Source organism: Pipistrellus kuhlii, unplaced genomic scaffold (genome assembly GCF_014108245.1).
Source record: "Pipistrellus kuhlii isolate mPipKuh1 unplaced genomic scaffold, mPipKuh1.p scaffold_m20_p_10, whole genome shotgun sequence".
Classification (NCBI taxonomy): domain Eukaryota; kingdom Metazoa; phylum Chordata; class Mammalia; order Chiroptera; family Vespertilionidae; genus Pipistrellus; species Pipistrellus kuhlii.
Window position 1 is genome coordinate 29,543,862 of NW_023425405.1, and position 72,089 is coordinate 29,615,950.

The window sequence follows — 72,089 nt, forward strand, 5'->3', positions numbered from 1 at the left end:
TGAAAGCAACAAGGTACTGTCTTCCTTGGAATAGCCACAGGACTTTCTCTGAAAACACCCCGATTACCCAAACTCTGATTTTTAAAACCAATTTTTTCCCCTTGGAGAAATAATGTCACAGAATCAATTAGCATTAAAGGCACATAGAAGAACACTCAAAGCATATTTGAAATCATACATCAGAATATCTTGATCTTCCAAGAAATATGTTTAATTATATGCACACAAAAGTTGGGGTCTTAGGCCAAAACCGGTTTGGCTCAGTGGATAGAGCATCAGCCTGAGGACTGAAAGGTCCCAGGTTCGATTCTGGTCAAGGGCATGTACCTTGGTTGCAGCACATCCCCAGGAGGGGGTTGTGCAAGAGGCAGCTGATTGATGTTTCTAACTCTCTATCCCTCTCTCTTCCTCTCTGTAAAAAAATCAATAAAATATATTTTTTTAAAAAGTTGGAGTCTTAGAAAGTTACTTATTTCTCTTTGTCAGGAGAAAATATTATAAGCATAATAGTGTATGCTTTGGGGCCCATTTGCTTAATTTGTTTTCTGCTGTGGATCCAAACTATTAAAAGGTATGTGGTTTTGCCTGTTACAAAAAAACTTTACAAACTTTGAAATACTCTATCAAAGGAAATAGTACACCATTTGTTATGTTTACCAAGATAATATTGATGTGTAAGGTATTTGTTATATATATATATATATTAATGGTTGTACTGCTTTAATACTGTCTCTTATAAAACACCTGCCATTTCAGTATACAGACAGCAATAAGCAATACACAATTGTCATGACCAGAAGACAATCAGCTTACATTGGATAATAAAATCATAATAGAATAGTTTTTCAAGGAGTAAATGTGTAAAGAATTATTAGGAAAAAAAATTATAGGACTTAAGTCAAAATAAAGCTATCTCCGAAGACGGGATTATGCTTTGTAAAAACTACATGCTTACTGAGGCTGACAGCTTTCAACAGCATCCTTGCTTGTTCAAGGCTCCACCCTAAGGAGTGTGTTTGTCAGGTAACAATATTGACTCTAGGGTCAGGCTCCAACTCCTAAGGACACGTCTCCTTAATGTATAAGAAACCCTTCTTTCACAGTCACTAGATCCAGATGTATTTTTTTCAATGGCACCTATTTCCAGCCTATTCAGACTCCTCAACAGCATGTCATTTCGATGGGAAGTTCTAAGTACTAGTAGTTATGAGATTATTCACTTCAAATTCCCAAAGAATGTTAATGTGTCCTTTATAAATACCTATCTTCAAAAAGATTAGAGTTCACGGAGGAATTACTTAACCCATCTGCATGCTGACACAGTTTAAATTACTTTTTATTTCTCCTTCCCTGGAAGGTCTCCCTCCACCATGATTTAAAATGATTTCTAGTCCTGGCCAGTTTGGTACAGTAGATAGAGCATCGGCCTGAGGACCAAAGGGTCCTGGATTCAATTCATGTCAAGGACACATACCTCAGTTTCAGGCTTGATTCCCCAGCCCTGGTTGGAGCACATGTGGAAAGCAAGCAATGGGATGTGTCTCTCTCACATTGATGTTTGTTCTCTCTCTCTCTCTCTCTTTTCCCCTCTCTCTTTTTTTCTCTCTTTCTGTCTCCCCCACCCCTTTACCTCTCCCTTCCACTCCCTCTAAAAATCAATGGAAAAATATCCTTGGGTGAGATTTTTAAAAATAAAATGATTTCTAAATGTGGGCCTTTATTCAGGAAAAAACAAGAGATTTGAATGGCTATGAGACTAGTATTTGTTCCAGATTAGTACATTTCTGATGGGCAGGAAGAAATATTAGAATTTGATAGAAAACATGTACGGAGAGCTAAATGCCAAATTCTAAAGCTGGGGCTCCTTGAGATGAAGACTTGAACACTCAAGCAAGAGGCTTTTAAGCTGGATCTATGGGTGCCTCAAAGGGCTCCTTGGATTTGGTTCAGTATATAAATGAACCCTGTAAAATAATTGTAAAATTGTGTGTGTGTGTTTTTTCCTCGAGAAAAGCATTGATACATAGGTCTCATCATCTAGACCATATAATTTATTGTTCAAATTATAATACTTTTAAGAGTGAAATGAAATGTTTTCAATTATTTCACTCAGCAACAGGCTTAAAATGAGACTTTAATGGGCAAAATGGGAAGTATAGTCACTTTATCAATAACCCTACTGGCCGAAACCAGATAGAGCATCAGCCTGCGGACTGAAAGGTCCCGGGTTCGATTCCAGTCAAGGGCATGTACCTTGGTTGCAGGTATATCCTGGGAGGGGATGTGCAAGAGGCAGCTGATCGATGTTTCTCTCTCATCGGTGTTTCCAGCTTTCTATCCCTCTCTCTTCCTCTCTGTAAAAACTCAATAAAATATATATTTAAAATAATAATAATAAAAAATAACCCTACTATACCAGAGAATTTAGCTCATTCATTATTTTAACTCAAGAGCCACTCATGTATTTTCACTTATGGCAGCTGACTTTTACCCAATCAGATCCAGGCGTCTTCAAACTACGGCCCGCGGGCCACATGCGGCCCGCAGAGGAGTCTGATCCGGCCCGCCAGGTTTTTTGGGCAGTGAGCGCAGCCGAGGTGTTACAGTAGGAATTAGTAGTTCATATAGTCCGGCTCTCCAGCTCTCTGAGGGACCGTGATCTGGCCCCCACTTTAAAAAGTTTGAGGACGCCTGATCTGCAAGTGTCTGGAAATATGTGGGACAGCTTTTGGAAACGATTCCAATGCTGTTAAGCCTACAGGTTCTCCTCTCCAGTCTGACTCTCTCCCCTGCACTTGACCCTGGTTGTTACGTCTACTTTACCCTTCCTACCACCAGTGAACTTGGTTGGATTCAGGTCATGGCACTGGCCTGGATGTTCTCATTCTTTGTCTCTGATTTTTTTTCTGCTTTACAAGTGCTTCTTTTCTTCATCCTCCTAAATGAATGTCCATTACCATGGTTGGGGCTGAGCCTTCTGCTCTACACTTTGCCTTGAGAAACAGATCTAATTATACAACTTCCAATAGCATATATACCAGTGACTGACTCACGGCCGATGGTGCACGTCAGCGCCCCAAACTAGACCCAGGATCCTTTGTCCCCCGGAGGAGTAAGCTGGTGAAGTTACTCAAACTCATAGTGTTGAAACTTCTATGTGACGTTGAGGGGGAAACATTTTTAAAATATTAGAATAGCGTTTTTGTGTTTGCAAGGTAGAAGCTTAAATTTCAGAGAATCTGAATATTAGTCTGTGGCTCTAATAAAATAATGTAACTGCCGAAACCGGTTTGGCTCAGTAGATAGAGTGTCGACCTGCGGACTGAAGGGTCCTGGATACGATTCTGGTCAAGGGCATGTACAGTGGTTGCGGGCACATCCCCAGTAGGGTGTGTGCAAGAGGCAGCTGATCGATGACTCTCTCTCATTGATGTTTCTAACTATCCCTCTCTCTTCTTCTCTGTGAAAAAATCAATTAAATATATTTTTTTAAATAATGTAACTGGAATTAGGGTTTTCACTTGCAAAGTATGTTATATTTCATGGTTTGTGAAATATATGTGCATGACTAATACTTTTGTACACAAAAGCCCCCTCAGACATTAAGATAAACTCTGAAGGCAATCAACTCTTCCTAACCGTCCAACACTAATACTATCTGTCTCCTTCTCCAAGCTGGAGTTTGAGGGGAGCTTATTTAGCCAGCAACTTGGTTTGAATCAGATAAACAGTGAGGCTCCCTTGGAATCTGCAGGGTATTGGTTCCAGGACCCCCACAGACCCCAAAATCTGAGGATGTTCAAGTCCCTTATATAAAATGGCACAGTATTTGCTATATAACCTATGTATACCCTCTCTTGTACTTTAATTATCTCTAGATTACGTATAATACTACTATGTAAATGCTATGCAAATAGTTGTACTGTACAAGGAAAAAAAGTCTGCATATGTTTAGTAGGATGTTTGGAACTATCATAGGTCTGACTACAAAGTACATATCAGCAACAATGTAATATTATTTTTTAAATATTTTCCATCTGTGATTGGTTGAATTCATGGCTGTAGAACCCGCAGATATCAACGGCTGACTACATGTTTTTAAAAAGGTTCTTTCAGGGGCAAAGTCCTTGGGTACTTAGAAGCTATTCTCATTTTCCTCTTCATATGGCTAATCCATTATTAAGTTTTGTGAGATTAACATTTGCTTACAGGTTTATGTCCTTACTTCTTTTTTTATTTTTATTTTTTTTATTGATTTCAGAGAGGAAAGAAGAGGAAAAGAGAAATAGAAACATCAATGATGAGAGGGCATCATTGACTGGTTGCCTCCTGCACACCTCCTTTTGGGGATTGAGCCTGCAACCCAGGCATGTGCCCTGGATGGGAATTGAACTGGCTGGAGCTCTATCCACTGAGCCAACCCATCTAGGGCTGTCCTTACTTCTTGACATCAGAGAGCAGCATGGTAGACTTGAATGAATATTGAATTATCAGCAGTCATGGGGGATTTCAGGTCCTTTCTCTGCTCTTAACAGTTTTGTGTCTCGGGGCCAATTATGTCCACCCATTTGAGTTTATTTTCTTATTTTTAAAAGAAAATAATGATGTTGTTGGAGGTTGTTATGACAAATCAATTTTTTTAAGAACATGTAATGATAGTTTAAGCCTTATAATACACTCTACAAAGAGAAATCAATAATTCTGGGGTCATGGAGTTTACAGACTTACTATTAGTTAATAAATATACTGAGATCTAAATTACTGTAATATAGAGAAGCAAATGACACATTCTGTAATAATACCTACTATTTTTAAGTGATTATTATGTGCTATATACCATTCTAAGCATTTCACCTCTAATATTTATGTAATCTTCCATAGGTCCTATAAAATAAGTCTTTCTATCCCTATTTCATAGAGGGTAGTTAGCATAGGTTAGGAGAGTATGCAATAGTCATAAAGCTACATGTAAACTCAAACCAATCCGATGTATACCTTGCCTTCTTAACCATCAGACAACACTTCTTGGAGAGTGAAGATTAAAATCCTTAGAATGGCATTAAAGACCCCAGGCATAAAGCCCCCAAAACGCCTTTCTGATCATATTTATAAATCACCCAGATGGCTTTCACTGCAGCTAAGCTAATCTCATTTTTTGCAAAATTCTGAATTGCGTTCTCCATCTGGGAATCTTGCCTTCTCTAACCAATTTGAACATTCTAATGGACAGCTATTTCTGTCTCCTCTAAAAAATAATAACAGCTGTTGTCTATACCACTTACCTGATTCTAATGGCATGTTCTCATTGGTTTGCAGTTAGATACATAGAAAGTCTCCCTCAGTATCTGCAGGGTATCAGTTTCAGGACCCCTGTGGACACCCAAATCTGAGATGTTCAAGTCCCTTATATAAAATGGCATAATATCTGCATATAGCCTATGTATACCCTCTCTTGTACTTTAAATCATCTCTAGATTACATATAATACCTAATACAATGTAAATGCTATGCAAATAGTTGTATTGTTTAGCGAATGGGTAACTGTTGGTGTGGTTCTATCTTAATTCTTCTGTCAGATTGCAAGTGCCCTCGGGCAGGCACAGTGTCTTCCATGCCACCCTGAATTTCAATTATCTCTGTGTGAATCTGGCTACCTCTGTAACTGACTGTCTTTTTCTTATATCTTTAGTGCCTGGTGTAATATTTGCTACATAAATAGGTTCAATGGATATTTGATGAGGGGGGTTGTGGCTGGGTGAAAAAGGTAAAGGGATTGGGGGGGGGGAACCACACTCAGACACAGACAACAGTATGGTGATTACCAGAGGGAAGGAGGGATTGGGGTGTTAGAGTGTGGGGGGATAAATGGTGATGGAAGGAGACTTGACTTGGGGTGGTGAACACACAATACAATATACAGATGATGTATTATAGAATTGTACATTTGAAGCCTATATAACTTTATTAACCAATGTCACCCCAATAAATGCAATTTTTAAAATGTAAAAGCTAAAATAAAATGATACTATTTAGTAATATTTGCTAGCTTTATTACTATGTCTCTAAATTTTATTCAAAAATAAAAAAAAATAACCTACTTTAAAATCTGCTTGAATAAAAGCCTCTAAAATTAGTGACACAAATATAGAAAACACAAAGATATAGCATCCATGTAATTAGGCTATTGTTAGGATCATTAGTACTAAGCTTAATTTCACTACCAAATGTTATTTGATATATCAGATTTTCAAATACTACTCAACTTGAAAAAAAATTAATAAAAAATAGCAACCAGCTGGGATGGCTCAGGGGCTGAGTATTCACCTATGATTCAGGAGGTTATGGTTTGATTCCAGGTCAGGGCATGTACAGGATTGCAGCCTCGGTCCACAATGTGGGGTGTAATGGAGGCAGCAGATCAATTATTGATGTTTCTATAATATTTCTCTTTCCCTCTCCCTTCCTCTCTGAAATCAATAAAAATATATTTTTTTTAAAAATAGTAACAACACATTTTTACAATAGCAGGCAAGTCTCAAAGACTGATTGTATGACCTCAGTTCAAAGTAATGATGTTTAATAAAATATAAGAAAAACTTGTAGCATCTACAAAAGCCTAGTTGTGGGTGCCGAGGATGCCAGTCACCATGGTACATGTCGACTATATTCTAATAATTACTTCCTCCTTGCTATACCTTAGCCACTAACACAAAATCCTGATCTTTTATTGACATGAGAGTTGGTACAGGCATAAAGTAGAAAATTATAACAGCATCATAATTAATTACAATAAGCCAGAGAGGTTTGTAATTACCAAGTGTTGTAAGATGAGCTGTGTCTCGCCAGAATTCACCTGTGGAAGTCCTAACATTCAGTGTCACAAAATATGACCATTCTTGGAGATAGTGTCTCTAAAGAGGTAAGTAAGTTAAAATAAATCATCAGGTCGGGCCCTAATCCAAGAGGACTGGTATCCTTATAAGAAGAGGACATTAGGACCCAGAAGGAAAACCACATGAAGACAGAGGGAGGAGACAGCATCTAGAAGCGAAGGAGAGAGGCCTCAGAAGAAGTCAAACTTGCATACCTTCATCTCAAACATCTAGCTTCCAGAATGGTGAGAAGATAATACTTGTTGTCTGAGCTACCCAGTCTATGGTACTTTGTCACAGCATCCCTAGCACAGTTAGAAACCAAGTACCTTTTTACTTCTTTACTCATTAAATCTAATTTATACTCAAAACATTCATGGATGGTAATATTTTCACATTTTTATAGACAGGAAAACCGACATTCCAGAGGTGTTAAATGATGTCTCTGAGATCATCCAGTGGTTGAACACCAGGAGGCAGGACTAAACTAGAGTCTCTGTCCCCAGTCCCACTGGCCTTCCACTCTCAGCAGGTGACGGATGACAGGACACCTGGATGTGGCCCCAGCAGTGCCCTAAGCTCGTTGTGAGACTTTGAGTGTCATCAATTTCTTAACTTCTTTGTTGTTTTCATCTGCAAAATGATGGAGTTGAATTAAATATGCTAAGATCTGTATAAATGCCTTTCCCATTTTAAGCATGTAGCTCAGGTCATTGTTTCCAAACTCCTAAAGAAATTGGCTCTGTAAGCTCTCTTAGAATCAAAGGAAGAGTCAATATTTTGGGAATCACTATTTTGCCCAGAGAAATGATCTCTCTCAAAAAGATATAGACACTTACAAATGTTCTGAAATATTATGAGCTTAACTCATCTTTAAAAAGTAAATTTCAAAAGGCTTGCATTCTATTAATTTCTGTTTTTAAAGATTTCTGCAATCTGAGCTTTTAAGAATTGCTTCATGAACAAAACAGTATACTGTTTTTGTTTGTTTTTATTTTTTTTTTACAGAAAATCTGAATTCAGGCTTAAGATCTTTAGTGAACAATTGCATAATCTTGATTGGGGGACGGGGAGTAGTTGCAGACCTCAGTTTCTAAATCTGAGAAATGGTGTAAAGAGCTTCTGCATGCCTGGAGGGAAAGTTTGCCATTAAGTGAGTGAGAATATCTGAGAAATACCTTTGTACTCTTTGGAGGGAAGTTGCTGCAAGGTAATTCAAAAAAACTCACAGTGTTAGGGCCTTTTTTTTTTTTCCCCCCAATAATCTCCTCAGTTTTGAAATATTGTGTGAGTGCCTGATCTGCATGCTGCTCAAACCTATGGTGAATGCATATTTTGTTTGCCAGGAAGAGGGGAGGATTCCATGGGAAGTAATGTGTCCCATCATGGAGCATAGCAGGCTATATGACTGGAGGGGTTAGAATTGTGAATCATCTCTTATGTGCTTTTTTTTTTTAACTAAGTAAAGGCAGTTTGCCCAAAGGGGAGGGAAAACAGCTACAAACCACACACTCCACATCCAATCACCAAGAGACAAATCAGCCTTCAAGCGAATCAAATGTCTTCATGTAAAGCTTACCTGGACTTGGCACTCTGCCCATCTTTTCCAAAATCTCTGAACAACATGCTTTTTCACAATTAAAAAACATGCACACTGAAACAGTATGCCATTTGCAACATGGTTTTTTTAAGAAAAGGAACTGTTTGGCCTAGGAAAACCATTTGCTTGGGAAAAGGAAAGTTCCTTTCTGGGTTTGCAGCATGTAAATCAGAGGTCAGTGGGTGGGGCCGAGGTGCTCTCCGGAGCATAAATAAAGGCTGAGCTGAGCTGGCACAGGAGGAAGCTTGGACGCATCAAGGCCCCCTGGTTTGCACAGACAGGTGGGTGGGGAAAGCCAGGTAAGGCTCCTGACCATGGAGCATGTTGGAAGGGCACTGGGTTCTGGCCTCTGGTGACTGTGTGGAAGAGAGTTTCAAGGGCAGTGAAATGGGGTTTGGAGAGGGGATATATGGACTTTTCACCAAAGGTTTCCTGGGGCCTTTCTTTGGCCTGAGTTGGCAGTGTGCTCCCTTCCTGAGCCGGTTCAAGGTAATGCTTTCTCCCTTGGGAGGCAGGAGGCAGGAGGTTGGAGTGGGTGAACTCTAGGTGTTTCCAAGTGTGGGACAGGGCCCTGGGTCCTCTGTCACTGTGCCCTGGTCACTGTCTATGCTCTGCTTGCCTCCCACTGCCTAAAGCTAAGGCCTGCAGCCCCAGGAAACCTCCGCTCAGATTGCCCGCTGGCAATTGCGACTTAGAATATGACTAAAAAACAGGAAAAAGTGCTTTTTCTGTCTGGTATAGAGATTCTTGTTGCATCTTCAATCTTTAAATTCATGGGATAAAATATAAGAGAAATTGGAGTGCTTTCTTAAAGCATTTATGAATAGGGACACCAAAACCTCCTGCAGGTGAGAGAGAGAGAGAGAGAGAGAGAGAGAGAGAGAGAGAGAGAGAGAGAGAGAGAGAGGCAGGCCAAATGGTCAATGTGTCTCAGCATTCTGTTTTGAGGTGGTTTATGCAGGAAGTTTACAGAGTCTATTCATATTAGGAAAAGTCGATAGAGTGAATCTCAGCAGGATGTTTGAACAGCAGGAGTTACATTCGACAAAATTCTGTCATCTTGCCATAAAACACTGGTAAGATAGCAACAGTTCCAACCTGTAAGCGGTGGAGCTATTCCAAGGGCTCCTAATAGCTACTTGTACGATAAGAACTGCAAGTGGACTAAATAGGTAAAATGCTTCACTACCAGTTTATGATTTTTCAAATATACAAAGATGCTGTCGCTCTAAATAAAACAGGAAATCCAATGAATGTTGATAAACTCAAAGTAGTTATTTGTCATGGTGTTTCTAAATTAATTAATACTCAAAAAGTACAAGTATTCTCACAGAAAAGTTCCTGGATTTTGTTTTAAACACAAGTCTTTGTACTAAGAGGGCTGGAGATATTGACTTATAGTACACTTGAGTTGCTTCTGCAGACGAGTAGGATACAAAATTTGTTATTGGCTTTTCCAGTGTAGAAAGAAAATGCACCCTTGCTTTTTATGTCTTTTTGAGTAAGACATTTTGTGGACACATACTACTATTTGTATAAAAATGGGCCAGTTTAATATAAGATATCCTCTGATGTGATGATTTAGCAACACTTTTTTTTTTCAATCAGCAAAGATTCTGACTCAAGCTATCAGAACATGAAAAACATTCCTTTTAAAAATACTAAGCATTGAAGGTCTATCCTGCTTCCTTTGCAGTTTATTTAATTTCAAACCTCCACCAATATTAGAGTTTCAGGGTGGGAAAATGGGAGCCAGTGTTGCAAAAGGGCAAGATTCAGGAGCCTTGGTTCACACCCATCTCATAAATCTTCATCTCTCTGAATGTCAGATTCTTCTGTAAATGAGGCATTGGGGAGGTGGGAAAAGAGGAGGTAATCAATAAGGTATCTTCTTGTACTAAATGTTTTAAATATAAAATTTAAGTGTCAGTTCCTTTAGCTATAAGAGTATATACATCTACTTATTTCTTAAAGTATATCTATACCTATATTGTAGATACCTATGGAGATCTATATCAGTATACTCTATATCATTTATACTAGAGGCAGTATATTTATACAGTACACGAATTTGTGCACTGGTGGGGTCCCTCGGCCTGGTTAGTGATCAGTGCCTATTGGAGCCATCTCACCAGTCCTAGTCAGGGCCCTGGGGGCTGGCGGGCCAGGAAAGGACCATGGGATGGGGACTGGGGGTGAGCTCCAGGGCATATCCAGCCCTCTTGCCCAGTCCCCATTGGCAGGACCCCAGTAGCAAGCTAACCTACCGGTCAAAGCATCTGTCCCCTGGTGGTCAATGTGCATCATAGCAACTAGACAAGCAGTTGACTGAGCATTTAGCATATTATACTTTTATTATATAGAATCTGTATGGAGATGATAGATAGATAGATAGATAGATAGATAGATAGATAGATAGATAGATAGATGGATGCAGTCTGAAGATTTTGAAGACTGCTAATTCCCTTTAGTCTTACTGACTTTTTGCTTGTTTTCATTATTAGGTTTGCCATGGAGAAGATTTCAGTGTCAACATTCTTGCTCCTTGTGGCCCTCTCCTACACCCTGGCCAAAGACACCACAGTCAAACCAGGAGCTAAGAAGGACACCAAGGACACAAAGGTTCCTCCACCCAAACTGCCCCAGACCCTCTCCAGAGGTAGGAGTCAGCTCCCAATGCTGCCTAACTGGGAAGCTGAGACTTTTGTTTTTGTTTGTGTTCCTTCTGGGAAGCTGAGATCATATTGTTTTTGTTTGTGTTCCTTCTAGATTTATCAAATTTTATAGTTATTTCTACTTTCTCTAGAGGTTTTTCTTCTTTGTTTCAAGTACCATTGCTTTTCAACAGTTTTGGGTGTCAAATTATAATCGCTTTAAATATGCTGGCTCATGCCGGAACTGGTTTGGCTCAGTGGTAGAGCGTCAGTCTGCGGACTGAAAGGTCCCGGGTTCGATTCTGGTCAGGGGCATGTATGTTGGTTGTGGGCACATCCCTGGTAGGGGGTGTGCAAGAGGCAGCTGTCGATGTTTCTCTCTCATCTACGTTTTTAGCTCCCTATCTCTCTCCCTTCCTCTCTGTAAAAAAATCAATAAAATATATTTTTTTAAAATAAAATAAAAAAATAGGTGTACTGGCTCACTTTGTCCTAGGCTGGGGTGATCAGCTCATCTGGACTCAGACATATGAGGAAGCTTTGTACAAATCCAAGACAAGGTAAGGATGAGGTGACACAGCTCTCTCAAAGCTCTCAAGAGCACCATCTAGTGAGATTTAACTGCACATGAAATCCTACTCGGTAAAAATGATCCAATCTGGCTTTTCTTTTCAAGCAACAAACCCTTGATGATTATTCATCACCTGGATGAATGCCCACACAGTCAAGGTAATTTATTCTTCTACATATTATTTCCTTTATAGGCTTTTAGCTGTAGGGCCAAGGTAGGATAGCTCATCTCGTTTTCCTTAGCATCTAGCACAGTTGAATTCTAAATGATATTTCATGTAGCAAAAACATATTTAAGGTAACTTCAAATATCCCCGCGTTTTATGTTAACCATTGCTGCATAGTTTGAAAAAACAAGATCTAGGATTCATTCTTGACATCTTTTTCTTTTATCCCATGTTCAACACCATTGGCTGTGCCTCCAAAATATACCTCAAACCCAGTGTGGACTCCATGGACATGCAACCTGTGTACCCACCTAGGGCCCAGTGCTTAAAAGTTCCCATGCTTGGTTTAACATTCTGTAGTCATTGTCTGAAAATTCTTAATAACTTTTGAACAAGGAGCTCATGCTTTTATTTTGCATTGGGCACCATATATTATGTGGGTCCTGCCCAACTCCAACCACTTCCTGTTGTCTCACTGCTACCGTCATGATCCAAACCAAGAGCTAGATACTATAACAGCCACCTACCTGGCTACCCGATAGTCAGTTCCCCATACAGAAACCCAAATAAATCTGTTAAACAAGTCAGATCCTATCACTCATGTGTTCAAGTGGCTTCTACTCACATGTAAAATTAAACTCAGATTTCTGACCCTGGGCTACAAGGCAATACACAATCCAGCCTCTGGCTCCTTCCTTTCTCACTGCTCTCCTCTTGTTTTCTCTCCTCTCCACCTAGCCTGGCCTTTGTGCTTTGCCTCAAACATCTGAGTTCATTTTCGCCACAGGACTATTATTGCTCTTATAGTTCCCTCCACTTAGTATGACATACCTCCAAAATCTCAGAGTGGGTCACTTCTCTCACCTCAATGTCAGTCCCTCAGGGAGATCTATCCTGGCCACTTTATAGCTCTTAAACCTCTTGCTTTGCTTCACCTGAAATTATTAGATATCTCCACCTGAAATTATTATATATTTATTTGTTTGTTAATTTATGATGTCTCCTACACAGGCATTTGAGCCCCATGAAGAAAGCACATTACTTTTTTTTTTCTTTCACTTTTCTATTTCCAGGGCATTAAACAGTGCCTACCATTTAGTAGCCACTCAATAAATATAGGCTGAAAAAAAAATGGATGGATGGATGGATGGATGGATGGATGGCAAGAAGTAAAGGCAGTCAATAGCCTAAATATTGCTACACTAATTATTTGCTGAAAGGGCAAAGTTGAACACTGCACTAAAAATTACAGTTCAACTTAAAATATAACAGAGAGCAATGGTGCTGAGATGAATGCTTAATGATTTTTCTTTATATCATAGCTTTAAAGAAAGTGTTTGCTGAAAATAAAGAAATTCAGAAATTGGCAGAGCAGTTCGTCCTCATCAATCTAGTCGTAAGTTTCCTTCTCATCATCACTGACATTTCTCATTATTCAAAATGGATGATTCATTTCTCCTGAACATCATAGTCATGTTTGGGATGAAGTAGGATATGTCCCAAATACTCATCTAAGATTGGAAAGCAAAATAATACTTTATTAATAATCCATCTTTCATGTTAATGTTTTCATTTGGTAATTAATAACTTTAGGTTGTCTGAAAAGTATACTCCTGTGATAAGGATTTTCTCTGTTGCTGTAATAATTGGAAGGTTTTTGTAATTTCAGATTACCTCCTGTGTCCCTTCCTGCAGTTCTGGCTGTTCCACACCATTCTCAATCATTGTCTCCTCTCTCCCTAAAGAGAGAGCTCTCTGGTTGTCCAAACTTAGCTTCCTGCATTCTCACTGACTTCATCTTCACCACCCTTCCTGGTGTCCAAACTTTCCTGCCTTACTCTATCATAATCCTCACCTGGAGTCAGAGTCAGTCTCTCTCTCTCTCTCTCTCTCTCTCTCTCTCTCTCTCTCTCTCTCTCTCTCTCTCTCTCTCTCTCTCTCTCTCTCATGTTCTTCATATATTAACAGGTTGGCTTCTTCAAAGAGTATCCACACCAGTATTCCTTCCTCAACTCCCTCCCCCTAAGTATTAAGTGATTGGTGAATCTCTAATTGATCTACTTTTATTTTCATATTTTATATCTCTATGGGTAACATCATCAATATGTGTCTTTAATCAATGTTCACACACTGATGATGCCCACAAATACGGCACAACTTCCAACTGGTATATACACTTCATTTCAGACATCCCATAATTAGCTTAAACTCAATGTGTTCCCCCCTGCATTTCTCAGTTTGGGCCAGGCTTCCAAATTGCTCCTCTTTCTCTAGTTCCTATTTCATCAGAAGTGTTATTCTATTAATAGACGGAACTCTCCTACTCACCTGTGGCAGTCAAGACTGTGGCTCATTCATATATATTCAATTGCCTACAGCAAATTTCTCCCTGGATGTTCAATGAGTATATAATATTAAATATTTCCCACAGTGAACTCTTTTTTTTTTTAAATAAAATATATGTCTATTGATTTCAGAGAGTAAGGGAGAGGGCAAGAAAGAGAGAGCAATATCAATGATGAGAGACAATCATTGATCAGCTGCCTCCTGCAAGTCCCACACTGGGATTGATCCCACAACCTGGGCATGTTCCCTGACCAGGATTCGAATCCGTGACCTTCTAGTTCACAGGTCGACGCTCAACCACTGAGCCATGTTGGCTGGACAAGACCTGTGGTTCTAACTTTTAAATATTTTTGTTATTGGTCACTTTCCTATAAACTGAGGACCACCATTCCAGTGTAAGAACTGTTCACTTTGCTTAGCTTACTGCGGTATTATTAAGTGGCTCCCTGTTTATAAGATAATTCCCACCTAATCCCACATACCATTAGGGTGATCCCTTTCAAGACCAAATTGTGATCACAGTACCTCTTCCCATATCCCTCCACCACTTCTTAGCTATTTAGGAACAAATGCAAACACAGTGGTATGGTGTGCAAGAAACTACACTAGCTGGCCCCTGAGGCAGCTCTCCATCTTCTCTCACCACCACCCGCTGCTTTCCCCGCTGGTGTAGTCCCTTCCCAACGTGGTCCTGTCAGAAAGTGCTTTGCACATCCTCCTCCCTGCACAATCTCTCCCTCTGCCTGAATGATCTCCTTTTCCATGGGACTGACTGGTTTTCATTTTGAAAGGTTCCTCCTTCCCCACTTCATAAGGTCCGAATAGAACTTGCATACTGAGCTAAATGTCCTGCTCAGGGTACCCCTGGCGTCTGTCTTCCTCCATCATTAACATGTCAGACACTGGGTCCCCAGCATCCATTTTCCAACCTGCATCACCCAAGAGTGTGATCTGTGAGAGATAAGTAATGTCTATTACTACAAAAAGACTTCTAAATGAAAATTTGATAAATGGGTAGCTGAATCCTCAAGATAATCCTGTGGGTGTTTTTTTTTTTCTTACAGTAATTTCTCAAAAAAAAATGACTTCTGGTTTTTGTTTTCACTAATCCACTTCCTCCTGCCTCATGAATGATGTCTTCACCAAACACTGTAACTTCTTCCTAATTCTCCCTTCGTTTTTGTTCTTTATCACATCCATTCAGCTCTTGACCGCCTCTTCTGTATCACACTCTCCGCTAACTTGTTTGCATGCGTGTACATTATCTCTGCATCTGTTTTATTACTCCTTGTGGGAGAGATGTGCCTTCAGTGTCTTAAGATGCCTAGCTCCGTAACAGACACATTTTTGTATTCAATAGTTTCAAAATAACTAAAGAGTAAACAAATTAAAAAGCTGCTTTTTTTTTTTTTAATCTTAGTATGAAACAACTGACAAGCACCTTTCTCCTGACGGCCAGTATGTCCCCAGGATCATGTTTATTGGTAAGAGACAATGACATGAAACCACACATGCTTCCATATCTCCCCTTTGCCCTCCCCCACCCTCAGGTGCCACTCCACCGTGGCCCCAGTGAGGTACAGGGGTGGGCAAAAGTAGGTTAGTAATAATAGTAATAAATAATACAAGAGTTAATAAGTAGTAATTCAAGAATAAACTGTTTCATGGCCTCTCAGCTGTAAGCCTACTTTTGCCTACCTCTGTACCTCAGGCCTGTAAATACTTATTACTAATCAGGCAAACTTCCAATTTGTGTCTTGGATAGTTCTTTCTGATACTGTTGATAATTATTTGAGGAAAGTTAAGAATGTGAAGTTGTGTGCTTTTTTTCCCCTAAAAATCAAAGTTACCATGCTCCTTCCTGCCTCTGGAACATCTTATTATATGCTGTTCCATCTGCTGGAAGTTTGCCTTGCCTCCCCTTCTGCAGCTACCTGTCACATGTCACCTCCCCAGCCTCGCTGTCTTTCACAGACCTGCCAAAGCCCATGAGCACATGTGCTTATGGCTCCATGTTTCTTTCAATGGTCGCACTGCCCTCAGTTATAATTTTAAAATTACTGTTATTTGTTAAATATTTTCCTCATGGGACTATACACTCCATGTAGCAGGGACTACAGCTGCTTCTGCTTACCGTTACTTTTTCTGCATGGCCCTGTGGTGGGCTCACAAAAAATATTCCTTCGATGACAACAAATTAATTGAACTTGGCTCTGACCAAAATCATACTGATTTAAAGAGAGCCCAAGACAATTGTATGGTGATTGCCAGAGGGAAAGGGGATGGGGGAGGGGAAAGAGGGTAAAGGGATACATGGTGACGGAAGGAGATGACTTGGGGTGGTGAACGCATGATGTGCTACAGAACTATACATGTGAAACCTAGAGAATTTTATTAACCATTGTCACCCCAATAAGTTCAATAAAAAAAAGAAAAATACAGTCCATGATTAAATCCAGCACATAAAAAAGAGCTCACGCTAATCAAGTGGCTCACCTATGTAATTCCCCAAGTTCACACTAAATATACGAAACGGGAGGGGGAAAGCGAAGAAAGGAAGGAGGGAGACCTAACTAGAGTTTTATAGATTTGATTTTGTTAGGATTTAGAACATTTGGAATCCTTGAAACTGAGACTTTATAGGTCATCTGCCTTACCTTGTGTGCAAATCCTGCTCACAGCGTTCCCAGCTCAGAGAGTTTTAACTCCTGTTTGGGTCCCTTGAGTCATGGGAGCCAACTCCAACTCCGAGGCAGCTCGCTCTCAGCTGCTTCCCCACGTGCCTGCACTGGAGCACCACCTGGGCAATCGGAAAGCAAGTGGCCCAGGCCACACCTCCAACCAATTAAACAGAACGCCTGGGCGCCCAGCAAAGGCATCGCGATGTTTTTAAACCTCTCCCAGTGATTCCACGGTGCAGCCAGAGCTGTGAGCCAATGGCTGAGTATTTAAAAGCCTTTGTGTTAATTTATCACCATGATCAGGTGTTTGTATCATCTGCACCAAGCAGCAGCAGGTCTTGAGTCTTTGTTGAACAAAAGAATGTCTGCTTTTTGTAAATTACGTCGGTCCTAGTCCAGTATTCTGAAATGACAGGGACTGTTCATCCAGTATCAGTGACAGACATTGCAAACCTGCAGGTGCTCTGGCGCATCCTCTTCACCCAGATTTCAGGACATACATCTTAGGCTCCTCAGTCACCTCTATGGGGGTAAGGTTTCTAGGCCTCTGTACCCCCATAACACCTCCCTTTTGGATGTGCCTTGTTTTATTTATTTTTTAAAATATATTTGTATTGATTTCAGAGAGGGAGAGATAAAAACACCAATGATGAGAGAGAATCATTATCTACCTCTTGCACACCCCATACTGGGGATCAAGCCCGCAACGTGGGCACGTGCCCTGACTGGGAATCAAACCAGCACCTCCTGGTTCATAGGTTGATGCTCAACCACTGAGCCATGCCAGCCGGGCTGGATATGTGCCTTATTCTAAAAATACCTTTCTGTTCTCATTGATTTCAAGTTAATATAAAACAGGAAAAAATAATTGAAACAACACATAAGAGATGACTCCTAACTCAGTATTTTTTAAATAAGTAAAAAAATAGAGAGGGGACTACATGCTTATGTGACCTTTGATGCTATTAAGACTCATCTTCTTTTATTCATTAAAAAAATATATGTTGGTTTTGAACACCAGCATTAGATGTGAGTTTCTAATGATCCAGGTTGCTCTTGGTAACGACACATTTAAATTACAACATAATCCTTTCAAAAGCTTTTAACACAATTCCTTGGTAGCGAATGCTATTGTTTTCACCCAAAATGGAAACACCAGCCCAACAATATGTATTATCCTGTTTTCAGGTTGCTATAGATAGCACAGCGGGGTTCATAACCTTTCCCACAAATAGCCACACGCAGCTGTTGGTGGCTCCCAGCCCAGCGTGGGGTCCCGCCTGGCCAAGGCTGCCGCAGAGCAGATGAGGTAGATCTGCCAGGATACACGCTGTACTCCTTTCAGGGGATGTGGACAAATCCATGTGCTTCATCCCGCATCGGTGCAAGCACAGCTCTCCAGGCCATCACCCCCCTTTGCTTTTCCTTTGTAGACCCATCCCTGACCGTGAGAGCCGACATCACTGGACGCTACTCAAATCGTCTCTACGCTTATGAACCTTCGGACACAGCTCTGCGTAAGTGTCACCTCCTTTGGCCATCTCAGTGTGGTCCTGTGGGAGCAGAGGCCACAGAACTATGACAAAGGCAGGGAAAGCTGCTCAGGGGCCACTGGAAATCAGTTTGACCAACTAGTCTTATCACTTTAATCTCTCTTTTTTTTCATTGTAATTGAAGATGAATAATTGAAATTAGGCAAACTTGCCTCCCCTTTGTAATTGAAGATTATTTTTAAAGAAGTATCTGTTTTTCTCCAGGAGGATTCTATGATATGTCACCTGCATTTCAGGTTTTTCTCTTAGACACACTGACGTATCACAGAATTGAGTGCAATAGTTGCAGTAACCTGCATGCTTTGTTAAATATAGCTTTTCCAAATAATGAAAGAATATTTATTATTATTAATATTATTATTATAAAATATTACATTAATAATTATAAATATATTATTTATCCAAAAAATAAAGAAATGATGTAGTCTTTGTTGACACTAAATTCAAGTTCAACTTTAAAGATCAGTAGTAGGAAAGAGGGCTCCAAATAGTTGCCAAGAGACTCACTTCTGAGAGAAACTCCCAAGGAAGATGAGGTACCTCAATAGGATACTGTACTTGCTTGTGACATCTAATTAATCCTGCTGGGGGGAGAGCTGGGTTTTGCCCTAGAAGCCAATGCTGCTCCATGACCAGTGGCTGCCTAGAACTGCACTGCCCAGCATGTTAGCCTTCAGCCACAGGCAGCTGTTTAATAACAAACTTAGATTACTTACCATTTAAGACTCAGTTCCTCTGACACACTGACCATACTTCCAGTACTCAATGCAAAGGCATTGAATGGTTTTCATTATCACAGAAAATCTTGTAGGGCGGCACATAAAGATTCTCATTATTTTGGAAAGGAGTTTGAGGCTGCGTCTGGGCAGCAGGAAAATGATCGTGGTCCATTAGCGATGCCTTCAGTGGGTACTAGGAGAACCAAGGGACATACATTCAAAGTATTCGCCATTCTCAAAGCGATAGCAAATAGCTTAATGAGACTTTGGATTCCTTCAAGGCAGGTATTCTTCTCAGGTAAATATCATAGCTCCTTATAGAAAAGGCATTTAATAAATATTGGAGGAGAAATGGATTGCAATAAAAGCCATTTTACATAATTGTAGGAAAAAAATTACAGTAAGATTTCCAACATTTTACCCTATGATACAATAGCACCCCATTAAACAATCAATAAAATACCCAAGTTTGGGGGTTTACTACATCTGTTCATATAACTTTTGGTCACGTCTTGACTCTCGTAACGTTTTCTGCCCAATAGTTGTTGACAACATGAAGAAAGCACTCAAGTTGCTGAAGACTGAATTGTAGAGCAAAAAACAAAATTTGCAAGCTCTTCCCGCTGCGTCTGGCCATGACCTGGAACCAGAGGGGGTTTCAGAAGACCCTGCAGAAGGCAGGAGCGAGATGGACGTGCTCCTCAGATTGTGGTTTAATGTTACAACAGCTATTTTTTTTAATTTGGTTTCATGTATACACATATAAAAACAATATTGTGTATTACCATAGCAAGCCATACTTTTTAAAAAAATAAATCCTTTGGGGGTGTGAATCTTTTTTCCACACAACTTGGTCTTTCACACAAAAGCTATTGGGTTCATTCACCAAATAGGACTTTTGGACACACATAATGTTTGGGAAAGGGGATGCAGAGACAAGAAAAAAAAAGTAGTTCAAGCAGTAAAGACCAAAGAGAGTCCAAGTTCTCACCTCAGCTCACTCGTTTTTCACTGGGTGACGAATGTACACATTAGCTTAATCAGCAGCAGTATCAAACAACATGCATTCCTGTGAAAGAACATGTAAAAAGGCATCCCCAAGAAAATCAGGTACCTAAATAGAAGACACCCCCAACTGTAGCCAGAAACTTCTATGCACGCACTTTAATTTAATAACTGGATTTTACTTAGATTTTGCCCAACTCAAGGCTCTCAGAGAGCCTCTGGCAGGTGGCTTTCACCTTCAGGAGATTGATTTTGTGAGAAGGCCATTCAAAGAACATCTGTACCCATGAACACCTGCTAACGAAATCCTGAGAACTGGCCTTATGATACAATGAATCTCTCAAGGCCTTCGGGTCCTGACCTTGAACAAGCTCAGTTGAATTGTTCCCATCTTGGTCACCAAAGTGCAACTGCCGAGGAGAAGAGCAAAGGGAAGCAACATCCTGTCTGTGGGGGAAAGATCAGAGGTCACTATTTCTCTCTGGAGAAATTGCTGCTTTTAACTCTGTCCTGCCAGGCAAAAATTAGAACCGTGCTAATGTCTTCACTACATATAGAATACTGCCACATTTATTATTATATGGAATTATCTTATTACTCAGCCCCTCCCCAGACTTCTTCAGCCCCTCAATGACTGTGGTGGTCTGTGCAATGCTTTGCATATTGATTACCTATTGCTTGTCTTGATAGGTCCTTTTCTGAATAGATTCTTTGGCATTATTATTAACTTTTCCAGGGTAGATAATATATTTTAAATACTTTTCTGAGTCACAGTACTCTGACAGAGCTATTCACTAATGAGTTCTGAGCATATATTGTTGATTTAATGGCATACAAATCCTCAGCAAATATGTCAACAGAGGGATTGGGCTCCCTTCACTTAAGCAGGTAACCTACATGTGCATAAAGAGGTAAAATATTCCATTGAGAAAGTTCTCTGAGGGTTAATGAGAAGAAAAAAAAAAGTTTTCACCATATAAACAAATATTTAAATGACAACTTCTGAGTTATTCAGGCTTCATCTGTAGTAAAGCAAAATAATGTTTACTTATTGAGCTGATGCTAAATAAGAGTAAATCCTTAAAATTTATTGAATGACAAAATGCTATTTTAACAACACACATAATTTAAAAAATATAAGTCTTTGGGAAGTCTAATGTCAAGGTTGCAAGAAAAAAAATTGAATCTCCCTTAGAAAAGTATTAAACACAGAGCAATAGTCATTGAAAAAAACAAAACTAGTTTAACCCCATCTCCTCAACTTCTGAGAATTAGTCCTAAGAGAATAAATCACGCAAGAGAAATAGAGTTGTGAAGATGCCAACTGCAACACTATTTAAACATATCCTCCCCAAAAGGCAGATATAATGATTACATCTTTATTAACACATAGAGCAGTGTGTTGTCATCTATAAAAGTAATAAACATTATGGAGAAACAAAAGGGTAAGTGAGAAAGAATTTTAAGAGTTTTTATGGTTTATGCAACTATAGGAAATGTGTGTATACACAAGTTAGGAATAGAAGTGAAGATGCAAACATCAAAACTATTGTTTTAAGCTCATGGAAATATTAGCAAGGTCTAGCAACCAAACCCTTTATAGGCATCTCACAATCTTTCCTTTGTATTTAAATACATTTAAATGAAAGAATGCCTTGACTACTTCTCTGACTACAAAGAACGCTATAAGAGGAGAGAGTATTATCTCAAACAGATGGCTAAAAATGTTGGCACCACAGTGAGAATGTAAAATGGTGTAGCCCAGTGGTCAGCAAACTCATTAGTCAACAGAGTCAAATATCAACAGTACAACGATTGAAATTTCTTTTGAGAGCCAAATTTTTTAAACAAACTTCTTCTAATGCCACTTCTTCAAAATAGACTCGCCGCTAAAACCTGTTTGTCTCAGTGGATAGAGCATTGGCCTGTGAACTGAAAGGTCCTAAGTTCAATTCCCGTCAAGGGCATGTATATTGGTTGCAGGCACATCCCCGGTAGGGGGTGTGCAGGAGGCAGCTGATCAATGTTTAAGAACATCTCTCATAGATGTTTCTAGCTCTCTATCCCTCTCCCTTCCTCTGTAAAAAATCAATTTTATATATATATAGATAGATAGATAGATAGATAGATAGATAGATAGATAGATAGATATAATTTTTTTTTTTTTAAAGGATAGATTTGCCCAGGCCGTGGTGTTTTGTGGAAGAGCCACACTCGAGGGGCCAAAGAGCTACATGCAGCTCATGAGCTGCAGTTTGCCGACCACGGGTGTAGCCAATATAGAAAAAACTATGACTGTTCTTCAAAGCTTACATATAGTATAACCATACATTTCAGTAATTCCAATTCTGAGAATGTACCCAAAGCAAACTGAAAACAAGGAAAAGGTATGTGTATCCTCACAGACACAGCAGCATTATCCACAATAGCCAGGAAGGGGAAGCACCCCTCATAGCCACCAACAGGCGAATGGCCAAATAAAATGTGCTGCATACCTACTGTGGAGTATTGCTTGGACTTTACAGGGGAGGAAATTCTGACATATGTTACCACATGGATAAACTTTGAGGACATCATGGTAAGTAAACCGGTCATAAAGGGACAAACACTATATGATTCCACTTATATGAGGGACGTACTGTAGCCAAATTCATAGACAACAGACGGATACTGCTGGGTCTGAAGGGAGTTGCTATTGAATAGGTGCAGATTTTGAAAATGAAAAAGGTCTGGAATTGGACGGTGGCGGTGGCTGTGGAACAGCGGGAATGTATTTAATGACACTGAATTATACACTTAAAAATGGTTACAATGACAGGTTGTGTTATATATGTTTTAACACATTAAAAAAAATTTTTTTTACCAGATTTATCTGAGGCCCCACAACTTATAGAAAAGTTGGTTTAACGTAAATCTTCTGTAAAAGTCATTTACATGGATGATCAACAAGTTTGGTTAAAGCATTTTTGCCTGTTTTAGAGCCATAGTCATCTTCAAATGATTGTTTATGATCATCTAGCTCTGCTGTGTGTGTGTGTGTGTGTGTGTGTGTGTGTGTTTTGCTTGTTTTATGCATTCAGTAATCCTAAATAAATTCTGGGGTCCTTATATTTAGCAACCACTGGTGAGAACGGGAGCTAGGGGAAGAACAGAAAAAGCTCAAAAGCAATAACACCTCTTTCTTCAGTGCCTTCCCAGTGAGGTGGACTTCAAACTCCAAGTCAAGGCAGCCTAACTTATTAAAAAGCCACTTGTCATGTTGTGGCCTCCACTATCTGTAAAAAGCAAGATCTGAAAGTTAGCAAAAGGGTTTTTGCCCTCCAAGTGACATCCAAGTCCATTATTTGACACACATTTTTTATTCAAAGGCAACTCCTTTAGGCCCTCATTTGAAAATAAATTTCAAAAGCTGGCTTTCCTGAGGTGAGTAGTTGAGAGGCAGCCAGGCATGGGGTCTGATTTTCCCTTTTCTTCTGTCTCAAGAGGTGCTTCTATGAGAACAATTGCCAGGGTACCAGAAACACTTCAATATTTAGAGCTCTGCCTCTCTCTCTCTCTCTCTCTCTCTCTCTCTCTCTCTCTCTCTCTTTCTCTTTGTCTCTCTGCCCCCCCCCCCCCCCACCTTCCCAGTGCAGTTATCTGTTTGGAAAATATTCACCAACAACACATCTTGTCAGTGCATTTGGCATAGAGACCCAGAAGTAAAAATTAACTGCCCCAAACATACCAAGTGCAGAACAACTTTACACAAATCCCCTACTTACCCAGAAACTGAGGAAGCTTGACCTCTAACCTTACTGTCATCTCTAATAAAACAATGGGCATGCGAGTGATCATATTTGTACAATCGCAATGCCTGAACGTGTTTCTCTCCTGTGAAATATTATGCAAAAATGTGATTCTAACTTTTCCATACCAGCTAAAATGCAAAGTAGTTTCATATATTTACTCAGTGCACTTTCAAAAGGGTGAATAAACTTTCACAGGGTTCAACAAATATTTTTAAAAATCGCAGAAGGCGGTTTTTGGCCTGAGGACGTGAAAAACTAAGCCACACTGGTTTCTTCTCTCTCTCTGAAGGGCTCCATTCAGCAGCATATTACTGAGGTTCACCACGCAGACCTGGCCTTCATGCCAAACTCACGGCTGCTTAGAAAACAGAGTATCTGGGATGAATTTATGTCACGTGAGCTCAGATTTTAGAAATTATAGCTTAATGTTTTTCCTTCCTACTAGCATTATATTATCTAATTAAAATCTCACCTGTAACTTCAAGGCTGACTGGGCACATGTTCTAAGAAATAGTCCTCTAAATGGAATATGTGAATAAGGCATAAAGAGAAATGTATAAAAATATTATAGTTTCTTTTTATAAATAATCCTATAGTTTACAGCCCTAAAGATGAATACTTCCCAGACTCTGACTTGTAGATAGGTTGACCCAAAATAAAGGCCATTGAAATTAGAGCACACAGCAAGGCTATGGGTTTTTGTTTTTCTCTCTGAAATAGCCTTTCCCACATATAGTCATTTATACCAAGAAAATTAATATGTGAGAAGATTCCAGAAACTCATGTGAGGTTCAAAATGTCACAAGGCAAACCGGGAAACACAGCAAAGATGTGGTTCACAAGTGTCACTTCCTTCATGTGTCACTTACAATCTCATCTGATGGTGTCCGAGGGAACTAGGTTAGGTGGCCCGTGCTTGATATGACATTGAAGGGTAACAGAACATGCTATCTCTTAGGCATAAAGATCATTTTGAGCGGATTAGGTCTGAGAAACAGCAGACACCGGAGAAGCTCTGAAAACTGAGGGGTTTATCCTTCTGTAGGGGACATTTAGGTTCACAGTGGAAATCTCTTTCTGTAGGGCGTCCCTTCTCTGTACCAGGAAGGATGACTCTAAATTACAAGAAACTCTTATCAATGCAGAAGTGGCTGACGCAGTTCTGCATAACAAACACCACCTGTCCTTTGTTTACTGTGCTGCTCCTCGTAGCCCCCATGACTGGCTTACACACAGACACACAAAGACACACACACACACACACGCACGCACACACGCACATGCACGTGTGCACACGCACGCGCACACACACATACACACACACACACCTTTCTTTTGCCTTCAACTAAAGATGATATTTAAGATGGTGGCCTGAGCCATCTTAGTGAGTTACAGTCTTTCTGGGTATCCCTTATGTATACATGAGGTATACAATGTGAATACACTTCTGCTTTCCTCTTATTAATCTGTCTTTTATTACATGGGTTCTCAGATAAGAGCTCAGAAAGGTACAGGGCAATTATTTTCCTCCCATGCATTATGGGAATTGCATGACTTGGTTTTCTTGAAAGGTGAGCCAGCCTTCCATCCTGGAAGTGATACAGACACACTCTACTCTAAAATTCTACAGATCAACCATTTACCCTCTTTCTTGGTCTAAAACTCATCAAGACAATTACCAATAAAATACCATATATAGAATGCAAGAAATTAGTAATTTTCAGTAACAGAAGAGAACTTACATATTTTCCCATATAAATATGAATGACTTCCCTTTAAAAAAAAAAAACACAATCCTCACCATGGAGAAGATATTAAACACTGAAACATTTAAAGAAAGACTTTGGAGATGACTACAGTAAATATCAGACTAGAAGTTAATTTCCATGGCTGGATAATGCACTAAAATGGCAATACTTCCAAATCAAAGAGAACCCAACGTAAAATGTCAAAAAAAACACAAAAAAAAACAAAAACATTTCACTTGATTCACGTGTTCAATTCTTCCATTACTCTCTTTTTCTTTTCTTTTTCTTTTTTTCTGTTTAGCCATTTCATATAGAAGGAGGACACACACAAATCCTTGCCCTTCAGATCATGGCAATGCTGATCTATCCCACAAGCATAGCCACATTACTTTCTTTTAATTCAAGCACTCATACACGAAGAAAGGTTACCTTCCTTTAATTTTTTAATGTAATATACAGAACCCACAGTACTATTTCAATTTCAAATTATGGGAGGTCACATTGAAATATGCTTGGGTTTGACAAGCTGCTGTTACAATACTGAAAAATTTCATGAAAAATTTATTTAACAATTTGTAGATAATCAAACATCTTTTTGCTACGGTGGGCCGAAGCAATAACAGTAACTTGTTTAAAAATGCAGTCTTTTGGACTTCAAATTACTATAAAAGAATATCAAGATTATACAGATATACCTTCTGAATTTCTCAAACGCATTCCATTTTGGAGGCTGAAGGCAAATGTTACACATTAGAGCATTCATGAGACCATTTCTCCTTCACACTTACCGGTAAAACTCAAAAACTAAACCAAGCTTTCCTAAAGACATAGCTACTTCTAGAATACATTAGTGTAATCATATCACTAGAACTACATTATCACTTTTATGTTAATTTTCACCACAAAACATACTTTCTAAAAACACAAAAAATTTGGGAATTTTATTTCCCATTCTGAACTTAACATATAGAATCTCATACTTACTGGCTTTAATAAACTTGAACTCTTTTTTTTCCCAATAGGAACTATCTACACAGCACAGTGCTACATACAATGAGCTACTCCAGTCAGACGTATACTGAGAATCACAATATGATTAACACAGTAGTGCCATACAAAGTGTTTCTGCAGATAAAAAAAGCTAAGAAAGGCCACAGTGGACAGTGCCAGAGACTGTGAATACAGTAGATTACAGGTACCACTGAGGTTCAGAGGAGACCACAAGTGTCTTTTTGTTTTTCAGCAATGGAAACGGAAAAAACATTCAGAGAGACAGAAGAGTAAAAATATACAAATCCACTGTCAATAATGAAATTTTTCAGATACTGTTTCCTTAAACAGGCAAATTAACGTAACTTAAAGTTAGCTGTGAACAAGATCAGAATGTGAAGAGTTTTCCTGGCTTTCTCATCAAAGGAATGCACTAGGGTTAGCACGAGGATCTTTCTGGTTCCTGTATCTGTAGGTCAGCCAAACACCCAGAATCTGGAATAGAAGGGGGGGAAAGGGAGAAAAAGAAAGTAACAGTTGTTGTGTATTTTTATTCAAAAACCTCTAAAGCACTTAGTATTATTTGTTCAAAACAGAAGATTCCTCCCCACCCCCCCATTCCCCTCCAAAAAAAGAAATGTAGTCAGTAATCCAAAAGAGAGGCCCTAAGGAAGAGTAATATAAACACTGTGGTAGTCGGGATATTGCCCTCCAAGGATGTCCAGATCATAATCCCCAGAACGTGCAAATGTCACCTTAGGTAGTAACTTGGACTCTACAGAAGTGACTGAGTTAATGATCTTGAGATTATGAGATTACCGGGTGGGCTCAGTGATGTAACCACAAGGCCCCTTATTAGAGAGAGACAGGAAGGATAAAATCAGAGCTATGGAGAAAAGGCGATGTGATGACATCTCAGAAGCAGCTGTACGCAGAGTCAGGGAGGGAAGATGCTACCTTGCTGGCTCTGAGGACCGAGCAAGGGGCCAGGAGCCAAGGAGTGTAAGGCCCCCCTCAGACGCTGGAAAAGGCAAAGGAGCAGGATCGCCCCTAGAGCCTCCAGAAATCTCCATTGTAAGCTTTTGACCTCCGGGAGTGTAAGATAATAAATGTGTGCTGCTTTAAGCTACGACCTCTGTGTTTATCAGTGAGAGCAGCAATAAAAAGCTAACACAAACATTAACTTCTCTGAATAGCTAAAATATCAAAGATTTGGATAATTCAGAAACAAACTGGGCTCAGCAACAATTAAACAATAACAAAAAAACTATATAATATATAAATTTTCCTACACAGATCATAACTGACAAATCTCAGAGAGAAGAGGGGGTGGATAGAAATAGATTAACCTGCGGGCATATCCCCGGTAGGGGGTGTGCAAGAGGCAGCTGGTCGATGTTTCTCTCTCATTGACGTTTCTAGCTCTCTATCCCTCTCTCCTCCTCTCTGAAAAAATCAATAAAATATATTAAAAAAAAAAAAAAAGAAATAGATTAACCAAAGAATTTACATGCATATATGAATAACCCAGGAACATAAACAATAGTGCTGTGAAGGTGGGGGGAGGGGTGCGAGGTAGAGGTAGTCAGTGGGGGGAGGGGATGGAGACATCTGTAAAACTTTCAACAATAAAGATAATTTTTTTAATATGTTATAATTTCTACCTCTCCAAGGGTGATGGGGCGGGGGGTGAGGGAAGGGAAGGCAATAATTTTAGAAAGTAAGTTGTTATTGTGCCATGTCCCACACCAGTCTCACTAAAGACTTAACCAATATAACTTTATCTTTTTTTTTTAATTAAGAAAGGTGTTAGTTCTGTTTGCTACCTTGAAGTTGATTTATTTAAAGTAATACAGCTGGGACCGGTTTGGCTCAATGGATAGAGCGTCGGCTTGGGGACTGACGGGTCCCGGGTTCGATTCCGGTCGGGGGCATGTGCCTTGGTTGCTGGCATATCCCCGGTGGGGGGTGTGCAAGAGGCAGCTGATCTATGACTCTGTCTCATCGATGTTTCTGACTCTCTATCTCTCTCCCTTTCTCTCTGTACAAAATCAATAAAATATATTTTTAAAAAAATTAAAAAAAAATAAAGTAATACAAATTTTTTTTGGGGGGGGTGCGGGGGACAAAAAACTTTTAAGGGAACAAAATGAATTTCAAATTATATTTCCCACTTTTGATCTGTGCCAACTTTTAATCTAAATTTTATTTGACTTCATAACTACTCATTAGTTCCTTAAACTACTTCTGGAGAATTAGGGTGAGTGCCACATTTTCTCCATTTTCCATAACGATAATTGCTGAGTTGCTGTATAATTCACGACAGTCAATGTGTATAGCTACAACACGTGAGGGCTTATGGAACCATGCTTTATGAACTGAATCAAGGAAAAAAAATAAGCCTAATTTAAGGAAGTGGAATGTCTGGTGTGACGTCTGTATGACCTGGGGGGGCGGGGGGAGGGAGGAATTTACTTAAACACAGAGAGTACTTTGTGACAGGCTCTGTTCCACACACTTTACAAATTCACACCATCCTCCCCACACCCCTACACGGCAGGCACTATCCTTCTCCTCATTTTACCAGTGGGGAACTGAGGCACAGAGAGGTTACACAGTGGGTAAGAGTCACACAGCTCCTAAGTGGTAGAACCGGGTTCCAATCTGGAGTCCATGCTCTTAATCGAGTGTGTGGTTTTATGTGAGAATCTGATGTGTTTCCTGGCTGTTCTCCTGGTGACGTTTCACCTGCGGTACATTTCAGCTATGCTGGTTGTTATAACCCTGACAATACTTACACCCCCTGTTGTCAAACAGCTACTTCTCTGACACTTCCCAACCTGCCCCGGCATCATTTCCCTGACCCTGCCTCAGAAACACTGGCCCCCAGGGACCTTCCGGTTAGAATTTTGAGATTGTTCAATATTCTTATTATCATCCTTGGACATATGCCGACTGTGTAAGCTCCGGTCCTTGGGAAAACAAAGCCATTGAGTAAAAATACTCACAATCTGGAGCCATATTATACCAGAACTGAATTACTCCAGTTCAGCTTTAAGTGAGGAAACAGGCCAATCCCTTCCTCTGCCCCAGGGCTGAACCAGTAGCTCCTCCCACAGTCCCCAGGGAGAGAGCCTGGAAGGTAGGCTACACCCAAAATGCAAAAAGATCTAATTTAGAATCGATAGGGTTTTGAGCTAACAAACACGCTCATGACTTGTCCTCCTGGTGAACTCAGTTGACTCTGGAACCTACACCCAGAGACCACGAGTTGCCAAAGTGCTGTTGATAACATAGAAATGTAGGGTATGCACGAATAAGCCTGTACTCATTCTGCTACATATAGATATAGGAAGGCAGAAAGGAAATATGTCAAAATAGAAATATTCACTATTTTCTGAGTAGGTCATTTTGGTTAGTAGATATATATTTAATCTTTCATCTTCATAATTTTCTGTATTTTCTAAAGTTTCTACAAAGAACATGTACTAGTGGTCATATCTTTTTTTTTTCAGATTCTAAATCAATACTACTTTGGTAGATTAAATTTATTTTCAGGTATTAATAGTTGGAGTCAAACCATTGTTTCACCTCTGATAGGAAATCATCTGTCAGTTAACCTCATCCCTTCAAACTGAGAATCCGTGATTCAGTGAATTACTGAATAAAATTTTTTTAAACAAGTTTAAACTGACAGAGCCCATAAAATATTCATTATCCAGAATATATCAGGTCACATAAATTATTAAAATCTCTAGCTGGGTTTCAAAAGGACATGGTATATAAAATATTGAACAGGCTTTCCTGAAACAACACTTCAGAAATCTGAGACTCTTGAGTTTATATTCGTAACAATGTTTAATTTTTTAAAAACAGCAGGAGGAGAGACGCACAGGCAGAGCACAGAGCAGTGGGTACACTCTGTGTGATACTATAATGATGGAAATGGGTCATACATTTGTTCAAACCCACAGAAGGTATATCCAGAGTGAACCCCAATATAAACTCTGGACTTTGGGTGATTATGACGTGTCACTGCAGGTTCATTCGCTGGAACAAATGTATCTCTAATGGTGAGTCATAGTGATAATGGAGGAGGCTGTGCATATATAGGGCAAGGGGTATGTGGGGAACCTCTGTACCTTTCTCTCAATTTTGCTATGACCCCAAAACTGTTCTTTAAAAAAAAAAAAAAGAAAAGAAAAGAAAAAAACAGCCCAGTTTAAAGAAAACAGGCATAACTGAAAGTCTTGTGATATGGTGAAAAGAAATGGAGCTGCTCAAAAGAAAAAGAAAAAAAAATCTCAATATAATTTCCAGATATAAAGAAAGAAACCACGCTTGAATCGAGCTAGTGGCGAACGTGGAGAGTGCTCATTCCAGTTTTTCTATCTGTGGTAAGTTCTCATGACTAAAGTTTGTGTTTTCTTGTTTGTTTTTATTTATTTTAAAGAGAAGGAAAGGAGGAGAGAGAAACATGGATTGGCTGGCTCCTCCTGGGGAATCAAGCTCACAACCCCAGCATGTGCCTTGACCAGGATTCAAACTAGTTGGTACATGGGACTAAGCTCAACCAGCTGCGCCACACTGGCCAGGTTAAGTGACCGTGTTAAGGTAAAATGCCACATCCAACAAGAAACCCTATGACAAAGACGGGAAACCACTGAGCTATGTGCACGTACCTCTGTAAAACTGAAGAACAGGCCAATGCCCCCGACAAATCTCAAAACCTCTCCCGCATATTTCCCGATGATCGGAGCACACGTGGAGCAGGGGTGGCCACTTTTCATACAGCTCTGGACCAAGAAAAGAGAAGAACTTTTGTTGCAACTTTTATACAGAGCAGATAAACACTGCACCCCCAGAAACAAATTACCGCCTGGAGAATTCCATCCCGTTTGGGGCCTTGGCTCTTAAGATGCCCCGCCCCACTGCCCACGCCCTGAAGAATTGCCCTCTTGAGTGTGGATGGGATTTTTGAATACTATGGATAGTCAGGTTCGTGTTTACGTTGCATTACGTAAGTCTTTGTCTTCACAGAACGGAGAGATCGCCATGCCGACGTCGATGCCACCACGTTATGAGATGGCGGCATAGTCGGACCTGAGAGGAGCCTCTGGGTGGGGAGAGGCACCCGGCAAAAAACAAGACGGGATCTGACTCCTACCCCCAACTCCTGAGCTTGGCAGAGGATCCCCAGCCTCAGAGGAGACTGCAGCCCCAGCTGACACTGGGATTTCATCCTGATGGGCTACCCAGCAGAGGACTCAGTGACGTCACACCCAGGTTCCTGACCGAGGGGAACATAGGTAACAAGTGGGTGTTGTTTCAAGCCACTGCATTTGTGGCAAAGTATTACCAGCAATAAGAAACGAATAATCCCTAAAAAAGAAACCTCATTGAGGACATATCAAGCTCGGGGCTCCGAGGGGTGGTAGTAGGAGTTTCACCCAAATAGGAACACAGGTGACTGTCCTAAGAGAGCCAAGCTCCAAGTCCATCCCCGTACAGGAGCAGGTTGGCACTGGGGCTGGCCTGTACAGAAGGACGGCTCTCATTGGTCCATCACTAGCTCAGCTCCCAAAAAAGAGAAAATCAGGGAGTTGTGATAGGGAAGATGGGAGGGGGAAAAAGATAGTTCCATGTGCCTTCCACCCTGAGGATGGTTAGTAGTTAAAAAGTCCAATTTAGCATAGACCTCCTACCACCCTGATATTTTTCCAAACAAAGCTATTTAGACGCCTCTTCTGACCTTCGCTATTATTTCTCTTTCACACCCACCCTGTTCTAGGAGGAAGTGACTAAGAAGGAATTAGGGACAAAGACCTAAAAGAATATTAGGTTTAGCAGGACCCTAGAATATTCAGTAATCACAGAAGTAGATGTTTGAGGACAGATGATACGTGGCATATAATTTAGGCACATGCAAAGCATTTTTTAAATACAATTCAGCATGAGGAAGTTCATTTCTTCTATGCTCATCATTATTCACATGTATGTAGTATGTCTCCAAAAAAATATTTTATGCTTTGTACTTACGGCCAGACAGGTTTCATTTGCGTTAAAACTCCGGAACCCACAGCAGTTCAAATTTCTCTGGATGTCATCACGGGCACTTGCTGTGTTGTTCCAACCAACTTCCAGAAGCTGACCCTAGAACAGGCATTGAACATACATCCCCGGAAAAAAAAAATGTGTCAATCTACAGCCTGCCATTTTTAATACTGCATGTACCTAAAACACGGGCGGGGAACCTCCGGCCTGTAGGCCGTATAAGGCCCAAGAAATCATTTGGTCTGGCCCTGCCAAGGCATTAGGGGTGACTTAATTAAATGTTTGACCACATAGAGCAGGCTACTTTTTAAGCTGATAATTTCGTATGGCCCACAAAAGATGCTATAAATATCTAAATGGCTTTGGGCAGAAAAAGGTACCCCACCCTTGACTTAAAATATTCTCTTGAAGATCATTAAAATTTTTCAAAGGGTTATATTTCCATCTGCATCAATAATTAAGGCACTGTTGCTATCCCAAGAATAAAAACTCTTAAATTTTACATGCAATTTAAAAGGATCGGTTGGTTGAAAGGCATAATCTTCGGAGTATAAAAAGAGAAATTTTCCATTGCCCCAAGACTGAGACCCATATGCTTCTACAAATTACTCTGAAAAGATTAATTGTAGAATGAAACCATAAGCATTGTGGAGTAAATGTTTCATTGCATAATGGTGAGGAAAGAATGGGTGAACATCTGTTAGCATTATTGCTTTTTTACCCAGTGGGACAAACTGCTTTTAAAAGATGCAAAAATATAGCAACAGTTCAAGGGTTCCAATCAGCCCCATTAATGCAGTGATTCTCAACTAGCAAGTCCCAAGAATTTTCAAAACATGAAATACCTGACTATTTAGTCAGTGACAATGACCTCTTTTCCCTTAAATTGTCAAATAAAAAAATAACAAGAGCCAACACAATAATATCCATCGGGTGTGAGTGAATCAAAAGTACACCTATTTTTTTTGTCTGATAGGCAAAAGTTATATTTTTTGGAGTGCAACATAATTTTAGTAATTAGTTTATGCGTGCCCTGAGATGAAAAAGGTTGAAAATCAATGGACTGATGTAATCAGGAACAAAATATTTTAGCTACATCGAGTGCAATGGCATTCTGTGTAGGAAGAGATTATTTTCCAATTACTCCTTCCCCCTTTTGCCTACACATACTATGTGGCAGAATAAAGTAGATGGGAAAAGTCTTTGCTTACCTGTTGCTCCTCGTTCAGGGCTAAGCACGCACACGATACAGAAAACTGAACAATAAATACCAATAAGAGAATGATCATGTACTGAGAATTAAAGTTAAGGTTATTTCTTAACACTGTTAAAACAACATAAAACAGAAGTACTGACAGCTTTAGAATGTACCAGAAGGAATCCAGCCCGAAAGCAGAACAAATGGCACTTAGAAAGTATAAATAAAATACCTATAATTATTATTATTTTGATAATACACTGTAGTTACAAGTTCATATAGAAAAATATTGACAGCAATGGTAATGATTTAACTAAAAGCTGACCTATAAGAATTATACTGAGATTAAAATAAAATACTTACATAGTATATAAAATAGGAAATAGGAATAGGTAAACATATATATCACTGTAAAATTCTCAACCAAATATTCATATGTTGGAAAAAGGCTAAGAAGTAACTGAATTAGTTCAGTATAACGTAACTTGCAATACATAAACAGAACTATAATGAACTTGCAAAATATATTCTTCATGATGTGCTCAGAAGACTGGAAATGTGCAAATACACAATAATTTCACCTTAAGAAATGTTCCTAAGGTTGGCCGGACAAATGCATATAGGGTTTGCTAGGAGTTTTTGACAATTTCCTAATGATAGTTTTAAATAGTCATAGTGATGAAAGAATAATAGATAAAAAGTAAGAACAAACCAAGTTGGAGTAAAAGTCCCTTTTTAGGAAAGGATACAAAAAAGAGCAACACCTGGTGGTGTTTCACAGCTCCGATCAGCCCCACTAAGGCAATCAGGAACAAGAAGATGCCCACAGCAATGACCACGCCGACCACCCGGAGACTGGAAATCAGCCCGAAGCCAATGCCCCAGGCAGCAATTCCGATGAGCAGCAGACTAACCAACTGCAAAAGCAAACAAAAAGGGAGGAGGAGAGAGAGAGAACAGCATTAATTTTATATAATAATACCAAGAACATTTTTTTCAGGCACCGCTGTGTATCTTAAAAATGATTGTTAATACTCAACACTAGAATACACACAAGATCTCAGTAGATAGCATTGTGTTAGTCAATTGCACCAACCCTCAGTCATGCTTAAAAACAAAAAACAAAAAAAAAACACACTAACAATAATCTACAAAATTACAATAGTATGGAGCCTCAGAGGTCCTCTGGTTTATACTATGACTAACTGATTTCTACTTAAGTTTTTGAAATAATAGCACATAGAAAGCTTCTAGACTCCAGTACATTTCATTCTAACATACTGATTTCTTCACATTGCAATCATGTATCTTTCCAGTTGGACTGCACCTTTCTCTGTAATGCCTTCCTACTTACTCCCTAACAAACTAAATCAATCCCACTTTTCTCTAGGCAACCTGAGAATAAGCTCTCTTTCCTCCCCACCTTCCCACCTTTTCATTTATCTCCCCTGAACCTATCACAGAACCTGGTCACTGGGAACAATCAAAGGTTTCTCACACACAGAGCTGTTGGCTGAAATAAAATGCTTTAGGTGCCATTATCTGTTCTACTAGAATTCATATGCACTTGATCCTTGAGCAACAGAGGTTTGAACTGTGTGGGTCCACTTACACGAAAACTCTGCACAATAAATATCTACAGTACTGTAATGCATTCTCTTCCTTACTGTTTTCTTGTTAACATTTTCTTTTCTCTAGCTTACTTTGCTGTAAGAATACAATATATAATACATATAACATACAAAATATGCGTTAATCAACTGTTTATGTTATCAGTAAGGCTTCTGGTCAACAGTAGGCTGTTAGTGGTTTAGTTCTAGGGGCGTCAGACTTATACATATATTTTTAACTGTTTGGGGGTCAGTGCCCCAACCCTTGCAAAATTCAAGGGCCCACTGTATGGAGAGAAACCGTTAGAACTTTCCAGAGGAAAGGAATGTAAGCAACTTTATGTATTCAGAGTAAAAATGGTATTCTGAGTATAAATTATTTTAAATTCCAACTAGTGGCCCAGTGCACAAGATTCGTGCACATTACAAGGGAATTAATTAGAGGAAATATTTTACTATTGTGAGTATCTGGCGCGCTCTCTCTCTCTCTCTCTCTCTCTCTCCCTCCCTCCCTCCCTCCTTGTTAGAGTCTGGGCCTGTGTCTGCTGGGACAGCGTCCAGTCCTACCCCTACCGGCACCACAAGACCCAGAGTTAAGTCCCCGCCCACCCACTTGCGCCTCAAAATCAAGCAAGACCCAGACCAGCCAGCACCCGTGAGGACGCAGCATCAAGCCCCTGCTGGCACCTATGGGGACACAGCACCAAGTCCCCACCCACCTGCGCACACCTCACCACCCATGCAGCCTCCTGGTGAACGGTCATTACAGCGTGAGGCTTTTATATATATATATATATATATATATATATATATATATATATATATATACACATACATATATATATATATATATAATTTTATTTATAAAGGAGTGGGCAAAAGTAGATTTATAGTTGCGTCGTGATATTCTTCTGAACTAATAAAGCTATTATAGTCTTCATAACCTGCATGTCTTTTTCCATATGAATAACTGTAAACCTACTTTTGCCCACTTTGTATATTATAAAACTAAACCAAGTGAAGAGAAAGAACACATGCCTCAAAAACCGGTCATTCCCTAAAAAACTCAGTTACAATTATTTCTTTAAAATAACATGTAAATTAATAGCGTGCACATGAAGATTATAATTAGCTGATGGAAGATATAGCTTAGATCTGTGGGAAACATGGGGGTGAGGGAACAGGAATGAGATAGGATCTTCAATTCAGTGGAAAGTCCACCATTTCCTGGAATAAGCTGATAGTATAAAACCCAGTTGAGAGAAATCAAAATGAATAAAAATGTAATAGTTTTAGCACCATTTCAAGGCCCAATAAAAACTTTTAAAAATAAAAAAATAAATCACCACTCATCCCAATGAGTCTTTTCATACTCAAATGTGTAATTTTTGATACAAAGTGATCACAGTTTATTAGATACACGTTTCAAATGACTTGGCATATATAACTTCACACACATGTAGAGATACAAGTCAAACTCCTAAATATTGACAAACAGCTCATATATTTGTATCTTTATCCATTTATTACAAAGAAGCAAAACTTGAGAATGAAAGTAACTGCCAGAGCATGACAGACACAGTGATGTGGGTACAGGGCTTCTCCTCCAGGGCAGTTAGTTCACACTGCAAGCTTTTCTCTTTAGAAGGAGAGGGGGCGGGAAAATATTCTCACAAATTTTGCTACCCAGAAATGTGCATAGTCCCTCTCATTTTCTCAACAGCTTTTTTTTTTCATATTTTATTTTTTTACAGAGAGAAAGGGAGAGGAATAGACAGTTAGAAATATCAATGAGAGAGAAACATCGATCAGTTGCCTCCTGCACACCCTCTACTGGAGATGCGCCCACAACCAAGGTACATGCCCTTGACTGGAATTGAACCTGGGACCTTTCAGTCCACAGGCTGATGCTCTATCCACTGAGCCAAACCGATCAGGACATTCTCAACGGCTTCTTGTCAGCAGGTCCATTGGCTTCTGTCTCATTTTTATCATGTTACTCCAATCTCAGCACTTCAAACAACCCTGGGTTGAGAAAAAGCGCTCTCTGCCCCATCACAAGTGAATTTATTTCTGACTCTGTGGCATCCACATATAGCATGTTTCCTTTCACGGGGTGCAAAAGGCAGAGCCTGAAGGAGGTGTGAAGCAAGAAGGGAGAAAGGATGCAGGGATAGGCCTCACCTCCGGGAGGAGAGAGATGCCTATGCTTAGCATCTTGACTGCGTCATCGAACCAAACACCGAGGATGGTCCACACATCAAGTGCCTGGCGGTTATCAGTCAGGGTCTCCAGAGAACCAGAACCAACAGGACACTTATTCAGAGAGGGGTTTACTGTAAGGACTTGGTTCGTGCAATTGTGAGGACTTGCAAGTCTGAAGTCTATAGGGCAGGGTGGCAGGTTGGAAATGCAGGTAGGATCTCTATGATACAGTCTTTAGACAGGATTCCTTCTTCCTCAGGAAACCTGCGTCTTTGTTCTTAATGCTTTCATTTTTTTTTTAATATTGTGAATGAGGCCCCCAATACGGAGGATAATTTGCTTTACTTAAGATCAATTGGATGTGAATCTTAATCACATCTAAAAAATACCATCTCAGCAACATGTAGACTAGCGCTTACACAAACATCTGAGCATCACAGGCTAGCCAAATTGACATGTAAAAATTAACCAGCACACATGCCAACTTCAAGTCCTAGATATGATCTCTAGGTCTTAATTCAATTAAATGCAGGGGCGGCACTATCACTCTATCTTTCTTTATTTGAGTCTTAGAGCCAAAAAGTTCTGAAGCATGAATAATATGATACCTAAAAGTCTTCTAACCCCATAGTTCTAAAGAATCCTTTGGGACTCATACCAAATCCTTACTATCTTAATGAAGTTCTGACCACGAGTTAAATATTCGTGCACCAATGGTTGATGTCCACTGTGCCCTAAAGCCAGAGACAAGACATCCCGACGAGAACCAAGGCTGGAAACTTTCTCTATCAAGGACCAGAGATTTACCGTCTGGCTTTGTGGATCACCACCGTTCAGCTGTCTCGGGAAAGTAGCAATAGAAAATGCCCACCTACATGAGCAGGGCAGGGTCCAAGAACACTTCATTTGAAGTCATGAAATGTAAATGCATGTAATTTTCATGTGTAACGAAAATATTCTCCCCTCGATTTTTTTCCGACCATTTAAAACTGTACAACCATTCTCCCAGTTGGCGGGTTATTCCATCACAGCCAATGGAATGGACATGGCCCGCGGGCTGTAATTTGTGGACTCTTGTTCTAGAAATCAGTGTAGGAGGAAATGAAAACTTACAAGTCCCTACAAATAATTGCGATGTCAGAGATTTTTCTTAAGATGGGTCAGAGTTCAGAGAATAATCCAAAAGCATGTAGATAACTAGAACAGGTTATAACTAGAACGGTAAAAGAGCAGGGAGTAGGCTGGAAAATGTCCATCCACGCTGTGACTATTGCCTTACACAGCAACAGAATAAAGAGTATCATATATGACAAAAGATGTGGCTTCATGAGAATTTTATCCTGGATTATCAGGTGGGTCCCATATTGTCATCACAGAATCCTTCCTGCGACAGATACTTTAAGATATTGAGAAAGGCTGTGACATTTAATGTAAACACATAGCTGAGCACAGAGAAACTGTGAGAAACTCACACAGGCCAGAAAGGGAGAACTGAAAGTCGGAACTAGAAGCAAACTACTGGGGCTGTGGGGGGCCTGGGAGAGGGGGGGAAGGAGTTCCAGTCCCTTAGAGGGGAAGGATTGGAGTTTTAAACCTGGCAGCACCAGGAAGTGGAACTAAGACCCTTACCTAGGAAGGACCCCCAGAAAGCTGTCATTTCCAGGGTAAGGGGTTGTAGAAAAACCACACCACTGCACCCAGGAAGAGAATCAAGATTTTCAGTCTCTGCAAAAAATCCTTCTGCAAGAGAGAAACACCAAGCCTACCACCCATGTCTAGAGTCTAAATGTATACCCCCCAGGCATGCAACAACCTTCAAGCCAAGCATTGTACAGAAAAGCTGATCGCAGGCTGTCATGAAATTAGGACAGAAAAATGCACAGAAACAAATCCAAAATGACTCAGGAGGGGCGCTTCTGAATCCCAATCCTGATACCATTCCCAAAGAAAAAAATAAAATGAAAACTTTGTTGTAGATCAAAAATCACAAAACGCAAAGAAAAAAAAAATCTAACAGAGATGCAAAAGAAGAATTAGCATTCCCAAGAACTTGAGGTAATAGAACCAAATAAATAAGACTAAAATTAAACTCACTAGAAAAGATAAAAGGAATAAAAACAACATTGGGGGGGGGGGGTGGAGCAAAACTATATTTAAAAATGCAGATCTGAAAAAAAAAGTCCAACAGAGCAAGTCCAATAAAAAACAGAAAGAAGAGAAATGTGTAAGGAAAGATAAATAAAGCTTCATTTAAAAAGGAAAAAATTGATAAGCTTTCAGCAAAATCAGTTTTTAAGAAAAAGAGAAGTAGACACATATCAGGATTTCTGCAGCCTTATTTGTAATAGTAAATAAATTGAAAACCTCAACACCATGACAAGGGAATTCATAAACTGGTATGATCACAGTAGAATACAAATGATTTTGATCCATTTCCATTTAGTTGATAAATTTCAAACATAAAAGATCTGAAAAAATTGTATAAATATTGATAAAGCATGTATATATGTAGACATTTTCAAACACAAACAATACCATATCTATTCTTTGTGGTTAATTAATAGATCAAATTGTCATAAACATATAAATATGTGTGAAAATGGCAGACATTGATTTCAGGATGGTAACTTCTTTTGAGGGGACAAAAACAGGAAATCGGATGGAAAGTGCATATTATTTTCCGTGCATATAAAATATTCCCTGATTAAAACTAGCTTTGGAAATTTAACAGAACCAATTTTACATTCTTCTGCTTTGCTTTCCTCTGAAAATTGGTCCAGCTTTCCTTATCTAGTATGTTCTAACTATTCCCCAAACACAGCTAGTTACATCAAGATCTCATCTGTCAGATATTTCACATTAATTCCTACTTGTGCTTCTCCAGGTACCATCCACATTCTCTCCTACAATGTGCTCCATTTAGGGAAAAGGCTTTGAAAAGGTGGTATACACCTGAAGTCAGTAGGCAATACTTCATTGCATCTCCACTTGTTTATGACAGAAAGCAAAGCTGCAGCTCATACTTGGGTGCTCTTGTGTATGGAACAAAGTACCACACCACTACCCCCCCTTCTCATATCCAATTCCCAAGCACACACGCACGCCCGCCCGCCAGCAACCTGCACACACAAACACACACACAAATGTACATTCTCATGTTGTAAGGTGGGAGAGAAGGTAGCCTTAACTGTTCAATGCACAACAAATTTTGAATTTATTACTACAATTATGAAACTGTCCAAACATAAGCTTACTTGAGCTAATCATTTTTCTGATAAACCTGCAAAATATATCAGGTTTTTTTTACTTAAAAAATTTAGAAAACAACATAAATATTTTCTTATATGTGACTGGTATTTCAACACATTATAATAAAAATCCCCAGAGTAGTCATAATTTGCTTTTTAAGTTAGAAGTAAAACCTGATGATTTATGATAGGCAACTAAATAGGTTTGATTATTAGCCTCTTTAACTGTTACTATAAAGGAACTCTTTAAAGATAATAATTAAACTATTTCTGAGGAGTGGTAATTATGTTATGGCTGGTTTGTAATTTTTAAGAGAAAGGGATTATAATAAAGTCACCCAAACTAGTGATCTAACTATTGTTAATTTCCAATGGAATTAATTCTAACTGTATAATTTAGAAGCCTCTGTTTATCACACTGGAACTTGGTAGACACAGAAACTGCAGGAATCTTTTGTTCAACAACAACAGTTTCCTTATGAGACAATTGTAATAGAAAGTAAATTTAGACCCATGACAAATAGTTTCCTTCCCTTGAGACAGATGCTGATAAAAACAGATTATGGACCTGTTAACTCGTTGATAGCAATGTTTTTATGAGCAGGAAGCGCCAACCTTTCCTGTTTTCCCTTTAAAACAAAGAAAAGTGAATCATGAAAAGAGCTTTTCAAGGAGAGATTACAAGAATTATAATCATGCCAAAGCAAGATTATGAAAGTATCTACTACAAGGGGCATTGCTTCACCCACCAAGCAAATCCTAAGAGAAGGAGGTGGAGGCAAAACCATGGTACACACACATGGATACATTGTGATTGGGAAGAAAGAGAGGGCACTAGTGGGAAGGACATAGCAATTCTCAGTCAAGGCTCCTGAGACAGCCCAGAACACAGAGGCACAAAGCTACAGCCAGTGATCTTAGTCATGTTAGAGGTGATAAATCATAGCAGTAGAATGACATGCCCAGTGGCACAGAGGCACGATGGTGGGAAACTTTATGCTTGGTGCATTTTTTCTCCCTGTAGGATTATATCATAGTGCCCAACAATACAGCTAAGTAATTTTTAACATTGAGGTGTAATACTAAAGACAATATTACATTGCCTAAGAAATTGTAGGGTTTTTTTATTTGTTTGTTTTTTCTTTGCAACCAGATTGAGATGCATTTGAATAGCATCTCTTGAATTTATTCCCTATTAGACCTGGGGTAAAAGATCAACGAGGTCCTCTAAACAACCTTTCTATGCATCAACTACCAGGTTCATTTTGTGCACCTGCTTTGGACATGTTGCTCCATGAAAATCATAAAGCTTAGTATTGAGTAGCAATGGCTGGGTTTCCATTACTTACATTTGAAATCTGTCCCTTGTTCTCTAACGGTCTTTTCCTTAAAGCACATGTGTCAAACACAAGGCCCGCGGGCCAAATCCGTCCCGCCAGGCCTTGCAATGTGGCCCGCACCGCGCTGTCATCACTGCACTCCGCTGCGTTTCCATCACAATGACAGTTTATATGACTGTTCAGTAAACCATTCGGCCCGCGATTTAGGCTGGATTTTAGATTTTGGCCCCTTCTCTGATTGATTCGACACCCCTACTAAAGCCAGCGTAAGATCAGGTCATATCCACACTGGCTATCTTCTGTTTCTAATTTTAGCATAAAGTCCAAATCCCAGCTTGACAAATCCAAGAATGTAAAGCGTCTGGATTACCTCTGAGGTGATTCATGAGTCACTTTCCCACCTCCAGCCATACTTTGAATTCTTCTACACTTTAAGTGCCATGCAATCAAGGCTCATGTAGACCTGATCGTCTTAGCACCTGGCTGAGTGCCTGGCACGGAAAAAGGTACTCAGAATACACTGCTGGAGAAAGGAACTCGTAGCATCAATCACAATGTGGTAAGGACCAGCAAAAGCTTACTCCTTGACCTATACAACATTTGCAGAGAAGAAATCCAGTCTCCTGCTGTTCCCGATTATTCTTTCTCTACGGAACTTATACGAAGATTTTCCTTCTTTCATTGAATAGCTACATTTCAAAAACAAGATGCAAAAAAAGACTGGGATTCTTTCTACAACAGCTACTTTTTTTTTCTTTTCTTCTGAGCATCCAAATTCTACCAGGGAACGTGAGTGACTCTGAGGATAAAAGGGGACGTGGAACATTTGAAAAACCTGAACTTGATGCTGTTGTTAAAAGATTCACAAATGCTTTGTCAGCATGGTGGTGGTCGTGGAGGGTAAGAAATATAAAACAGGAATAATATTTAGAAGGATTACACCATCAAAATGTAAAAGCATCCACTCATGTATAAAGAAAACAAAGGCCCTATTCCTGACCGGAGGGTCGTCCTGTGCACAGGAAGGTCATAGGCTTGATTCCGGGTCAGGGCACATACCAGGGTTGCAGGTTCAAAATCAATCTCTCTCTCTCTCTCTCTCTCTCTCTTCTCTCTCTCTCTCTCTCTCTCTCCCTCTCTCTCTCTCTTTCCCTCCCTCGCTCCCTCCCTCCCCACTTTCCCTTTCTAAAATAAAAGACCTTACAAAAAAGAAAGCAAAGGCCTCAGACGATCTGCCTCTCTAAGGTTCAACATTCCCCATGAGGAATTATACTTGAATAGTGACCTACCCCTCTGAACTTCTGCTTAATGTGGAAACTAAAGAAAAAGTCAGCAGTGATGAAGCACGTGTTTCTACAATGCCAAATATCTGGGTGGAAATTTGAAAATTCTATAAATAAATCTAGATATTGCTAAATATCCAGACATTTAGTGTTGGTGCCAAGACCTTAGTTCTTCACCTAATTTTCCTTCTTCAAATGACACCAGAAGTCTACGAGGCCTTAGTCACATATTTTTCTCTGTTGTGCCAAGCAGACTCTTTTATGCTTTTAGGCACAAAATACATAGTAAGTAATAACTGCTGAGAGGCAATTATATAAAAGGAATCAAAAGTAAGGGAACTTGACTTGTCATTTTCCAAGGATAACTAGTTTCCAAGGATAACCACCAGCTGCTAATGAACTTCCAACACGATCCCTCCCTTCTGGGCAACAGGAAGTGGAGTTGTGGGCAGAAGAGCCCTGCAGTGATTCCTTCGTTCAGTTAACTAAATGCCAATCATATGCAAGCCATGTGCTGGGCACTCAGGAAAGCAGATCTTTATTCTTGAAGGGTATATAAATATTCTATAATTCTATCTAATAAAAGAGTAATATGCAGATTGATCATCATTCCAACATATAAGATGGCTGCCCCCACATGGTCAAAGATCATGCCCCCATGTGGACACAAGATGGCCACCACAAGATGGCCAGCAGGGGAGGGCAGTTGGGAGGGACCAGGTCTGCAAGGGAGGGCAGTTGGAGGCGATCAACCCTGCAGGGGAGGGCAGTTAGGGGTGACCAGGCTGGCAGAGGAAGCAGTTAGACATCAATCAGGCTGGCAGCAGAGTGGTTAGGAGGTGATCAGGCTGGCAGACAGAAGCGGTTAGGGGCAATCAGGAAGGCAGGCAAGCGAGTAGTTGGGAGCCAGCAGTCCTGGATTGTGAGAGGGCAGTAAGACATCCCTCGAGGGGTCCCAGATTGAAGAGGGTGCAAGCTGGGCTGAAGGACACCACCCCCTCCTTGTGCCCCTGTGCACAAATTTCATGCGCTGGGCTTCTAACCTGAAAAATAAAAGGATAATTGCCCTTTTTATTTTTAAATATATTTTATTGATTTTTTACAGAGGAAGAGAGAGGGATAGAGAGAAACATTAACGAGAGAGAATCATCAACCAGCTGCCTCTTGCACACCCCCTGCAGGGGATGTGCCCACAACCAAGGTACATGCCCTTGACCGGAATCGAACCCGGGATCCTTCAGTCTGCAGGCCGATACTCTATCCGCTGAGCCAAACCAGTTTCGGCAATAATTGCCCTTTTTAATAATGACCACTTCATTGATCAATTCAAGTATCACGTTTTAGTCCTCATCTAAATACTTAGTGGCATTTGACACAGATGTTCAATTCTGTCTCCTTAAAACAATTTGCCCTTGGCTTCTAGGACATCAAACTCTACCAGGTTTTCCTCCTGCCTGACCGGCTATTCCTGCTCACACTCCTTTGCTGCCTCCTCGTCTCCCAAAGCTTTCATTGTAAGAGCATCCTTGGTCCAATCCATGGACCAGTGCCCTTCTCCATCTATCCTAACTTGTTGATTTCAGTTAGTCTCAACTCTGACCTCATTCTTAATGCTAATGGCTTCATGAATTTAAACCTCCAGCTATTTCTCTCCTGTGAAATCCATTGGTGTTAGTCTAACTGCTACTTGAGATCTCCACTTGGGTATCTGATCGGCATCCCATCAAATAGTGAACCCCTAATTTTCCTCCCAAAACCTGCTCCACCCACAGTCTTGTACATTCCCATTAACAGCAGATCTATCCTGCCAGTTGCTTAGGCCATAAATGATGGGTAATCTGTGACTTGTCTCTTTCTCTCATACCCCATTCCCATCCATCTGGAAATTATGTTGACACCGCCTTCAAAATATACCCCAAATCTGACTATTTCTCTTACTTCCATTGCTTTCATACTGGTCCAGGCCACTGTCACCTCTTGCCTAAACTGCTTCAATAGCTATACCTGTGATATCACTGCTTCCATTTTTGCCATCTATAAGCTATTCTCAATTCACTAATCAGACAATCTGTTAAATGAAAATCAGGTCCAAACACACAGTTTCACTTGGTGTAAAAGCACAAAGTCCTTCTAATGCTTGGAAGACGCTTCATACTCTCGGTCTCAGAACTTCTGACTCATTTCCTATAACTCCTCCACCTGCTCACTCTGTCCCAGGCACACTCCTTTCTGCCCCTAGCATAAACCATGAATACTCCAGGCTCCTTCCAAAGGCCAGACCTTCGGCCTTAAATACTTGCCCCCATTTCCTTCAAGTCTTTGATTCAAACAGGCTAATCCTGACCTTAATATATAAAATTATGTACTTATCCTCCCCTACTCACCCCACCACTCTTCATTCTTTTAACTCCATTTTAATTCATAGCAAGTTTTTACCTTCTACAATGATATATAATGTATTTACTCATTTGGTTACATCCATATCCACCCGTAAATATAAGATTCATGAAGGCAGGATGTTTGATTTTGGTTTTGTTCACTGCTGTTGATGCCCAATCACTATTTATTATGAGAATGAATAAAAGAAAATGACTTGATTTCACCTGATAATACATTTATATTAGACTAATAATAATACAATAGACTAATAATATTAAAAGCCTTACCTAACTATAATTTAGTACAATTTTATAGGAAATTAGAAAAAGTTTCAGGAAAACCTCAGAAATATTTAGAAGGTTGGCCAACAATTTAAAAAACAAAAAAAGAGTAGTTCAAAAAACATATTAGATTCTATAAGTACATAAAGGTAATAGTACATTTTACTATTTTCAACCCAATGATAACTTTCATGTTTTAAATATTTGGCTGTTTTCTACATTTAATTTTGATCAAGTTATCATTTTTATACACCATGAGGTATGCTTGGTCTCTGGTGAAAGGGGGCAACCAATTCTGCAAATTCAACTCAGGAAATAATTAGAGAGTATAGGTTCTGTGTTTTAAAAACAAACAAACAACAACAACAAAAAAAAAAGTGTGCCCTGGCCAGTGTAGCTCAGCTGGTGAGTGTCCTCCCATGGTTCAAATCCCGGTCAGGGCACATGCCCAGGTTGCTGGCTCATCCACAGTAGGGGAGCACTCGAGAGAGAGCCAATCGATGTTTCTCTCTCACACTGATGTGTGTATCTCTTTCCCTCTTCCTTCCTCTCTCTTCCTAAAAATCAATAAGAACGTATTTGTTAAAAAATGCTGCTCACTGAAAGATGCAACAAACAGGAAGCTATAATGTCAGCCAACAAAAGGTTCGTGGTCTAGTTGGGAAAAAGCAAGCACACAGCTATCTACAATATGGAGCATTGGCAGGGCCAATGGCAAAGCCAAAGTAAGACAAAGTCTTACATTATGGGCTCTCTGCCTGCACTGTCATGTATGTAGCTAGAAAGATATAGAGAGAGGGAAAGATAGCTAGATAATTTACTTTTTAAAAATCGCATGCTCTTCCCCTCTGCCTGAATTCTGTTTGAACTATTTAGGGTGGCATTCAAGTATTAAGATTCTCAAGTGAAAATTTAAGGAAACAATTCATCTGACTAAAGAAAGAAAAGGCTCAGTTTGAGTAACTTCACAAAGACAGAGCAAGCATTACAGGGTGTCAGAAGATCAGCAGAGACAGAAAGTCAAGAAAGGGCAAAATATTTGGGCACTTCTCTGTGGGTGAAATCTATAAAAGGATGCAGATGGGAGGAGCAGATGGTGACAGATCATGCGTGGCATGTTAAAGAATCTGGGGTTAGCCGAAATCGGTTTGGCTCAGTGGTAGAGCGTCGGTCTGCGGACTGAAGGGTCCCAGGTTCGATTCCGGTCAAGGGCATGTACATTGGTTGCTGGCACATCCCCAGTAGGGGGTGTGCAGGAGGCAGCTGGTCGGTGTTTCTCTCTCATTGACATTTCTAGCTCTCTATCTCTCTCCCTTCCTCTCTGTAAAAAATCAATAAAATATATTTTTTAAAAATAATCTGGGGTTATTTTCCAAGGGTTTCATCCATTATTACAAGTGGGGTTGGGTTACTCATTTTAGTATGGTAAGACAGTCCAGAGGATGAATTCAGGTAATATGTGATTTAAAAAAAATAAAAAAAAAAGTAAAAGAAACTTGGCTTGGTCTATTCTTACCAATAATTCAAATGTATGTGAAGTGATGATGGCCCACTTTTAAACCACCTAAAACTGTATGTAAAATTAAGCCACTGAAATATTCAAATCTCACTTTTCAAATATAGGCTGAAATACATTTTTTTCCCCAAAAGTAACTTTCTTTGTAAATACCTCTCAATTATGTAGCTAAATTTTGTGAAAGTCGATAATCTCATTTCAAGTGAGAAATGACATAAGTGGCACATTTTTGTTATTGTGTTTTAAAATCCAAAGCTGGGAAACTTGACAAACATTAAATGGCTCAAAGGCAGACTATAAATATCAGCACAACAGCATCATGTGAAAATTCCAGGTTCTGTAAATAATGGCTCATTTTTAAATTCAAAATGCAAGTAAATATTCAGCAACCACTTCAGTATTTTTAACTCATCCAGTAGCTTGAACAAGGGCAGAGAGAAAAAAATATAAACCTAACCACACACTAAAATATCCAACAAGATTATTACTATTTTGAGCTATAAACTCTTGCTTGCTTAGTGCCTGCATCAGTTAACACCACTAGGTTGTTAGTTTGAAAATTTCTTCATAATAATATATGCAAGTTTATAATTCAGAAATTTAAGGCAATTCAATTTTTCCACTTAAAACAATTTAATTTTTCTTTTCTGTAATACAACCACCTCTCATTTTAACTTCACTATAACCCCATAAAGGAAGAGTAAAAAATATCACCAGTTCATAAATGAACAAAAAAACCTGAAGCTCAACTAAACTGTTTGCCCAAGGTTACATTCCAACAAGTTGTACAGTTAGTGTTCAAACTTGAGTTTTCTTCCTGAATCTAGTGCTTTTTCTTCCCATAAATTGCATAGATAAATACATTTTTATCTGGTAAAGATGGTATGTTTATCCATTTTATAATGTGTATCTTGGGAGAAACAGAAATCAGTATAATTTTTGGTGCTGCATGGAAATGTTATTTTATTTTTGGGGAGGAATTTTTATTAAAGCACTTGAAGTCATAAGGAAAAATCGCAACAAAAAAATCAATAGAAATAAACTTGGAGAATTTTTAGAAGAATGATTATAGAAAAAGACACAAAAATGAAACTTTTGAAGTTGCTTTTTTCATGTTAAGACTACATTTTAACTTATTTTCTGTTCCTTACATTCTTAATTAAAACTACATATATAATCTACATATAATCTCAACTACATATAATCTCAACAGTGCAATTCGTAAAAGTCTTTACTCTGCTTAAGAAGCACAAAGATATATATTATAAATCTTCAAAATGTTATACATATTGTAATACATCATTTATCTCATATTTCCTAAAATTCCCCACAAGTTACTAGTATAACATTTTAAAGGTTATTTTTCACTTTTGCCAAAATGCCTTCAATCAAAATTATTTTTTAAACTATTAAAGATAAAATAAACCATTTTCCCAAAGTAATTTTAATTTGTATTTCTATCCAACGCTCTGTAAAAAAGACCCATGCAATGTCCACATTTCCCAATTCAATCAGACCTTCACTCCCCTAATTTCTCTAACCCTCAAGATCTCACCTGAAGGCAGTTCTTCCCATCTACAGCATTTAATTTTCCCACTCTATGAATCTCAACTAGATCTGTGTTCACAGAATGGATACGTATTTGCCTACGTATGTTTATCATTTCCCACAGTTTTCAGCACCTCGTAGACAAATGTTTATTGACTGAATAAAACTTTTAAAATCATACGTAGGAAATATAGCAAATAAAAAAAGACTTAATAAAAGTATATTGCTTTTGGGTCACTGTTGTGTTCCCTGACTAAGAACAGTGCTTACCACATAATAGGTACTCAAGAAGAAACTTTAGGTTTCTTTATGTTTTAGAAACTCTTTTTATTTATTTCAGAGAGGAAGGGAGAGGGAGAGAGAGAGAAACATCGATGAGAGAGAATCCTGCACGTCCCCTACCGAAGATCGAGGCCATAACCCATGCAAAGGCCCTTGACTGGAATTGAACCCAGGACCCTTCAGTCCATAGGTGGATGCTCTATCCACTGAGCCAAACAGGCAAAGGGCTCAGTTTCTTTAAATGTGAACATTCTAAAGCAAGACCTTCTCTTTCTCATGAAGGAGCACAATGAGACTAGCTTCTTCCTTTCTTCCCATACTTATAATCTGTTTATATTACTATATCTACAGTCACTCAGTACTAAGGATCCTATTAATTAAAACAACCAAACCATAACCAAAGGACAACATGCACCTTTGTCTAGGGATCGAATGTCCATGACACATGTGGGGAATGTTCCTTCCAACCTATTTTAGCGGCATGCTTTCTGAACTGATCGGAATTTCTGCTCTAAGCTCAGGCTTATTAGCAGGCCATCTGAGCACAAGGACAGTTTGGCTGGTAGAGTCCTAAGTTCCTCAAGAAAATCTTCAGCACGAGAGAGATGACAGAGCAGACCGTGGCCTTTACCCTGCCACTCCTTATGCAATGCTGATTTTATTAAACAGCTTTAGGAATGACTTCAGGCCCGGGCCTGCATTTCTGAGCATATGTTAGAGATGGTGACTCAGGTGGGATCGGAAGCTACCTAAGGGTTCTCCTGTTCTTGCCTTAAAAAAAAAAAAAAAAAAAAAAAAGCATGTCTCTCAAGTCTTCATAAAATGTGGAGGGAGATACCAGGGAAAAGCCAGAATATAAATAATAGCCCTGGTACACTTTCTGCATCTATTTAAGACCTGGTCCAACTATTACTTTTCATTCATCCTCAACCTAAACTGCTGAAGTTATTTTAGCTTTCCATGGTGTATTAAGAAATAGACACTGATTCATTTAAAGAAAGATCCTTTATTCTACAAAGCCTAGAACTTAAAAGGGCTAACCATTTTTATAGTCCTGTGAATTCCCAATTAATTAAGTTTTACTGCATAGCTATTGAAATCAACAGAAGACACTTTCATAATTAAGAGTAGGTATAAAAGTCTTACTATGTTCCTTTAGAATTACCTTTCTCCTTGTTTTCCTGATACACGGTAAAGTCGAGTAGAAATAATATAATTTGAAAACAGTAAGATTAGATTTAAAAATGTACATATTACACATTATATACAGACATCTCAGTCAAGTAATATGCAAAGTAGACCTTCTTGTTATCAGCAGACACTATAAGGTTAAGTGTCTGGGGAACAGGTGACTAAATCATTAGGGAGAGGGGAGAGGGCAGTGGCAGAGGTCAGGGCACAAAACGATGAATCTGAAGTTCGAAGCAGACCATTCACGCGAATGAAAGAAAATACCTGGAGAACTGGTCAGCATTTGCTCAATAAATAATCAGCGCGATAAGCATGCTTCAGGTAAGACAAAGGTGGATTTTAATCTGAAACCTGCCATGGGTCTCCAGTTACAAGGAGCTGTACCATGTGAGGTGTTGGAGAATTGTTTTCCCCTCATCGACCATTAGTGACCATGTTGATCAGGTTCCTAACTAACCAGAAAAAAAGCATCTTTTATTCCAGCTTCTGTCCTGCCTTCAAAGCGTTGCAGTCCCTTTCACCTACAAAGGGCCAGGACCGGTAAACTGACCCAGCCTCCCACTCCTATGGGTGACCACAGGGCAGCCTCTTCATGCCGAAGACGTAACCTAAGCCTGCCCAGATGGCCTAGCTCACCGCCATGGCAGGGGAGCTGGGTTTGCTTTCAGGGCGGGGGCTGCAAAAGGCCAGGTGTATTCAGAGAAGGAAGCAAGCCTCTGTGATGGAGGGATGATGACAGCAGAGGAAGTCATCTCCCCTCTGGGAGAGAGAAGCCTGTTGGGGGAGATCCGGATTCCAAGGCCTCACTCGCCAGCTTACCAGCCATGCAAACACGTATGGAGACCCTTCTGTTCTGTGATCTCATGGATTGAAGCAATGCCCCTTGCCTGGCGTGGATGTCTGTAGGGTGAACTAAAACCTCCTGTGTCAGGCCTGGGACCGTGGCACGCAGTCGATCAGCGGAAACCTGCTCTCCCAGAACTGAGCTCAGAAACCACAGAAAGAGAGAGGCTTGCAGCCTGAAAACCCAAAGGCCCAAGCTGGTTGGCAGGGAGAGGGAACGACTTGGGTGGAGGCTCATGTATTTTTCTCGAACGATGTCGTTTAAAATGGAGTTCGGATATTGATAGGAGGAGAGACATATGGAAAAAGCATCCAGTGGGAGCAAAACCGCCTCCCCGCACCACAAAAAAAAAAAAAAAAAGACATCCCTTTATGTAAACACAAAACAAACTTCGGAAGCTGCGGATATCCTGCGAGCCTCCAGTGTGGCCTGGATGGAAACCCCAGGGGCACGGAGCGCTCACCTAGATGCGCAGAGTCCGCGGGCCACCCTGTCAGTGGCAGATCACGTTATTTTTTTTTAAATAATTTATAAGCATTTATTTGAGCCCACAATGATGACCATTTCTGCAAAGAGATCATCACGTTATTTTGCAAAACCATGCCAGGCTAGGGGCATTGTTTAAATCCATAAGCTAACAGACCAAAAGGGTCTTCCTACATTTACACAACTGGATATGCTGGCGAGTCAGGCGCTAGAACCCAGGAGATCCAGGAATCCAGATCTTCCCAGGGGCTTCTCTAGGGCCCTCGAACCCGAGCCCACGCTCCCGCCTCCTCACCGGCCCCAGATGGCTTTGGAAGGGTCAGCGCCAGGCAAGGTCTGGCCAAATAAATGCAAGGCAAGGAGGAGGGGAGGGAGAAAGAGACGGGGTGGAGCGGTACGGCAGGGACCCGGCCGGCGAGCCACAAAGAGGCGGCTGCACCCTCAGGGAGCAGAAGAGACTGCGACGAGCGTCGGCTCCCGGCGGCCGCCTTCGGGGAGGGGGTGACGGCGGGCGAGGCCCGGGGCGCGCAGGGCGTGGGGGGGGGGGGGGAGGAGAAGCCGGGAAGGGGGCGTGGGGTGCAGGCAGGGAGCCGCGGGCCAGGCTAAGGGAGCCCAGGAGCCCGGGCCCAGCAGGTGCCAGCCCCCTCCCCACTCCCAGCCGGCAGCCAGGGGCTCGGGGACACTCACGGTGTAGAGCAGGTTGAGGGCGCACAGGCAGTTCTTGGAACACGCGAAGCCTCCGCAAACCATCTTGGAGCCCGTGGTTTCGGCAGCCGCTGCAGGTGAAGGTGGGCCCCGGCTCGCGGGCAGCCTTCTTTGTCTTCTGCGCCCGCGGGGCCTGGCCGGGCGGGAGGGAGGGAGGGAGGGAGGAGAGCCGGCGGGCGGCGGCGGAGGACGCGGCGGGGAGGACGCGGCGCGGGGAGCGGGGAGCCGGGAGCCGGGAGCTGGGAGCTGGGAGCTGTGCGCGGCGCCCCGGGCGGCTGCCACCCGCTCGGGAACCTGCGGCCGCAGCAGCTGGAGCCAGCGCCCCGCCCCGCTCCCCCCGCCTCGCCCCGCGCGCTGATTGGCCACCAGCGGGGAACAAAGGTAGGGATATGCAAATGAGGGCGCTCAGCCAGTCGGGATCCGGGAGGGGCGGGGCGGCCCCCGGTGCAGGGAGCAAGGCGCAGCTGGAGCTGGGGACTCGGCCTCGCTGCGGTTTCCTGGGGAGCAGGTGAGGCGGATTGGGGGGCGGGGCTGGATGGGGATCAGAGCTGCCCGGGAGAAACCCTACACAGCTACTCGCAGCTCTAGGCCCCGGAGGTGGCTGACGTGGCACCATTTTGAGTGAGATCTTTAAAATGAAGCACCCAACCTGGTAGTTATGGAATCCAATAACTTCAGTATTTTATTTTATTTTTTGTAGGAGGGAAGGCACAAATCACCGAATCAGTCAAGGAATGACTGTCGAGCATTTGGAAGAGAGAATGAAGTGGAGAAAAATAGAAGGAGGGAGAGGATAAGAGGGGAGGATGCCATCTCTGCTCCTCTCAGAAGCTAGGAAAGGCACTTGTGAGTCTTACTAGGTCAGATTTATCCCAGAGGTTTGCAAAATAGTAATAAACTTGTGAAAACGTGCATGCAAAGGAAGATCGGGAGAGATTTTTTTGTTGTTGTTGGTTACCAATTCTGAATTTTGAATAAGATTTTTTCCCCACAAATAACTGAAAAAAATGTTAATGACATTCTTCACCTCCTCAGTCAATTAAATTATCACTTCACTGTCTACAGTAGACATGCACCTAGTATCCTCAGATTCCTGACCTATACATTGGGATATTAACACTATGTCAAACTTTTTACAGTGTCTGGCTCAGGGTAAGTGCTCAATAAGTAACATCTATGTTAGTAAATCTAAGAATTTTTAATACCTACAGTGTTCTAGGCACTAAGTTAATAAACAAAAACAAAAAAAAGATTTGGTTATTTCATAGTACCGTACCTTCTACCAAAAATGTTCTTATAAAGACATTTTCAGATACAAACATGGAATCTAAGAATTCACATTGAGTAAACTATATGATAGTAAATGCTCAGGATATGTTCAGTAAAATATATCTGCTGATTAAAATAATTTGTCTCCTTGTAATTCTCTGCTCCCCTTTCTACCCTTTCCTTATCTCTCCAAACCCCACCATATTAAGAAGGCCCCATTGATTCTTTAGCTTTTGTATTCCACGTTAACCTTCTGTATACACCAAGAAGGATGCCAAAAATAAATCTGGAAAATTACTCTCTATCTCCAACAATACTTTGATGCTTTGACTTTCATTTTAAAAGCCAGAGGCGTGCTAAAGAAGTATTAGCATGGGGAATCTAGTCTTCTTCTTCATTTCTGGGTGTTACCAACATTGCCACCACTTCAACATATTCAACCAACTATGGCAACTCTCTCTGTTTTCTAAATATATTTTCAACCTTCTCCCTCTGGGTTTAATCTCTTTATTTTTCTCAGAGAAATGCCACCTATCAGTCAGAGACCCAGCAGGAAGGAGATGATTCATTCAAATAGCATAATTGAAAAGAGTTTTAAATAAAGCCACTCTTTTCAAAAGTGTGGACAAGGTTAAAGGAAGCCAACAGTGAATGGTGAAGCAGCTCTTACCTAGCAAAAGCAAATACTTGTGGTTTGCCTTTAAGTCTGAGGGGCAAGTTAAGGGAGCAGTTGCAGAAGCCAGGCAAGAGCTGGAGTTGATAGCAGTTGTGGCCTTTAAAGAGAAAACAGAGAAACTATTGCAAATTGGAAAAGGAACCCAATGATTTCTCCTTAGGATTGGGATGTAGGATTTTACAAATACCATTTAGTCCATGTTAACAAGGAGCTAAATAAACTACAAAAACATAGCTTTAAAAAAAATCCTATCAGAGAACTAAGGCCCCAGAGATATCTAACTAAAGTAAGGGTGAGGAATGGCCGGCCCTTGGGCATAAGGTAGTAAGGCCTTCAACATCATTTCGTCTGGCCCTGAAAAGGCACTAGAGATGAGTTAGTTAAATGTTTGACCAGCCAAAACCGGTTTGGTTCAGTGGATAGAGCATTGGTCTGTCGACTGAAAGGTCCATGGTTCGATCCCAGTCAAGGGCATGTACCTTGGTTGCAGGCACATCCCCTGTTGGGGGTGTGCAGGAGGCAGCAGGTCAATGTTTCTCTCTCATAGATGTTTCTAGCTCTCTATCCCTCTCCTTTCCTCTCTGTAAAAAAAAAAAAAAAAAAAAAAAAAAAAAAAAAAAAAAAAAAAATCAATAAAATATATATATATTTTTAAAAATGTTTGAGCTGGGACCGGTTTGGCTCAGTGTATAGAGCATTGGCCTGCGGACTGAAAGGTCCTGGGATCGATTCCGGGCAAGGGCATGTACCTTGGTTGCGGGCACATCCCCAGTGGGGGGTGTGCAAGAGGCAGCTGATCGATGATTCTCTCTCATTGATGTTTCTAACTCTCTATCCCTCTCTCTTCCTCTCTGTGAAAAATCAATAAAATATGTTTTTAAAAAAATGTTTGACCAAAGCCCAGCTGACGTGTCTCAATGATTGAGTGTCGACCTATGAGCCAGGAGGTCATGGTGGTCAGGGCACATGTCCTGGTTTCAGGCTCGATCCCCAGTGTGGGGCATGCAGGAGGCAGCCAATCAATGATTCTCTCTCATCATTGATGTTTCTATCTCCCTCTCCCTCTCCCTTCATCTCTAAAACCAATAAAAAATATATTTTTTAAAAAGAAAGCAACTAATTCGTCTTTTATTGCCCAAATGTGGACTAGTGTGACAGTTTATAATCCAATGTTTCCAGCCCAATGCTTCAAAAGGACAAAACTCAAAATGTCAGAGTTTGGAGTAAGGAAAGTTTTATTGATCAAGAAGAAGGCCCCGATCCAAGATGGCTGCGCCCAGGTGAACACCTAGCCGCAGCCGCACACAACAATTTCAATAAAATACAACTAAAATATAAAACGGACATTGCCCAGAACTACAGGAAGGTTGACTGACTGGAAATTCTACAGCGAGAAGCAAGGAGAAAACCAGAAGGAGGCGCGGAGGAGCTGGAAAAGCCCAAGGTACGGAGACACTCGGCGCGCGGAGAGGACGGAGCCGGAGAGGAGGGAGGCCGAGTGCCTGGCGGGCGTTCCTGAGCGGAAAGGAGAGAAAAGCTCCGACTGTGCTGGGCCCCCAACTGCTCTGAACCCGGTTCTGGGCCAGACCCCGGGGGCTCAGGCTCAGCCGTAGGGAGCCGGGCTGTAAGGCGGAACCCCGGGGAGAGGCGAAAGGAGGTCCCGGAGGCGCGCACACTGCACGCAGAGAAGGGACGGTCGGCTGTGCCGCGGGATTGCGAGACTGGGGCTCCAGACTGCTCTGAACGCCACCTCCAACTCCATTTCCAACTGAACTGAACCCCAATACCGGGCTCATTGTGGGAGAGCATAGACTGTTTGGCAGCAGGCGAAAATCGAGGGCACCTTTCTCTCAGAGGCGCTGGCAGCAGCGAGCACTGAAGGACCCGCATAGGGCGGGGCTGACAGAAGCCAAAGCTGCAGGCTCCACCCTGAAACCCCGTCCCATCTGTAACTGCGAAATGCGACAACAAAATAGATCACAAACGAAAGAAATGGAGGACAAAAAGCGTCTGGATATAGAGTTCAAATCTACGCTTATAAGTTTTTTCAAGAATTTCTTAGAAAAGATGGATAAGGGCTACGAGGATATGAAAAGAGATCAACTAGAATTAATAAGGAGTCAACAAGAAATGATAAGGGATCAACAAGAAATAAAGAATACATTGTCTGAAATAAAAAATATTTTACTGAGTCCTAAAAACAGAAGGGAAGATCGCAAGAATCAAGTCAAAGATTTGGAACATAAAGAGCCAGAAGACACTCCTCCACAGAAGCTAGAAGGCAAGAGAATCCAGAAAATTGAAGATAATGTAAGAAACCTCTGGGACAACTTCAAGCGAACCAACATCAGAATTATGGGGGTCCCAGAAGATGAGAGAGAGCAAGATATGGAAAACATACTGAAAGAAATAGTGACAGAAAACTTCCCCCACCTGGTGAAAGAATTAGATTTACAAGTCCAGGAAGCACACAGAACTCCAAACAAAAGGAATCCAAAGAGGACCACACCGAGACACATCATTATTAAAATTCCAAGAGCAAAAGACAAAGAGAGAATATTAAAAGAAGCAAGAGCAAAGAAGGTAGTAACCTACAAAGGAGCACCTATACGATTGTCAGCTGACTTCTCAACAGAAACCATGCAGGCCAGAAGGGAATGGCAAGAAATATTCAAGGTGATGAATAGCAAGAACCTACAGCCAAAAATAATCTACCCAGCAAAGCTATCACTCAGAATCGAAGGCCAGATAAAGAGCTTCACTAATAAAAAAAAGCTAAAGGAGTTCATCACCACCAAACCAGAATTATATGAATTGCTGAAGGGGGTTCTTTCAGAAGAGAAAGTAAACAAAGATAAAAATTATGAACAACAAATACATAACTATCAACAAGTGAATCTAAAAACCAAGGAAATTAAAAAAATCTGATGAACAATATTAACTGTTGAATATAATAGAATCAGAGGTATGGAAGGGGAGTGAACTGACGATTCTTGGGGTAAAGGGGAGAGGGGGGCGTGGGAAGAGACAACATAAACTGTGCACCTATGGATGAGGACAATGGGGAGAGGGGAAAGGGCAGAGGGTGGGATGGGAACCTGGTGGAGGAGAGCAATGGTGGGTGGGGGGAAAGGAACATTTATAATAATATGAAAAATAAAAAATAATAAAAAAAAAAATAAATAAAAAAATAAATAAATAAATAAAAAAAAAAAAAAAAAGAAGAAGGCCCCAACTGAGAAGATGGGCACCCTCGTGAAACTCCAAATCTATCTAAAGAAAGTAAAGATTTTAGGCTTATTTTATGTCAAAGGAGGGGGAAATGGGAGGGAAGAGAGGTGATTGACCATGGCAGGCATGAGGGGACCAGCAAGGGTCCAAGGAAGATTGTGCTAGTTGATGTGAGTCTGGCCAGGAGGTTCTTGCACATCTTTGGTAAATACATATTTCCCTTATCTCCTCAGGCTGCAAGCAAAATTCCTCTGATGATAAGCAAGTCTAGATCTTAGACTAAAGGGTAGCTCTTAGTCTGAAGGCCATGAGAACAAAGCGAGCTTGAACAAGATGGAGTTAGAGAGGCCAAGCATTTTGTTACATAACCTGAGTCTACAATTACTTGCCAGCTCTCATCTATGGGTGCTCACTTAGTACAAGGGTTATAACGCCCCAAAGGCTGTGGTCAGACAAGAGTGCTCCCTCCCCAACTATACAAAGGCATACAGGCTTTCTCCAAGTATATGACAGTAACTAAAAGCTGGAGTCAGGACAGGAAAGATGAGAAAACTCCCTACAAAGAAATATGTGTCTTTATCTACCATGTTTCCCCGAAATTAAAACATCCTTCGAAAATAAGACCTACTTACAGGTTTCCTTCTGAGTGAAATATAAGACATCCCCCCCCCCCCCGAAAATAAGGCCCCCCCCCTAGGCTCTGTCTCAGAATGCTATTGCTAAACATGAGAGATTTGGTCCACTGATTCTGAAAGAAATGGAGTCACAAGAAATTCACCAGGAAATTCAGGAATTGGATTGTTATGATGATGTTCCAGAAGATGATGACATGATTGTCATTGAATAAATGAGTAAATTCTTGATACTGTAGGATTCACAGTTTGTCTGGTTTGTGTTGACAACTACCGTACTACCATACCGTCTACAGGTAATAAATTTCCTTTATTTTCATTTAACAATAAATGTGTACCGTATTCTTCTTCATGGAAAAATAAAGACATCCCTTGAAAATAAGACCTAGCGTATCTTTGGGAGCAAAATTTAATATAAGACACTGTCTTATTTTCAGGGAAACAGAGTAATTGTGTCTCCACCTAAGGTAGTGGCTGCTACAGGCTAAGGGAGTAGCAAATAGAGAAGAGCTCTTCAAGGCTAGGGTAAAACAGCAGGAGGAAGAGATCTCACAGGATGTGACTAGAGCCAAGGACATAACTAGAGATCAAAGAACATCCCACAGCAAACAAAAAGGTAAAAACATAAATCTCCCAAGGCTCAGAGAGTTCCATGAAGACTAAGCTGAGCCGAAGCCAGTTTGGCTCAGTGGATAGAGCATCCGTCTGCGGACTGCAGTGTCCCAGGTTCTATTCCTGTCAAGGGCATGTACCTTGGTTGTGGGCACATCCCCAGTGGGGGGTGTGCAGGAGGCAGCTGATCGATGTTGATGTTTCTAACTCTCTGTCCCTCTCTCTTCCTTTCTGTAAAGATTCAATAAAATATATATATATATTTTTAAAAATGACTAAGCTAAGAGACTGTATTTTATTAAGTGGAAGAGGATGTTTTATGTTTATTAGAAATTTGCCTATAAAATAAATACAATGGATAATTGAATTTTTTTGAAGTGGATCTTTAAGTAAACTGGGTTTGTTTTTTGTGTTTTTGTTTGTTTGATTATTTGTTTTTAATATATTTTATTGATTTTTTACAGAAAGAAAGGGAGAGAGAGAGAGAGTTAAAAACATCAATGAGAGAGAAACATCCATCAGCTGCCTCCTGCACACCCCTTACTGGGGATGTGCCCGCAACCAAGGTACATGCCCTTGACCAGAATCAAACCTGGGACCTTTCAGTCTGCAGGCCAACGCTCTATCCACTGAGCCAAACCAGTTTCAGCCAAACTGGTTTTTAAATAGTTTTAAGATAGTTTTAAGACAAAGAAAAACTAAATCTAATCCATTTTACATATTTCTTTCATTTAATTTAAAAAGCACAATTTAGGAGATTGTTATGCTAATTTCTCCTCCTATGTTTTATATATTTTTTGAGCCAAAACAAATAGAATTTTTGTGCATTAGTCCAGATGCTCTGAGAAGTAGACAGTAAGACTGATCATATGTGCAAGAGATTGTCTGTGAGGGAGACTAGGAAAGGAGCTGTAGGGAGGCTGGGAGAGCTGAAAGAACACAATTCAGGTCTGACCTCTGGGAAAAAAGAAAAGAGAGAGGGAGGAAGACAGGGAGTGAGTGAGGGATGGTAAACGCTCTTAGACAGCAGTGCAGTTTTAAGAAAATATGGCAAGGCCAGCAGGGAGTCTGAGCCAAAGTCTGATATCAGATACATCCAACATACTTCCCTGTAATGAGCCTGCTTTAGTAACCCATCCACGTGCAGTCACTGGCTTTCAAACACAAAAAATAATGTACTTGCCCTCCTCCATGTGGTGCCAATGGGACTAAAACATATGCGTATATATATATATATATATGGACATTATCATATTATTAAGTAAAGTACATGCCAATTTATTTATTTTTTATTGTTTTTAATTTTTCTTAATTTTATTTTTTATTAAATTATTATCTGTGTACATATTTTACTATTGCCCCCCCCCCATACATGCCCACCCTCCCCAGAGTTTTGTGTCCATTGGTTGTACTTATATGCATGTATACAAGTCCTTCGGTTGATCTCTTATCTCCCACAGATCTCCCTACCCTCCCCACTGTAATTTGACAGTCTGCTTGTTGTTTTACTGTCTCTATATCTATCTTTTGGTTCATCAGTTTATAATGTTCTTTATTATCCATAAATGAGTGAGGTCATGTGGTGTTTCTCTTTCATTGACTGGCTTATTTCACTCAACATGATGTTCTCCAATTTCATCCAGGTTGCTACAAATGATGAGAATTCCTTCTTTTTTGTGGCAGCATAGTATTCCATTGTGTAAATATACCATAGTTTTTTGATCCAATCATCTGCTGATGGCATTGGTGGTATAGTGGTGAGCATAGCTGCCTTCCAATCATCTGCTGACGGGCACCTAGGCTGTTTCCAAATCCTAGCTATTGTAGATTGTGCTGCTATGAACATAGGGGTGCATATATCCTTTCTGATTGGTGTTTCTAGTTTCTTGGGATATAATCCTAGAGTGGGATTACTGGGTCAAATGGGAGTTCCATTTTCAGTTTTTTGAGGAAACTCCATACTGTTCTCCACAGTGGTTGCACCAGTCTGCATTCCCAACAGCAGTGCACGAGGGTTCCTTTTTCTCCACAACCTCGCCAACACTTGTCATTTGTTGATTTGTTGATGTTGGCCATTCTGACAGGTGTGAGATGGTACCGCATTGTTGTTTTGATTTGCATCTCTCCGTACATGCCAATTTAAAAAGTGTTTGTCAGTACTTTTAACCAAAATCGATCCAGTTAGATTATTTCTAATGATAAATGGATTTTTTTTTTAATTACAGATTTTTCTTATCCATTATTCCTCGTGATTTGCAATCTTTTGGATTCAGTGAATCATGAGAAGGGAGTTTCATAGCCAAGAATAAAACAAAGAAGCTGATCAATAGCTACCTCTCTCCTTCCAAATCTATTTTCTCTATTATTCTTTCTGATGTTTTGCCAAACGTTAGCAATTAAATGCAACACATTCTTCCCTCCTACAATAATAGTCTCCCTTTTGCTATGCAGGATGTCTCACTATTTATTCCAAAAGACTTCAAATCATAATTCACTTTCAGCTTTTCTTCCCATCACAAAGGAAATTGGAAGGTTTTTTTTTTTCTTTTGCTTTTACCAAGATTTTTTGCCCTCCTCCATGTGATGCCAAGGGTACTAAAATATATGCATATGGACCTTGTTGTATAATATGAGACTAAAATCTCAATTCTGAATCTGTATCTATTTTTAGTGGCCTAGTCAGCTCTTATAGCATTTTATACAACTAGAGGCCTGATGCATGAAATTTGTGCAAGAGTAGGCCTTCCTTCCCCTGGCTGCCAGTACCCGCTTCCCTCTGGCACCCGGGACCCAGGCTTCCCTCACAGCCCCAGTTTCATCCAGAAGGCCATCCTGAAGGACATCCGGTCTAATTAGCATATTACATTTTTATTATTACAGATTCCAAGGCCTAAAGGGCAGATCCAGCTTCATGGCCAGATAAATCCAACCTGACCAGTAACTGATCAACTGACTTTAATGAGGAGGATGATAGCTTTAAAGATGTGATCATCCACTTACTCTTTGCCTCTTTTTCCCCCCCACATCCTCTCTTCTGGTTTTTCCTTATTCATTGTGTACAAATGAGATTACAATTTAAAGAGAATTGACCGTAGTTTTAATGTTACATTATACCTAAAAAAATTTTCTGGAAACCTACCCTATTTTGATTCCGAGTCCCAAATCTCTTCTTTTTGAGTATTGTGGACCAATATGACTTATAGCTATTTAATCCAATAACTTCAGTAAGTACATTATTTTTTGTATCTGAAAGCTAATAATACTCTCTTAATTAACCCAAATATAGCAGAATAAACAGGAAGAGGAGCAATTAGGGTGGCCAACTAAATTTATTAAAATAAACCTTCATTATGTTTGAGGAAATGAAAGAAAACCTGATGTTTATCTGGATGACTACGTGTACTTAAATTTTATAAAACAGCTTGAGTTCTAAAAGTGAGATTGATGTAGCCTCATGCAGTTCCCCGTGCACTGGAAATCACCCAAGCTGGAAACACCCCAGAGCTCCATCAGTACTGAAATGGATAACCAAACCCCGGTGCATTTCACACAATGGAAACCTACCCAAGACCAAATACGAACAAAACACAGCTACCTCCATAAGAATGTGTCTCACAAACATAGAACCGAGTAAAAGAAACCAGAAATACAAGATGTATTTGGCATGATTCCATTTATACAAAACTCAAAAACATAAATTTTAATGACAGTATTTAGGCTGAATGCTAAAGAGTAAAACTATAAATGAAAGTGAGGGATTGATAACTATAAAGGTCAGGTGGTCATGCGTTTGGGGGTTGGGGAGTGGAAAGGCTGAGAGGGAGACTCTTGGGTGTTGAATGTTCCTGGTTGATCACTTTGTGATTAAACTGTAGAGTTGGGTGGAGTGAGATATTTACACCCTAATCTGTGGTTTTATATTATTAAACAATGTTCTTATAGAAAAAATACTAAAACCATCTACGAATTTTTCAATTTATTTTTGCACATGTTTTCCTTTAGAACAGTAACTGTTTTTGAAGAAACGTGGCTGATAAGGTGATCTTGGTCATTTCATTTTAGAGGACTTTGTATATTGGCTGGTACTGTCATAAAGGGCCAATTGTGTATTTCATGATTTCTTTTTTTTTATTTTTTTTTTATTTTTTTTTTCAAAGTCTACCAGGTACAATTTAGGGCAAAAAGACAGTTTTGGAAAGAAAAGTGTGTCAGAGCTAAAGCATATCCTGTTTACACAAGTTCAAATATACTAGAACACACTGTTTAGCATTTTCCTGAAATAAGGGGCATGGTAAATATTTTGACTTTATACATTGGTCAAAAAATATTCTTATTTTTCTGCCTCATTTTTATTGCGGGTCTCCCACTGTACTGAATTCTAAGTTGGAACTGATCTTTCCCTTGAAGTTGGAAGTACTTTATTAAATATTTTCTTTGCAGTGCTGTTAAAAAGTCCAAAGCCATTCTGATTCCAGATATTTTCTTTATGAAAATTTGTACTTTCTTCATTTTAAAAGCTTGTATAATCTTCCATTTGATCTGAGCAGTGGCCTTTTTTCTGGCTCTGCTGAAGAGAGGATTGGACTTCCCCTGGTGAGATGGGAAGGGACCTTGGAGGAGAATCCACTTAACTTTACATCATCAGTAAAGCTTTCCACAAAACCCCATCTTCCTCTGGGAGCCTCAGGAAATTATTTTCCCCGAGGCACCCCAAGAACTCCACTTCCACCTGGAACATTACCCATCTAGGTAATGTTCTTCCGTCTTCTACCACCTTCTAGGAATCCCATCATCATCATCATCTTTATCACACCTTTGCCCAGGTCTACTCATGTATCTCTCTAGTCTCTGTGAGAGAAAGAACTATGTTAGTATAGTTTAATTTTTTTCCTTCCTGTTAAAAATTCTTGGCATCCAATGAATGTTTATTAAATGAATGAATAAATGTACAAACATTGAAGCTTATCAAAAGTTGATTACAAGACTTCTAACCCCAACATGAACTCCTTCCCTTTTTTATTATTTGCCAATAATAAAATCATCGTGCTTCTTTATGTTATTAAGCCCATTTTAAAGCTCATCATGCTTCTTTATGTTATTAAGCCCATTTTAAAGCTCATGAAGTTGTGTAGGGAATTTGCTACTGGTGCAAGGGATTTGTTACTAGTCATACAGCAGGGTTGCTTTCTTTTAATTCCAGGTCTCATTATATGCTGGGATAGTGGTCGGCAAACCACGGCTCGAGAGCCACATGCAGCTCTTTGGCCTCTTGAGTGTGGCTCTTCCACAAAATACCACATGTGGGCGTGCACACAGTGCAAATGAAACTTTGTGGTCCATGCAGAGAAGTCAGTTTTTGGCCTGGGCGAGTCTATTTTGAAGGAGTGATTTTAACGCCGCCGAGCCACACTCAAGGGGCCAAAGAGCCACATGTGGTTTGCCAGCCTCGGTTTGCCGACCACTGTGCTAGGCACAGAAAGGCTCCCTCAGAAGGTTTGAGTGTCTCAAACCCTGTGCATTCCAAAGAAAGGCCAATCTTCAGAGCTGTTCTTGTCCAGTTCCTGAGAAATGACCTGAGCCACCAGGATATTTTACTGGTAAGTGTTTGGTATGATGAGGCCTTGGGCCATGCTGGGAGTCTAGTGAATGCTTGTTTTGCCCTGGCACAGGCTGGAGGTGGGGCAGTGGGAAATGGTGTCTGAGTTGCGGTCACTCACCCTGGGTTCCATGCCTCCATGACTGACCCCCAGTACAAACCCTGGATATCAGGGCAAAGGTGAGCTTCCATGGTTTGCAACGATTTGCACGTATTGTCACACATCATTGGTGGGAGAACGAGGAGTGTCCCTGTGCAACACTGCGGGGAGGGAACACCTGGACGCTTGCTCTTGATCCCTCCTGGGAACCCTCCCCATGCACCTTTTCTCTTTGCTTATTTTATTTATTTTAATATATTTTTATTGCTTTTCTACAGCTGGAAACATCGATGGGAGAGAAACATCAACCAGCTGCCTCCTGCATACCCCCTACTGGAGATGTGCCAGAATTGAACCCTGGACCTTTCAGTCCGCAGACCGACGCTCTATCCACTGAGCCAAACCGGTTTCAGCTCTTTGCTTATTTTGAACTATATCCCTGCATTGTAATAAACAGTTACTGTGCATTTTAATGATTCATGGAGCCTGAGAGTAGATGAGGTGACCCCCAGAACAATATCTCACACACACTTATGAATATCCCCCAAGGGAAAAGAAAGAAACAACATATTCCTCAAACTGGAGGAGACAGAGACAGAAATGGGGAAAAGGGGAAAGAGAGAGAGAGAAAGAGAGAGAGAGAGAGAGAGAGAGAGAGAGAGAGAGAGAGAGAGAGAGAGAACGCGAGCGCTGCAGTGAGTACAAACCATAGAACAGACTGAATGAGGACGACAGGACAGAGCGAGGCCAGGGGCTCTGAACCTCCTCCTGGTAGCATCTCAGTAAGGCTGGGAGGTGTCAGAGGTCTGGATATGATCTTTGATATTTGAAATGCTAATTCAGTAATAAAGGCTTCCCACCACTTGTTACTGAAACTTAAATTTTCAGCCACAACTGCCCAGCAGGTGGGAAATGGCCCTTTGGCTGCACTGACAGCAACGGCAGAGTCAGGGTGCTGGGGTGAAGGCCCGCCAAGATCGGAGGCTGTGGGCCCTTTTATAGAATGAGGAGAAGATGCCCCAGCATCTGATGTTTGCACTTTAAAACATACAGTTTTGCAATAACATTGTTGTTTCACTTGACTCTTGTTTGGAAATGCAATCCGCGGGCATTCATTCTCTAAGGAGACCTCTGACTATTACATCCTTCCGAGGATCACTTAACCTTTAAATGTTCCTTTGAAGTTGTCTCCTCTCTTGATTGACCCAAGGTTATTTAATCAGGGTAACAGTGAAGAGCAGGTATAGGGATGACACAATCAAAAAGGAATGATCTGTCAGTTAAGTGATGTAAAGATTCATAAGAACAAGAGAAAATTTGAAGATTGGGTAAAAAGCAAAAATTTAATTTTAGCTTATTTCTCATCGTAATCAGTGATTCTTTTATAATATTTATATATATATATATCATTAATATATATATTTAAAACATTAATATATTATATATATTTAAAACATTAATATATATTTAAAACATTAATATATTATATATATTTAAAACATTAATATATATATTTAAAACATTAATATATTATATATATTTAAAACATTAATATATATATTTAAAACAATATATTATATATATTTAAAACATTAATACATTATATATATATATATATATAGAGAGAGAGAGAGAGAGAGAGAGAGAGAGAGGGAGAGAAACATCAATGAAAAGAATTATGAATCCCTGCCTCTTGGTTCATAGGTCGATGCTCAGCCACTGAGCCACACCAGCCGGGCAGTAATTCTTTTTAAAAAATTTTTTTCAGTTACAGTTCACAATCAATATTATTCTGTGTTAGTTTCAGGTGTACAGATTAGTGGCTAAAGTCATTTCAGATGTACAGCACAGTGGTTAGAAAATCGTGTACTTTGCAGAGTGGTTCTCCTGTTGTTTTAAGTCCCCACCAAACATAGTTATTACAATATTATTGACTCTGTTCCTATGCTGTACTTTACATCCCCGTGACACCTTCTGTAACAACCAACTTGTACTTCTTAATCCCTTCACTCTTTTCACCCAGCCTCCCAGCCCCCAGCCCTTCTGTAACTATGAGTCTGTTTTTGTTGTTATATTCTTTAGATTCTGCATGTATGTGAAATGTAAACTGGACACAAAATGGGTCCAGGTTGCCTGGCACTTCTTGAGCCAAATTAAGCAGAGACAAGGTTGAATCGTCAATGAGCGTCGAGTCAATGAGCGTCGATTTCAATACTGCGGCAGTGTGGAGAGAGCAGCAGGTCATCCTATAAATCTCTCCTAAAGTCCCCTATTGGTGTGCTGATTACATAAGGATAAGGAAGAAAGGCTAGGAGCAAGGGGGAAGAGTGAGCAGGATCATGGCTGCAGGGTCCATGGTCCATATGTCTTCTTCAAGGATCTTGAAGTCCGATAATAAGGTAGTTAATTTTCAATGGTGTTAAAACCCAGCTCCTCCTGTTCCTGGACCTGAGAATAGTCAGCATTCCTGAGGCAAATTCCCAGAGGGGGTCAGGGTCCAGGCACAGCAACCAAATCAGAGCAGGTCTTATCCTTTGTTCTCAGAATGAATTTTCTTTTCTGAGCAATGGACCCATCAGCCCCAAGGCATCTCTGACCTTTTTACAGCTCTGTTTTTTTGTTTTTGTTTTTTTTAAATATATATTTTTATTGATTTCACAGAGGAAGGGAGAGGGAGATAGAAAATCAATGATGAGAGAATCACTGATTGGCTGCTTCTGCATACCCCACACTGGGGATGGAGCCTGCTTCCCGGGCATATGCGCCAACCTGGAACCGAACTGTGACCTCCTGGTTCATAGATCGATGCTCAACCACTGAGCCACGCTGGCTGGGCTTCTGAGTTTTCTTCTTGCAACATCCTCCAGTGTCCCAGGTCTGGAAGAAAGCCTCTTATCTGTACTAAGGTGAATTATCATTAAACAAGTGTGGTCCTATTATCTGTACTAAGGTGAATTATCATTAAACAACTGTGGTCCTATTATCTGTACTAAGGTGAATTATCATTAAACAAGTGTGGTCCTATTATCTGTACTAAGGTGAATTATCATTAAACAACTGTGGTCCTATTATCTGTACTAAGGTGAATTATCATTAAATAACTGTGGTCCTATTCTTGTTGCGTGTCCTTCCCCCTATCAAAATCATACGGCATTTGTCTTTCTCCATTTGGCTTGTTTCACTAGTATAATGACCTGCTAGGTCCATCCACACTGTCGCAAAAGGTTAAGCAGTAATTCTTATTCTTGGTTGCTCATTAGAATCACTGAGAAAGTGTTTTTAAAATACTGATTTCTTGGCCTCATTTCCACACATTTTGATTCAATTGCTTCAAAGCAGGATCCCAGACATCCATATTAAACACCCACAAACCTCTTTCCAGGTGATTTTAATGAAAATCCAGAATTGAGTGCCTCTGCTCAAGGTGATCTGCTCGTCTGCTGTTGCATGAAATACCATATGCACAACCACCGTGCTTTTCTGATTCACACACTGACAGCTTCCTATGTTATTTTCCTTAAAGGTAACCCTTGATTTGCACACCCACCTCCCACAAATCCAACTTTGGTCTTCAGAGTTCTCCTCCTACCAAAGTCATCCATCGTTGGGAATAAAACCCCAGCAGGACCGACTATGGGGAAAACCTCCTGACCCACACCACCCTCACATTCTGCCCTCCCCACCGGCTGAGTTTACTGTTAGGGGATTCCCCACTCCCTCTACATCCTCCCTCATAGACATCTGAGTCACCAGAAATGGTCTCTGGCCCAGTTTCCTTCCTCCACTCTCCTTCTCCTGCAGTTCATGCTCCACCTACAAGTGCTGGTGACATTTTGCTGAAGAGCACTCAAGACCTTTCTTAGAGTGTGTTCCCAGAGGCTGGATGGCGAAATGGCGACATGTTGGTCCAAGGCACAAACTTCCAGTTGTAAGAGGAACACATTCCTGTGGATTAAATGGACAGCATGGTGATTAGAGCTAATAATGCTGCATTATGTCCTGGGAGGTTGTTAAGAGAATTGATCTTAAATGTTCTGACCACAAGGACACATGGGAGTTATGTGACGGGATGGAGGTGTTAACTCATGGAGGTCGGGATAATCCCCTTGCAATATATAAAGGAATCAGGTCAACATGCTGCACAACGTAAACTTACATAATTGTTATATCCCAGTTATATCTCCATGAAGCTGAAGAGATGATAAAAAGATCTTCCTTTCACTCTAAGGGTAAAATCGAAATAGTTTAATTTGATCCACGACAGTCTCATTTCCCACTCCCCTCCCCTCACACACCTTTTTACTCTTTTTGTTTGTAGGCCACCTCAAATCTCATCTCCCAGGGGCCTCAGGCAGCATCATTCTTCTTTCTGCCTGAACTGTCCGCCCTCACAGCTTTCCTCTGAACCCACCCCAGACCCCCACACCATTCCCTGTCATTTGAGCCTGACTCAATTCTATTCACTCTTTAATTCTCAAGCTACATATTTCCCTCATTCTAAATTAGGTCCACTTACTGAATGCTCAAATACACTGTATTGTTCTGACAAAGCATTCCCAATAATTCCAATGAAACATTTATTTGTATATTTATGTATGTTCCTTCCCAGTAGCATGCAAGTTCCACAAAGTCATGGACCAGGTCTGTCTTGTTAGTGTGAAATGCACACAACATATCACAATGTACCACAAAGACTAAATATTTGATGACCAAATGCTTAACATGGGAACGTCCTCTTTCCACACATTTTCTTAACTCTGGGAGATGGATGAGCACACATGAGTCCCAGTGTTGTTCTCACAGAGAGGAGCTGAGGGTGAGGAGCTCGGGATTGTAAGAAACTTTCTATTGGATCCTATTGGTGTAGCACTTGGGTTTCCTAATAATCCATGCCCTCTTACCCTGACTGTGTTTGATATATTGTCTTCCTCGATGAAAGCATGCTCTTGTTTTCCCAATGGGTCCTGGTGGATTGCTGTTGGGGTGTTTGATTGTTTTTTCAGAGAGAGAGAGAGAGAGAGAGAGAGAGAGAGAGAGAGAGAGAGAGAGAGAGGAAGAGGGAGATAAACATCAATCGGCCACCCCCTGCATGCTCCCTGCCGGGGATCAAACCTGCAACCCGGGCATGTCTCTTGACTGGGAATCGAACCAGAGACCTTTTGATGCACACACAGGAGGATGCTCAAGCAACTCAGCCACATCAGACAGGGCTGCTGCAGGATGTGATGTAGATCGTGGGACATGAGCAGTGGGAGACACAGGACAGCCCGGAATACCACTTGGGTCTCCCACTGACACCTGTTGAACCAGAGATTCCCAATCAGTAACACACCTCAGTTATTTCATCTCTTGGTCCTGAAACTGAATCATTTCTGTTTCTAAGGCTTCTCACAGAAATATGAAATGCTTTTCCACTCTTGTTCTGGCCCAAGTATATGTGTGGGATTTAATATATATGATATTAAAATAATCAAAAAGCAATCTAGCCCTGGCCAGTTTGGCTCAGTGGATAGAGCATTGGCCTGCGGAGTGAAGAGTCCCAGGTTCAATTCCAGTCAAGGGCATGTGCCTCCATTGTGGGCTTGATCCTCAGTAGGAGGCATACAGGAGGCAGCCAATCATCATCGATGTTTCTATCTCTCTCTCATCATTGATGTTTCATTCTCTCTCTCCCTTTCTCTCTAAAAATCAATATATATATATATATATATATATATATATATATATATATCCCTACTCTTTCTTTTTAAACAGTCTACTTTTTTTAATGGCAATCAGTCAAAAATGAAGTGTGACCATAATACTTAGAACTATGAAGGAAGATAGCACCACATAATTTCCCATAGCTAATTTCCTCTCAAAGTTCTACATCCAAATGCCATCACATTGGGGTAAGGGCTTCCACATATGAATTGGGGGGAGGAGGGATACATAAACATTCCATCCCTATTATTTGGTGGAGCTACCATGACAAAGCACCACACACTGGGTGGCTTCAATAGGAGACATGGATTGTCTCAGTTATGAAGGCTGGACATCAGTGGGGCTGGTTCCTGCTGAGAGCTGTGCAGGAGAATCTGTCCCCCATCACTCAGCCTCTCAGCATCGGCCGTTTGCTGGGACTGCTGGTGTTCGCAGCGTCGGCTGCACCCCCCTGACCTCCGCCCTCATCGTCATGTTTCCTGTCTCTCTGTGTCTGCGTTTCCCCTTTTAATAGGGGGCAGCAGCCGCACTGATCCCATCCTATTCCAGAATGACCCTGTCTTCACTAATTATATCTGCAATGGTCCTATTTCCAAATAAGGTCACATTCTAAGGTGTTAGGGTTTAGGACGGCAGTTATAGGAATTTGGGGTGGGGGATGAAATGCAGTACATAATGCCCTTAATGTCCATAAAGCTTAGATAAGGATATGAAACATTACTTAGCTCCCAAGTTTTCAGAAGCTACATTATTTTTTCACATAAATATAAACCATTATTTAATATATGGGGTGTATGTGTTTTCTCACTTGATATATTCTCTTCTGTGAAAAGTAGTGGCAATATTGAAATACAATTCCAAGCTTTGTGAACAAAAAGAAACATTCATTAAAAAAAAAAAAGCCAAAAGTAAACAAAAACAAACAAATGAAAAAAAAAAATAAATCCTAAGTGTCATCTGAGAACACGTTGCCCAATCAAATTAGCCACTTGCTCAGTTTCTTGGTTTGGTACTTGTAGTGTTTAAAAGTGGTTTCTAAATTAGCTATTAAAAGGCATTTAATTTTGCATAAAGCAGCTTTCACTACAGAGTCTTATTTAAAAGTCACTATTCAATTATTTATGTCCCTCCCACACAGTGTATTCAAAAGATTTAGAAAGGACTAGCAAGTCACATTCTACAGGTTTGGACCTATTGGTACACAACGCTCAGGATAAATTCAAAATACTAATTTGACTTTACTTTTTTGTATCTATTGGTCTTTAGAAAAAGCTGGCAGCTGATTGGGTCACTGATGAGAAGATACTGGAACCATTCTGAATATTCACTTAAAATTCAAGAGGGTAGGCCTGGCTGGTATGGCTCAGTGGTTGAGCTTCAACCCAGAAACCAAGAGGTCACCAG

At 40.5% G+C, this 72,089-nt stretch overlaps 2 protein-coding genes and 1 non-coding gene across 5 annotated transcripts; 1 reads left to right on the forward strand and 2 right to left on the reverse strand.

Moving 5' to 3' along the window:
* Positions 1-8,622: 8,622 nt before the first annotated feature.
* AGR2 (anterior gradient 2, protein disulphide isomerase family member) lies at positions 8,623-19,756 on the forward strand. Of its 2 annotated transcripts, none has more exons than XM_036429273.2 (8): positions 8,623-8,753; positions 10,977-11,131; positions 11,623-11,686; positions 11,803-11,855; positions 13,186-13,259; positions 15,630-15,693; positions 18,324-18,407; positions 19,705-19,756. In XM_036429273.2, exons 2-8 carry the CDS (start codon positions 10,984-10,986, stop codon positions 19,752-19,754), a joined length of 537 nt encoding a protein of 178 aa, XP_036285166.1. In that variant the 5' UTR covers positions 8,623-8,753; positions 10,977-10,983; the 3' UTR covers positions 19,755-19,756. The 2 variants fall into 2 exon arrangements, with proteins under 2 accessions (XP_036285166.1, XP_036285165.1); XM_036429272.1 differs by having other exon boundaries at positions 8,650-8,771.
* A 6,237-nt stretch (positions 19,757-25,993) lies between these two features.
* Positions 25,994-26,126, reverse strand: LOC118714625. The gene has a single exon (XR_004986630.1). It is a non-coding gene; the product is annotated as a small nucleolar RNA SNORA29 (small nucleolar RNA).
* TSPAN13 (tetraspanin 13) lies at positions 26,127-53,032 on the reverse strand. Of its 2 annotated transcripts, XM_036429271.2 has the most exons (6): positions 52,849-53,028; positions 34,698-34,865; positions 33,962-34,042; positions 32,736-32,849; positions 31,379-31,492; positions 26,127-27,191 (listed from the first exon to the last, which is right to left on the reverse strand). In XM_036429271.2, exons 1-6 carry the CDS (start codon positions 52,909-52,911, stop codon positions 27,117-27,119), a joined length of 615 nt encoding a protein of 204 aa, XP_036285164.1. In that variant the 5' UTR covers positions 52,912-53,028; the 3' UTR covers positions 26,127-27,116. The 2 variants fall into 2 exon arrangements, with proteins under 2 accessions (XP_036285164.1, XP_045434113.1); XM_045578157.1 differs by lacking the exon at positions 31,379-31,492 and having other exon boundaries at positions 52,849-53,032.
* Between the last annotated feature and the right edge of the window lie 19,057 nt (positions 53,033-72,089).

Excerpts from the sequence above, each read along its gene's own strand:
- AGR2 (XM_036429273.2), top strand. The coding sequence starts at position 10,984 with ATGGAGAAGATTTCAGTGTCAACATTCTTGCTCCTTGTGGCCCTCTCC. Across the intron at positions 13,260-15,629 it reads TCGTCCTCATCAATCTAGTC|TATGAAACAACTGACAAGCA; the intron begins GTAAGTTTCCTT and ends TTTTAATCTTAG. Across the intron at positions 15,694-18,323 it reads CCCCAGGATCATGTTTATTG|ACCCATCCCTGACCGTGAGA; the intron begins GTAAGAGACAAT and ends TTTCCTTTGTAG.
- TSPAN13 (XM_036429271.2), bottom strand. The coding sequence starts at position 52,911 with ATGGTTTGCGGAGGCTTCGCGTGTTCCAAGAACTGCCTGTGCGCCCTC. Across the intron at positions 34,866-52,848 it reads CCCTCAACCTGCTCTACACC|TTGGTTAGTCTGCTGCTCAT; the intron begins GTGAGTGTCCCC and ends TTGCTTTTGCAG. Across the intron at positions 32,850-33,961 it reads CCCTGAACGAGGAGCAACAG|GGTCAGCTTCTGGAAGTTGG; the intron begins GTAAGCAAAGAC and ends TGCCTGTTCTAG.